The 72,089-nt window shown below is 43.6% G+C and overlaps 1 protein-coding gene across 1 annotated transcript; it reads left to right on the top strand.

Annotated features, from left to right (window-relative positions):
- Window positions 1–13,660: 13,660 nt before the first annotated feature.
- Window positions 13,661–62,395, top strand: RGR (retinal G protein coupled receptor). The gene is made up of 7 exons (XM_033943811.1): window positions 13,661–13,795; window positions 14,883–15,039; window positions 23,396–23,517; window positions 38,494–38,647; window positions 47,502–47,619; window positions 57,974–58,087; window positions 61,880–62,395. Exons 1-7 carry the CDS (start codon window positions 13,717–13,719, stop codon window positions 62,021–62,023), a joined length of 888 nt encoding a protein of 295 aa, XP_033799702.1. The 5' UTR covers window positions 13,661–13,716; the 3' UTR covers window positions 62,024–62,395.
- The last annotated feature ends 9,694 nt before the right edge of the window (window positions 62,396–72,089 follow it).

The raw sequence follows: 72,089 nt of genomic DNA, 5'->3' as shown, positions 1-72,089 counted from the left end.
TCAGCATTATCCTTTCCCCTTGCATGCCATCATCATTTGCCTGAGTAATGCTCCTTGAATGGCATCCATGATCTTTCTACTTAAGGTTACCAGATTTTATGTCAGTAAAATCCAGACTCCTAGATCTGCCTCCCCCCCCCCCAGGCCTGCCCAGTTCTACCCATCCCCACCCTGTTACATCCTATCTCCGCCCCCAGCCCCACCCTTCACTGACTGTTCATCGGGCAGAAAGGCATAGGCGCATGCACGGATGCCCCCTCCCGACGTGATTTCTTTTCAAAACTCAGATAAAGTGCTGGATTTTGAAAAGCCTTCCGGACTCCCGGACATGTCCGGGGAAAAACAGACATCTGGTAACCCTATTTCTACTTCTTTCCAATTATACAAATAGAATACTCCAGCAGGGCAAGATTACCCCTATATTGAGATGTAGCCAAACATATATTTGTGGGCCCTGTACTAGGGACTCCTCCCCCATCATTATTTCACCTCTCCAGAAGCAGCAGGTAAAAGTGCTGAGCGTATCTGTGGGTATGATAGCAGTAATAATTTGTGAGCAAGAGGAACATGCTTTGAATGGAGAAGCTTAATGGGTAGAGCTGGAGAGCAGCCAAGTTACCCATTTCAAAAGGCAAACTCAGTCCTGGATTTATGCAACCATCTCCTGGTGTATTATAAGACCTGAAGTGCTGGTTTCAACTGGTGGTATCAGGGAACTACACACAGAACACTTAGGGCTCCTTTTACTAAGGTGCGCTAGCGTTTTTTAGCGCATGCAGGAAATTACCGCACGCTACATTTCTAGAACTAATGCCAGCTCAATGCTGGTGATAAGGTGTAGTGCCCGCAGCAATGTAGCGCGCGCTAGTCCGCGCGTTAAAGCCCTAACGCAGCTTAGCAAAAGGAGCCCTTAATTGGGATCTAAGTTCAAAAATAGGCCAAAAAAATAGGCTCCTGGAGCTGGTGAGTAACTTGACAGCTCTGAACTAGGGAAGCTGGGTAAGTCATGTGTCACTCTACACTGCATCTGATGCAAACCAGAGATTCCAGGGGTGGACTGCTCAAAATAGTGAGTTTTAAAGGCAATGTGTACAAGATATAAGTTTACAAAGTTTTAGAAGTGAACAAGGTTCACAGATGGGGAAAGCAAAATAAAATATTTAGGGGTTTTTTTTTTTTTTTTAATTGCTTCTGAAAGGACAGGCAGAGTAGAGGAAGTATTAAGACGGTGGCCGGGTTTTGAAAAGCCATCCAGACCCCTGGACTTGTCCTTAAAAAAGAGGACATGTCCGAGGCAACCCTCCAGTTTACACCTGGTAGGTCTAAATTTCCTAGCAAAAGCACCTTCTCCTTTAGTCTCAACTTTTGGGAAAGTTTGCTTACCCTGTAAATGTGTCCATTGAGAAAGTATAATAATAATAATAACAGTTTATATACCACAGGACAGTGAAGTTCTATGCGGTTTACAATGATTAGAAATGTTACAGATTGAGTGAATAAACAAAGTTACAGATTTAGCGACAGGTGGTTCTTGCGCTCGGTTGTTAAGGACTAAGATTGAATTGGTTGGTTTCCTAAGTATTTCAGGAATAGATGTGTTTTCAGGCGTTTCCTGAATTCTCCATAGGTAATAGTTTTCTAGCCATGATTTTTAAGGTTGGTTTGTATGCTCATTTTATTATGTTTCTGTTTAAAAACCACTTATGTAAATTTTGTAAACTATTTAGTTGTAAACAGTATAGAAATTTTTAAAATAAATAAATATAGCAGCTCAGCCATGCGTAACTTCAAAATACATATTATGACTATTCCTATTCCATATATCAAATCTACCTCCAAAGAAAGTTGGGATTTTCCAATACCTATCCAAGATCACAGAAATATTTTTTTTTAATTGTGAGGGGGTGAATGATGCCCACAGCTCAAGGCCAAGCCTTCAGTCAGTGTATAATTCAATTGCTTAGACAGCAAAGGACAGCTGAATGGAGCTGAAACTATTCTTTTTTCCACACAGTCAAACTGAGCCTTCCAAAAGAACTCATATGTTCTCTTGCACATTATTGAAAACTTCAAAACGTACCCTCTCAGCTAACTCCTAAATTGATACTTAAAAACAAACAAACACCTATTTGTGCATAATGAATTTGTCAGTTGGGAAAAAATAATTCAAACCCCCTATTTATTCTGCTTTAGATTTTATTGGAAAGAAAAAATTACTCTTTACACAGCTCTTCCTCTGAAAGCATTAAAAGCATTACAGATCTCAAGCCAGTGTTCATCAACCACCGGTCCATGGACCAGTGCCGATCCACAGAAATTTCCTGCCGGTCCACAGGGCCAGCACGTGTATCAGGCCCAAAACAGTGTTCTTCAACCGCCGGTCCACGGTGCGATTGATGCAGCGTTATCTTCGAGCCAGCGCCCTCTTCCTAACTGATTCAGTGCACAAAGCCACGGGCAGTGGCTCCTACGGGCATCCTGCACTTGAACCGGAAGCCTTCTTTCTGACGTTGCAACATCACAGGGAAGGCTTCCAGATGAGGCACGGAACGTGCAAGGTGCAATTAGTACTATTATGGGGGCGGGGTCTGGGGTGGAGATTGGGTAGAGATGGGCAGGATCTGGCCCACGGCTTAGCCCCGTGTTCCTCAACTACCAGTCCACGGACCGATGCCGGTCCACAGAATAATTATTTTATTTCTGCCGGTCCATAGGTGTAAAAAGGTTGAAAAACACTGCCTCAAGCAACTCATAGAAGCAGTTCCCCCTTCACCACTCCCATCCCAGGTCATTTTGACATTATGTTCACTACTACTATTACTACTATTATTTCAAGAGCGCTACCAGAAGTACGCAGCACTGTACAGAGTCAGGAAGGAGACAGTCTCTGCTTGAAAGAGCTTACAATTTAAACAGACAGACAAATAGGATGCCAGGGTGGGGGATACAGTTAGGGAGATGGTTAATCTTCTGACTAGGATGGTGAGCAGTGGGAAGTAGGGTTCTGGATTGAAGGCTGTCTCGAAAAGGTGGGTTTTCAGCCTACTTTTAAACAAGGGAAGGGGCGTGACAGATAAACTCAGGTAGTTTATTCCAGGCATACGGGGCAGCTAGATGAAAAGAATAAAGTCTGGAATTGGCAGTGGAGAAGAAGGGTACAGATAAAAGCAGCTTATCCGTGGAATGGAGTTCACCAGGGCAGTGCTTCTCAACCCTCTTCTGGAGGTCACCTAGCTGTAGGAAGATTTATGGTACACTAATCAGTTACATAAACAAATTATGTGCCTGTTAGTTTTGTCTAGGGAAAACCATAAACTTTGATCCAGGTTCATCTTTATTGCCTTTTTACATGACACAAGACCCAGGCTAATGAGAAATACTTTTATTATGAAAATAGAAAAATATAATTCACAAGCCAGCTGCAATATCTAAATATTGTTCACAAAATATCTGATTACCTAAATGAAACTCAGTACATAATTATCACAATACATTTGTTAGATAATTAAGGAACTAATTGTTACACACACACTACACAATTCCTTATAATAATAATAATAATCCCTGATTAGCAAATGATTATATTATCACCAAGGTAACTTTACAAACCTTGTCCTATATCACAATCGGATACTTATCTAACCCAATTGATAAGATAGTACATTCCGTATGCTCACCCTCTGATTAGCCCTCTGGCCACAATTAGGTGGAATGGAAAACTTTTTTGTCGGCTTCAGGAGATGTCAGAAATCCTTTGTTACAGGTACATTATTAAAAGAAAAAGGTCGCGTGCAGATCACCTGTGGGAAGATGTGAGCTTCCTCGCATCCCAACACAGACTAATTATAATTAGCACCTTCTCGCTTGGATCTCATCAGATGACTTCCTCGGACCAATCCAGAAACAGAACTTAGATGAATAGCCTTTCTGTGTAAGGTATCATATAGGCTGGTAGACACAGGGCCATTAGACAGATAAGAACAGGATAGGAGTATAACTCCCCCAAGAATCACACAGTCCCATTATGAAGACACAGATGGATGTCCTTGAGTAGAATAACATTCTGGTACATACCCTCCTGGCTGGTTCTACTCTCTTGTTCTGCTTTTCAGAATAACCCCAATGAATATCCTTGCGATAAATTTGCATGCAAAGGATGATATATATATATATATCTATATATATGTAGGGTATCCATGGGTCAGACACAACTGAATGGATAATAATATATTTATACAATTGTCAGACCACACACACACACATATTTCTCTTGCATCTCTCGTATTCTTTGCAGATATTCTGCAAATGCTATTGGCTAAGTATGCCTCCAGGAGAGAAGTGAGAAACACTGTACTAGAGATGGTCATGGGGAAAGATTTTGCTTTATTAGGTTTTGTTGTTGTTTGCATGTTTTGCCTCTACATTTCAGTATGCATTAAAATGCAGAATAAAACTAACTCCCTCTTTTTTTAACTTTCTTTAGTTTTTAATTCCAACAAAAAGTGCAATACAATTTACATCCTATAAAATAAAATGCTAGCCGCGCATGCGCACTCCTATCTGCGTGTTCCGTATGTCTGTGGCCACAGGAGTGCGCATGCGCGCTTAACAGACCCCCACGCTCACGGAAGCAGAAAACACTCCTTTGCTAGCTCCGCACTCGGTAAGGTTTTTTTGCCGGTCTGACCCTCCCATCCCTTCCCGACATCTGACGGCTCACTTAGTCCTTTGCCGCCCCCCCCTTCCCTTCCCGCGGTCCCGACTACTAACCTGGTGATTCCAGCAGCGTGTACAGCAGTCTTCACACGCTGCTTTGGGCCCTTCATGTCATCAGGGACGTGCCAGAGTAAATCAGGGCAGTAGAAGGACCCGAAGCAGCGTGTGAAGACTGCTGCACACACTGCTGGAATCGCCAGGTTCGTAGTCGGGACCGCGGGAAGGGAAGGGAAGGGGAGGGGGCGGTAAGGGACTAAGGGAGCCAGACAGACCGCGGGAAGGGAAAGGGGGGGGTAGAGGAAAAGCTACTGCTGCTGCACAGGGAAGTTGTGGGAGAGAAATGCTGCTGCATAGGAGGCAGGGAGAGAGACAGATGGCTAGAAAGACAGACAGACAGCGGGAGGAAGGGAGACAGAAAGAAAAGAAGAAAGACACAGGGGCAGGGAGATACACTGAAAGACAGACAGACAAAGGGGGCCAGGGACAGAGACAGACAGAAAGAAAGACAGACAGACAGTCATATATTCTAGCACCCGTTAATGTAACGGGCTAAAATACTAGTACAAATAATAATAATCAAATAAGCACTTAGAAACAATCAGAATCTATACAAACTAATCCCCTTTTCTATTAAACTGTGTTAGCAGTTTTTAGCATGGTGAGCCGCGCTGAATGGCCCGCACTGCTCCTGACGCTCATAGAGTTCCTATGAACGTCGGGAGCAGTGCGGGCTATTCAGCGTGGCTCTCTGTGCTAAAAAAAAAAATGCTAGCACAGTTGAATAGAAGAGGGGGTAAATTTCATTGTCTTTTTTTCTGGGCCATTTTAAATGTGAAACAGCACAAAATAAAATTAAGGGCCTTGGTAGTTTCACTATCATTTTAAAACAGCAGCACATCTCTATGTCTGCTAGTTGTGACCTTGCCGGCTGGTCCTCCTAAAGATTTGCTTAAGAGCCTTCTCTGTAAGTAGACATTTGGTGGAGGCAGTGGCGTACCTAGGGGGGGGCGGGGGGGGGCGGGCCGCCCCGGGTGCCAGCCCTAAGGGGGGTGTTCCCGGCCTTGCCGTTCAGTCCCCCGCCACCCCCGAAGGACCGCTCGCCCCACTGACCTTCCTGCACCACCTGTGAAGCAGCCCGCAGCAGGATCGCGAAGTCAGCGTCAGCATCCCTGCGCTGCTTCCTGCGCCGTGATCCCGCCCCCTCCTCTGACGTCAGAGGAGGGGCGGGACCGTGGCGCAGGAAGCAGCGCAGGGATCGCTGACGCTGACTTCGCGATCCTGCTGCGGCTGCTTCATAGGTGGTGCGGGGAGGCCAGGGGGGCGAGCGGTCCTTCGGGGTGGGTCGGGGCATCAGGCCTTCAGGGTGGGGCGGGCGGGCAGGCAAGCGATGCCTCTGACGTCGGAGAGGAAGTTGGTGCAGTACTAGAGGAGCGTACGGGAGGAGGAAATCTGGTTTTCTGATCTTCCCGTCTGCTGCACATAGAGGAACAGAGAAAGTCAGCTATGCAAGGTCTGCCCTGGAGAAGCCATCTTAGTGCCTCTGTATTTCACAGATTTAAAAAAGCAAAAACCCAGAAACTAAAGAGTTTCCTTATTTATATTCTTAGAAAACCAAGGGGCCTAAAGTTCACACACAAAAATCTATGCTGTACATGTAAATTTTCAAGGGGGAGGGGGTGACAGGCAGGCAGGCAGGCAGGCAGGCAGGCAGGCCTTCAAGGGGGGACAGGCCTTCGGGGGGGGGTGCAGACCTTCAAGGGGTGCAGGCCTTCAAGGGGGGCAGGCAGGCCTTCAGGGGGGGGCAGGCCTTCGGGGGGGGTGTAGGCCTTTGGGGGGGGGCAGACCTTCAAGGGGGTGCAGGCCTTCAAGGGGGGGGACAGGCCTTCAAGGGGGGAAAGGCAGGCAGGCCTTCAAGGGGGGGACAGGCCTACAAGGGGGGGGGACAGGCCTACAAGGGGGGGGACAAGCCTTCAAGGGGGGTTGCAGGCCTTCAAGGGGGGTGCAGGCCTTCAAGGGGGGGAAAGGCAGGCAGGCAGGCCTTAAAGGGAGGACAGGCCTACAAGGGGGGGACAGGCCTACAAGGGGGTGGGACAGGCCTTCAAGGGAGTGCAGGCCTTCGGGGGGGGGGGTGCAGGCCTTCAAGGGGGTGCAGGCCTTCAAGGGGGGGAAAGGCAGGCAGGCAGGCCTTCAAGGGGGGGACAGGCCTACAAGGGGGGGAGAAGCTACAAGTGGGTGGTACAAGCCTTCAAGTGGGGGACAGGCCTTCGGGGGGGGGGGTGCAGACCTTCAAGGGAGTGCAGGCCTTCGAGGGGGGTGGTGCAGGCCTTCAAGGGGGTGCAGTCCTTCAAGGGGGTGCAGGCCTTCAAGGGGGGACAGGCCTTCAAGGGGGGAAAGGCAGGCAGGCAGGCCTTCAAGGGGGGGACAGGCCTACAAGGGGGGGGGGGGGAGAAGCTACAAGGGGGTGGGACAGGCCTTCAAGTGGGGGACAGGCCTTCGGGGGGGGGGCAGGCCTTCGGGGGGTGCAGACCTTCAAGGGGGGGACAGGCAGGCAGGCCTTCAAGGGGGGGACAGGCCTACAAGGGGAAGGGACAGGCCTTCAAGGGGGGTGCAGGCCTTCAAGGTGGGACAGGCAGACCTTTAAGGGGGGACAGGCCTTTGGGGGGGACCATGATTTAGAAGTACACGGAGGGAAGGGGGTGTTCAAAGAGACATGCATATGCCAAACTTTGGGGGGGGGGAAGAAATAATGGGTCTGAAAATAGAGGAGAGGGAGAGAGATGATGGACCATGGGATTTAGGGAGGGAAGGAACAGAAAGGGAGAGAAATTGGACACAAGGGATGGTGTGGAGGAGGGATAGAGATACTGGATAGGAGGGTAATTAGGAAAAGAAAGGGAGAGATGGTGGACTCTGGGATGGTGGGGAAGGAGGGAGAGATGCCGGATGAAAGGGTATTTAAGAAAAGGTGGATCTGTGGAGGGAGATGAAAAAAAGGAAAGATACCAGACTTCCTGGGAAGGGAAGGGAAATGGAAAGGGAGGACAGAGTTGGCAGATGGATGGTTAGCATGCAGAAAGAAGGAGACCCTGGCAAGCAAGTTATCAGAAGAAAACCAGAGCCTTGGACCAACAAGATTTGAAATATAACCAGACAACAAAAGGTAGAAAAATTAATTTTATTTTCTGTTTTGTGATTATAACATGTCAGATTTGAAATGTGTATCCTGCCAGAGCTGGTGTTGGACTGCAAACGTGAGCTAGGATTTAACAGAAAGAGGAAAAGTCCTTTTTGTTTCTTTATTTTATTTACACCACAGCGCCAGTGTGGTTAGGAGAAGCCAAAGGGGGTGAAAAAGCTATAAAACCCACCAGGAGTTTTGAAAAAAATCACCCAACTGGGCAGGAAAATCGAATTGAAAAACCAATTCAATTGGGCTGAATCGAATCAAAATTTTTTTTTCCTGTATCTGGCAGCATTAGTTTGCGCTACTGTCTTAGACTTTAGGACCTGGGATTGGGGAGAGATGGCATCCTCAGTACTTTATAATGCAAGTGAAACGAGGATTTGGTCAGACTTTTGAAGGGTCTGCAGAAAAAAAATATTGTATAGGCCGGGGACATGAGACAGCAGGAAATGGGAACTTTTCTTCCTTCTATTTTTGTGAATGGAAAGGCTGAGGATGTCAGAGAGGTCAGTTAAAATATGTGCTTTATAAGAAAATGTAATAATGTGTTTTATAAAGTTTATAGCATAGCTGGCCTACCCAGTGAGGTGTTCCTAGTGGTGATGGTGGCAGCGTGTCAATGTGTTGAGAGGAAGAGGTGGTCTGGGAAATTCTGCTGAGCAAACTCCGGGCCCATTTCCACCCCCCAGTTAGTCCACTCCACTCAACTGATTCACACACTGAGTGGGTCTTTGGGTGTTGTTTTGGGATCTCTTCCAGTGGTTTATCTCCTTCTGGTCCAAGGAAGGAAACTTTGTTATCCTTAGCATTGACCTACAGAATATGTTTGTAACAGCGCTGCTTGTGTGGCATTAGGCTATGTAGTGATTGAAAGAAAAAAACAGACCTTTGCACATTTTTGCACTATATGGTGGGTGTATGAGGAGATTCACATTTCCTGCACAGCTAAGTCCATGTGAAGTTACCTTGTGCTGTATTTGACATCTAGCAAGGTCTCTGTTTGAAAGGAAAGATCTAAACTTAAAAATGAAGTGGCCAGAAGTTATGGTAAAAGCAGATAGTGTAGCTGGTTTTAAGAAAGATTTGGACAAATTCCTGGAGGAAAAGTCCATAATCTGTTATTAAGACATGGGGGAAGTGTCTGCTTGCCCTGGATCGGTAGCATGGAATGTTGCTACTCTTTGGGTTTTGACCAGGTATTAGTGTCCTGGATTGGCTACCATGAGAATGGGCTACTGGGCATGATGGACCATTGGTCTGACCCAGTTAGGCTATTCTTATGTTATGTTCTCATCTGTAGGGGCCTTTGTTTTCACTTCTTATTTTAATGTATTTTTTTTCTGGGAACTTATCAGTGTTTTTTATAATGGGAACAAAAATGGAAGAGAATTAATGTGTGTGGAATGGGGGGGTTAACTAATTTCTTCAGCTAAATAATTCAATCCACTTCAAACAGACATAGGAGAACTTGTGCACCATTCACACACCCTCCAACCAAAAACGTCAAAAGAAAAAAACTGTTCGACAACCTCCTAGCCATTCGAGCTGCAACACTCGACCCCCAACTCTACAACCAATTGATATCAACCACAGACTGCAAAACCTTCAAAAAGAAATAAAAACCCTTCTATTCAAAAAACACATAAAACCGAACTAACACAATCAGAACTGTCCCAAGCATCACCTGCAACTACTCCATATGTACTTCTAATGTCATGACAATTTAGACATAATTTATGTTATGTTATGTTTGGAATAATGGTTACATATATGAGGTTCAATAAAAGAAAATTTTCACTGCCTGTTTCTATTCTGACCATTTATTCCATTTCATGGTTATTGCAAAAAAAAAAAAAAAAAAAAATTTTTTACATGGGGGGGGGGGGGGGTGTCAAAAAATGATGGGCCCCGGGTGCCACATACCCTAGGTACGCCACTGGGTGGAGGGGGTGCTGAAAAGTTCTCAGGCCAAGCAACCAATTCCCTAAATTGTGAGCGTTATTTTGCCATTGCAGCTGAAAAGAGTATCTTATTCCCCCCCTTTTTTTTTTTCAAAACCGTAGTGCAGATTTTAGCACCGGCTGTGGCAGTAACAGCCCCGACACTCATACGAATTCTATGAGCATCGGAGCTGTTACTGCCGCGGCCGGCGCTAAATCCCACACTGTGGTTTTGCAAAAGGGGGGGGGGGGGGGTTGTTAAGTGCCAATTTGCTGAAACAAAATTCTATGTTTTTGACATTGTTTCAGATCATTGATTAAACCATATCCACGTTATTCTCTTCTTGGTCGGGCAGAGAACATTTCAGCACCCATCGTATTCGATAGTGCCCGTTCGATTCATTTGACTTCAAAACTCTTGCACGCACAGATAACCATGAATAAACAGGTGCACAGTCGATTGCGTGCACGTTCACATTCTTGTATGTAATTAGAGTGTAAAAAAATGAATAGGTTGAATGAACCCAAAATAGGGATGCATTTGTTTTAAATGAATGCTAACCAAATTTTGGGGATCCATGCACTCTCCTGTCTGTAGGCTATTCTTACAACAGGATAAAGCTGAGTTAAATAGAGCATCTAGCTTTCAACTGCTTCCAGCAAATCACCTGATGGTAAATACTGTCCAGGGAGCATCATCACTCAGCTAGAAAATTCACAGACGCTCTGGTTTTTGTTCACATTTTTTTGTTTTGTACGTCAGAATGCAAGCCATTAGTTCAATGCATATTTTCAGGCTCCACCACAGGAAATGTTGTCTACTCTTATTTTAAAACACATCATAAAGGAAAGTAGTAGAAATGAATTATGGGTTGCACTAGCACTAATCCTGTCTGGCCAGGCATTTACTGCCACTTAATGTCCTGTGCAGACTGAAGACTCTCCGCTACTCTGAAGCTTTTATTTCCAGCAGACAGAGCATAAAAATATTGGTTAATGAACCGCCCATAGGGGATTATTGCATTAGCACAGTAAGAGCACCGAACCCCCATGAGTTATATACAGTAGATGACACTAGTGTAGAGCGTTTGCTAACACCTCAGCAATTACAGTAATCCTCACTAAATGACTGTATTATAAAGACAGATAATATTATCTCTTTCCATTTCCGCTTCCAGTTTATAGGAGTTAGAGTGCACGTCTTTAGAGGGTCAATATGAGCAAACAAAATTGAAGCACCATACCAAGAAATGCATATTCAGTTGCTGTAGCTTACACTTGCTGGTCCCCATGGCTAATGTTGTTCCTTTATTTGGATTACCATAGAAAGTTAATTAAACACAATTGAATCAATACTCAAGAGGCGATAGTGGCACTGAATATGCATACGGTAGAGCAAGGATATTCATCCAAGAGATCACCTAAATCAGTGGTTTTCAACCTTTTTACACCTATGGACCAGCAGAAATAAAAGAATTATTCTATGGACCGGTGGTTGAAGAACATGGGGCTAAGTCGTGGGCCAGACCCCGCCCATCCCTACCCAATCTCCACCCCAGACCCCGCCCCTATAATAGTACTAATTGCACCTTGCACATCCCACGCCTCAACTGGAAGCCTTCCTTCTGACGTTGCAACATCAGAAAGAAGGCTTCCGGTTCAAGCGCAGGATGCCCGTAGGAGCCACTGCCAGTGGCTTTGTGCACTGAATCAGTTAGGATAGGAAGAGGGAGCTGGCTCGAAGATAGCTCCGCATCGATCGCACCGTGGACCGGCGGTTGAAGAACACTGTTTTGGGCCTGATGCACGTGCTGGCCCTGTGGACCGGCAGGAAATTTCTGTGGACCGGCATTGGTCCATGGACCGGTGGTTCAAGAACACTGACCTAAATGACCAGAATACTGACATATGTATGTTTGTGTGTGCATATATGCATGAATGACAATATTCTACTACACACAATTCTATAATGGAGCTTAAATGCAATGGCACATAGTTTATAAGAACATAAGAATAGCCATATTGGGTCAGATCAGTGGTTCATCTAACCCAATATCCTGTTTTCACAGTGGCCAATTCAGGTCACAGGTACCTAGCAGAAACCCAAATAGTAGCTACATTCCATGCTACCAATCCCAGGGCAAACACTGGCTTCCCCCATGTCTGTCTCAATAGCAGACTATAGATGTTTCCTCCAGGAACTTGCCCAAACCTTTTTTAAACCCAGATATGCTAACCACTGTTACAACATCTTCTGGCAATGAGTTCTAGAGCTTAACTATTCATTCAGTGAAAAAATATTTCCTCCTATTTGTTTAAGAAGGACATACGCATGGGCGGCTTCTGGGCAGATCATGGGCAGGTTGCACAGTTACATGTCGCAGTGTTTATAAACCTAGAGTACCCCCTTGTCAGTCAGGTTTTCAGGATATCCACAATGAATATGCATAAACTTGATTTGCAAATTTCTCTCATGCCTCCTACCCAAATGCAAAAATATAAATTGGTGGGTTTTCCAAAGACCTGCCGGCTGAAGATCTCTTCCTCTAGGAAGGAAGGGTGGATTTATTCAGAGATGTATGGGGGTTGTATAGAAGAAAAACTGTATACTGGCACTGGCATGGCAATCTTTGTTGTTTGTTTTGAATAAATAAAAAAATCAAGTGGAAATAAAATAGCAAATAAGAAAACAGGTAAATAAATGGGGGCAGGGTAGGGTGGGGCAGGGGGCCCAGTGTTCTTGTGTGCCTAGGGGCCTTCGAAGAATTAATCCTGCCCTGCCCAAGTATTTACACCAGCTCTATGACTCTTGTAATTGATCTTACATAAAATCTAGGCACATATTTTCCTTGCTTTGCTAGCATTCTATAACAGAAAGTAGGCGTCTAGTTTCCTGTATAGAATTTTATTTAAATGAAGTCACACACTATGGCTAAAAATAGAATGAAAGCACACAGGGACTGTGGCTGTCAGCTGCAACTGAGGTTGTGCAGGGCAAGAACAAGCCTATGCAGGGATGCGGAAGTGGTGCCGAGCCACAAATGAGGCTGCGGGCATAGGGGCCAATTCTGTGAGTGCTTGAGTATTCCCAATATTTTCTAGGGTTACCAGATTTCCTCTTTCGAAAAAAAAGTTGACACCTGGTCCTACCCCATTCCTCTCCAAGTCCCGTTCCATTCCATCCCCAGCCCCACCCCCAAACAAACCTCATATCTCCTTCCCAGAGCTCAGGGCCACAGTGACATCATCACATCGACATCTGTGAATGCATAAATACCTTTATTCTAAGCATTAAGTGTGTGAATTGCTCCCTAAATAAGCTAGTTGAATATTAGGCCCAGTAAGGCCTAACATTCCACAATCTATTACACAAGCTCAGTTACAAAATATACTAGCAATTGAGCATCCTATTAAAACAAAAATGTTGTCTGTTTAGGGTGGTCCCTTTCCAAGTATTTAGTGGAATAGTGGCATTCCTTTCATTCAGAGTCCTTTTGAATTCTTTTTTTCAGCGTTACAGAATTAAGCAAAAGTTCGTGATTTTGTCTTACAAAGACCTTGTTGTGATTGCCCTGAATGTGTTTCATTTGCTTTCACATGCCAATACGATTAACCAGAAGAATGGGGAGGGGAGCCTTTCTGGGGGGGGGGAGAGAGGGGGGTCTGCTTTTATTCTCATTATAAGTGAATTCTTTGTTGGATTTCTGTGTTTTATATCAAATCCTATAAAGCTTTTTACATAACTCGCAAGCCTCTGCACGTGAACTGGCTCTTTAAGTGGACGCTCTCAGACTCCCTGAAGGGGAGACTTAGAGGAAAATGCTAAGCTAGAAACTGCTGTTACATGCAGACTGATCCTGATTTAAGGTGGCAAATATGGCAACATCGCACCCTCTGCCCGAGGGCTTCACTGAGATAGAAGTGTTTGGTCTTGGCACTGTTTTGCTCGCAGAAGGTAGGGATTCGGGTCTCATCCCCCACATCATCGTTATAGCTTCTCAGCAAACACGATAAAAAGGCACCGTCATTTTTTTTTTTTTCCAAAAATAAAAAAGCAAACATGCATTTATGCTGGCTATGTGCAATAAGGCAGATCAGCTTCTGTAGCAATTTCAGTGCTTAGAAAACGATATTGTGGACTCTGGTAATATTCCTGAGGGAGATACTATCTTTGGAAACACAGGGAATTGAGATGTGGCAAATTTGTTCATTTTGCCACATATTTCTTTGCTTCAGACTTCTAGACTAATGAGGTAACTAACCAAATTTTGGGTTTATTATAATTCCTATTAAGAGAAATGAATATATTTTCCTCTGCCATCATGCAGTTTAGGTCTGTCTCTCCCCGTGTGGACAAGTGATGGCGCAGGTGGGAAACGCTGTTGTTGATCTGGAGCAAGGAGAAACTTGCATAATCTGTAGAAATGAATTTATGCTGCTAGAGCTGTGGAAATGGCAAAAGTTCCACCTGTGCCACAGATTTGGAAAAGAGCGAGGCTTCATTCTTAAAGTACTCATTCCACAGTGGAGTTGTGGAGAATGACTTCCACTCACTTAATAAAACAGATGAGTTTCTCTGCTTGGTCTGAGAGGCTGGAGCAATGTTCTCTTGTTATCTACCTATAGATCTTCAATTTATATGTACTTAGGGGTTTGGAACACAAAAAATGTGCAGGTAGCAGCAAGTCCTAATTTAATTTGATGATGATGCCTCTGAAAATAAAGCCTTGAAAGTATGAAATTCCTACTCAGGAACTCATGTAAGGGGAGTCTATGGACATATACAGTATATTGTGTCTTCAGCGAGAAAGAACATAGAGGACTAAGGATGAAAGGAGTGAAAATGTCTGTTTTATCTTGCTACTGAAAGCATCCTTTCATGTAAAAGCTGGAATTTAGTGTCAGTCAAGCTGTCTTAAATCTAAAAACTGTGTACATTTTGTTCCGTGCTGGGGAGATGTCCTATGGCACTTCACATTTGCATATTTGTATTGTAACTGCTCTATAAAGCATATGTCATGATGAATTTTGCTGTTTTGCAGCTCTACTTGGGTTCCTTTTGAATGGCTTAACGATCCTTTCTTTCTACAAAATCAAAGAGCTCAGAACTCCTAATAACCTCCTCATTTTCAGTCTTGCAGTAGCTGACACTGGGATCTGCATCAACGCCTTCATTGCGGCTTTTTCTAGCTTCCTGAGGTACAGTACTGGCTTTTTTTTAAAAAAAAAAAAGTTGCTTGATCAGTTCATGTAGTTTATCAAATTAACAAAAAAAGAAGAAAGACAAGGATGACACAGAAAAAGAAATTTACCATGACTCCCATCTAGCATTATGATTTAGCCACAAGTCCCTGATTTATTTTAATAAATAATGGAAGATCATCACAATTTGTATTTATTTATTTATTTTTAACATCTATATTCCCCTTAACCCACCCCCCTTTTTACAAACCCACAGAAGGAAGTTTTTAGCACAGGCTGGCGTGCTGAATGCTCTACGCTGCTCCCGACACAACAGACATTGGTGTTCTAGGACTAGACTGTGATACTTTACTTTTTCAAATGGCACATTTATCTTGCATTTTGAATTGATGGAGACCACTGTAGAGCTTCTCAAATCTGTCCCGATAATCCCACCGTTAGTTAGACTTTCAGGACATCCACAATGAACATAAATGACATCAATTTGAATATATTAGTTGGCATGTTTATAGCTTGATGGCTGTGAGGTCATTAGGACAGCTTTGAGAAGTTTTGAACTGGAGACACAAAGATCTCTTGTGCTGCACCATTTTAAAGCATTTTCTCTGAGGACAAACTTGATGGTTAGTGGTAGATTGCCCTGTTGAAACCAAAGAAACACTGCAGAGAGACGATGTTCCTGAAATAGACTTTATTAAAAATTAAAAAATCAACATAGCAATCCACATAAAATTCTTAAGGACCTAGTCTGCTGGGAGCGTTGGACCCAACCGATCCGTATTTTGACAAGAGAGTCTTCCTCAGGGGTCCTTCTTAGTGCTAGGGTGGAAGATACGTGGTAAAGCTAATCAATCCCAAAGTACAATTGCATGGAGCTCCACATGAGATGCACTGCGAAAACCAGAGATTGCCCTGTTGAGCATTCAGACATGCCTAGGTTGTCCATAGCAGCAGTGCTGTCAAGAACTGGGCCCAGGGAGCAAACAATGAAACATATTGGGAGGTCACGCTGCAACCAAAGAAGCACGGCCAAAGAAAAGAAAAAAAGAGGGGGTAGGAATTAGACCGGGTCTTATGTTTTTTTCTGCATTGCTGCAATTTGGGTTCTCCTGGCCAAGAGTGGATGAGGAGAAAAGGAGATGAGGGAGAGAAGGCAAATGATAGAAGAGGGAGAAGGAAGACAAAGTGAGTAGCCTAATAGTGTATTTTAATCGAAATATTAATACTTGTATGTTTAAGTTGTATTTTACTGAATGTAGGGAACAGTATAATATTTAATCACTAGTTGTTTAGCCCGTTACATTAACGGGTGCTAGCAGCCCTTCTCCCTTAATTTTACCTCCTCCCTGTCCAGCAGTACCCCCACCCATTCCCTGCTCCCCCTATATAGCAGTAGCCCTTCTCCTTTTATCTCCCCCTGTTCAGCATCACCCCATTTCCAGCTCCCCATATCCAGCAGTAGCTCTTCTCCTTTGCAGGAGCCCTTCTCCCTTCCTTTTACCTCCCCCCCCCCCCGTCTAGCAGCACCTCTTCCCTGCTTCCCCTATCCAGCAGTAGGCCTCCCTTTCTGTTACCTCCCTCCCTGTCCAGAATCACCTCTTCCCTGCTCCTCCTGTACTGCAGCACCTCCTTACCTGCTCCCCCTGTCCAGTCCGGTGATCTCCAGCCATCAGGCTGGCTCCTGCAGGGAGTCTAGTTCCTGTCCGATCCCCGCCAGGCGTGCGAGCCTGCTCCGCCCCCTCCCGACCTGCTGGAAGTATTTGAATTAGACCCGACGGTTCCTGTTGAGGGAAGCACTCCTCACCGGACTCAGCGGTGAACTCCAGCCATCGGGCTGACATCCGCCTTGGGTTTTTTGGGGTTTTTTTAGTTGAAAGACGCGGCGGTGGCTCCTCTCATGATCCCCACCTGCGTCAGAAGTCCAACGCAGGCGGGGATCGTGAGAGTAGCCACCGCCGCGTCTTTCAAAGAATCGTAAGCCGCGCATGCGCACTTCCTATGTGTTGCTACAGCTCACGGAAAACCGGCGCACACTTAGGAAGTGCGCATGCGCGGCTTACCATTTTATTATATTAGATGATAATATACTAAATTGCTATGTGCATATCACAATCTTGTACTTTGAAACTCTTATTTACTACAAACAATTACATAAGAACATAAGCATCGCCTCTGCTGAGTCAGACCATAGGTCCATCATGCCCAGCAGTCCACTCCTGCGGTGGCCCCCCAGGTCAACAACCTCTAATTGTACCCTTCAATCCTCTTTTCCTTCAGGAACTCATCCAATCCCATTTTGAAACCCAAAATTGTACTCTGCTCTACCACCTCTTCTGGAAGCGCATTCCAGGTGTCCATCACCCTCTGAGTGAAGAAGAACTACCTAGCATTTATTCTGAATCTGTCTCCCTTCAATTTTTTTCAGTGCCCTCTAGTTTTTGTTGCCCCCACCAGTCTGAAGAATCTGTTCCTTTCTATCTTCTCTATACCCTTCATGATCTTGTAAGTTTTTTTTATCATATCCCCTCTAAGTCTCCGCTTTTCCAGGGAAAAGAGCTCCAGCTTTTCCAGCCTCTCAACATATGAAAGGTTTTCCATGCCCTTTATCATTTTTGTTGCTCTTCTCTGGACCTTCTCGAGTATCGCCATATCCTTCTTAAGGTACGGCAACCAGTATTGAACGCAGTACTCCAGATGCGGTCGCACCATCGCCCTATACAGCGGGAGGATAACCTCCTTGGTTCTGGTAGTGATACCTTTTTAGGATGTCCAACATTCTGTTCGCTTTTTTTGAGGCCGCTGCACATTGTGCCGCCGGTTTCATTGTTTTATCCACCAAACCCCCCAAGTCCTTTTCTAGGTTGCCTTCCCCCAATATCATCCCCCCATCGTGTAGTTTTACATCGGGTTTCCTTTCCCTATGTGCATGACTTTACATTTCTCTACATTGAAGCTCATCTGCCATTTATTTGCCCACTCACTCAGTTTGTTCAGGTCCCTTTGAAGTTCTCTTTACATTCCTCAACAGATCTAACCTTACCGGAGAGTTTTGTGTCGTCCACAAATTTTATAACTTCGTCCCTGTTTCCAGGTCATTAATAAATATATTGAACAGCAGTGGTCCCAGCACTGACCCTTGCGGGATGCCACTCGTGACCCCTTTCCAGTCAGAATAGTGTCCCTTTACTCCTACCCTCTGTTTCCTGTCCGCCAGCCAGTTTCTGATCCATCTGTGTATGTTCCCTTCAACCCCGTGGTTCCACAGTTTCCTTAGTAGACACACGTGAGGAACCTTGTCGAAGGCTTTCTGGAAGTCCAGGTATACTATGTATATGGGGTCACCTTTGTCCAATTGTTCGCTTATCCCCTCAAAGAAGTGCAGTAAGTTCGTTTGGCATGATCTTCCATTACAGAAACTATGCTGGCTTGTTCTCATCAGCTTATTTTTTTCTATATGCTTATTGATACTGTCCTTGATTAATGATTCGGTCATCTTCCCCGGAACTGCTGACCGGTCTATAATTCCCTGGGTCACCTCTGGATCCTTTCTTGAAGATAGATGTAACATTCGCTATCCTCCAGTCTTCCGGGATTACCCCTGTTTTCAAGGATAGGTTGCAAATCTGCTGTAGTAACTCCGCTATTTCATCACTAAGCTCTTTTAGTATTCTCAGGTGGATTCCGTCTGGGCCCAGAGATTTGTCAGTTTTTAGTCTATCTATCTGTTTGAATACGTCTTCGAGACTTACCTCCATGCACAATGATTTTTCCTCTTGATCCCCCTTGAAGAATTTTTCCAGTTCCAGCAAGTTCGATGTGTCCTCTTTTGTGAAGACCGATGAGAAGAACATGTTTAATCTGTCCGCCACCTCCTTTTCCTCCTTTACCACTCCCTTCCTGTCTCCCTCATCCAGGGGTCCCACCTCCTCCCTCGCCGGTTGTTTTCCTTTCACATATCGAAAAAAATGGTTTAAAATTCCGTGCCTCCTTGGCAAGTTTCTCTTCATACTCTTTCTTTGCTGTTCTGACCACACGGTGACATTCTTTTTGATGCTTCCTGTGGTCTTTCCAATTTTCCTCGGTTTTATCCTTTTTCCACGTCCTGAAAGATTTTTTCTTGTCTCCTATCACATACTTAACTTCATTGGTTAACCATGCTGGGTCTTTTGCTTGATTCTTTCTGAACCCTTTTCTAAATCTGGGTATATACCGGTTTTGCGCTTTGTTTACCGTGTCCTTGAATAAGGTCCAGGCTTGCTCCACCGTCTGTGCCTTTCTGGAGCTGTCCCTGAGTTTTCTCTTAACCATTTGTCTCATGGCATCATAGTTCCCTTTCCTGAAATTGAACATTGTTGCAATGGTTCTTCCCTTTGGCATACCTATTTCCACTTTGAATTGGATCATGGTGTGATCACTGTTTCCTAATGGTCCCACTATTTCCACTTTTTGGGCAGGTCCTCTCAGCCTGTTGAGGATTAAATCCAGTCATCCCATTGAGGATTAAGTCCCTCTCGTTGGTTCATTGACAAGCTGTTCCAAGTAGCAGTCCCATACAGCCTATAGGAACTCCGATTCCTTTGAACATTTTGAAACTCCATGGCTCCAGTCTATCCCGGGATAGTTGAAATCTCCCTTAACTATGGTGTTTGCATTTTTACATTCTTGCCTCAATTCGGCTCTCAGTTTTTCAACCTTTGCTTCTGTTTGCCCAGGTGGGCAGTAGTACTGTCCCATCTTTATCTCGGTTCCCTTTATACCTGGTATTTTTAACCCATATTGATTCCAGGTGGTCATTTGTCGTTGCTGCGTCCACTCCGGTCGATTGAATGGTATCCCTTACGTAAAGTGCTAATCCTCCTCCTTTCTGATGTGTCCTGTCTCTTAGGTAGAGCTTATACCCTGGCAGTACTGTGTCCCATTTGTTTTCCTTGTTCCACCATGTTTTCAGGATTGCTATGATGTCTGGGTTCTCATCTTTGGCCATGATTTCTAGTTCTCCCATTTTGTTCTTCAGGCTTCTTGAATTAGTGTACATACAATTTAAGTCTCAATATTTTTGTTTTCTTGTTATTTTCCCTTGTGATTCATTATTCTTTCTGTCCCCTTCTCGTTCTGCAGACTTTTGTTTATTGTCTCTCTTGTCTTCCCCTTGTGGTACATGGTACATTTCCTCTAGCTACTAGCTTGCTCTGTTAAGAGTGGTTTGGATGTGTGCATTCATGGAGGCCGATTCAAGATATTTCCTTCCTGAGGAAGCACGCACTACGCGAATCTCGAGTCGGAGGCAGGACTTGTGTTTCACGGCTTCCAGAAGTCTTTTATGAGTCACAGAAGCACTTTATTACCTCAGGCTGCCTGTCTCGTGACCATCTGTTGAGAACTGACCACCATAAAAAGATAAGTTATTGCACTTTATTTGCAAGAGGTTATTAGAACAATATTTGGTGGTACAGACAAAAATAGTGCTTTGATGGTCTGATGGCAGCCTGTGTTGTGGTTTGTTACACTTAAACACTATAGGTTGTGGTCTGAGCACTATTTAACATATTAATTGTTTATAGTAAATAAGAGTTTCAAAGTACAAGATTGTGATATGCACATATCAATTAAGTTGTATTTTAACCATGATGTATAATTCTGCCCATAGAAATGTGTATCCGATGTTAGGATGGGAGGACATAAGAGAAGTGGAAAGACAGTGGTCTAAGCTGAAAGGAGCGATAAAAATGGCTACAGACCTTTATGTGAAGAAAATCAATAAAAACAAGAGAAAAAGGAAGCCGATATGGTTCTCCAACCTAGTGGCTGAGAAAATAAAGGCGAAAGAGTTGGCGTTCGTGAAATATAAAAAAACCCAAGAAGAGGAGAGCAGAAAGGACTACAGGGTGAAACTGAAAGAAGCCAAGAGAGAGATACATCTGGCGAAAGCACAAGCGGAAGAACAAATGGCTAAAAATGTAAAAAAGGGAGACAAAAATTTTTTCAGATATATTAGTGAAAGGAGGAAGATGAAAAATGGAATTGCTAGGCTAAAAGATGCTGGGAACCAATATGTAGAAAGTGATGAGGAGAAAGCGAATGTGCTAAACAAATACTTCTGTTCTGTGTTCACAGAAGAAAATTCTGGAGAAGGACCGAGATTGTCTAGCAAAGTTACACGAGAAAATGGAGTAGATTCTGCGCCGTTCACGGAGGAGGGTGTTTATGAGCAACTTGAAAAACTGAAAGTGGACAAAGCGATAGGACCAGACGGGATCCATCCCAGGATACTAAGGGAGCTCAGAGAGGTTCTGGCGAGTCCTATTAAAGACTTGTTCAACAAATCTCTGGAGATGGGAGTGATTTCTGGGGATTGGAGGAGAGCGGATGTGGTCCCTATTCATAAAAGTGGTCACAGGGATGAAGCAGGAAACTACAGGCCGGTTAGCCTCACTTCAGTTGTTGGAAAAATAATGGAATATGTATACCCTAGAGCAGGGGTGTCCAATGTCGGTCCTCGAGGGCCGCAATCCAGTCGGGTTTTCAGGATTTCCCCAATGAATATGCATTGAAAACAGTGCATGCAAATAGATCTCATGCATATTCATTGGGGAAATCCTGAAAACCCGACTGGATTGCGGCCCTCGAGGACCGACATTGGACACCCCTGCCCTAGAGGAAAGGAGAGACAGGGGAGATATGATTCAGACGTTCAAATACTTGAAGGGTATTAACGTAGAACAAAATCTTTTTCAGAGAAAGGAAAATGGTAAAACCAGAGGACATAATTTGAGGTTGAGGGGTGGTAGATTCAGGGGCAATGTTAGGAAATTCTACTTTACGGAGAGGGTGTTGGATGCCTGGAATGCGCTCCCGAGAGAGGTGGTGGAGAGTAAAACTGTGACTGAGTTCAAAGAAGCGTGGGATGAACACAAAGGGTCTAGAATCAAAAAATAAGATTAAATATTGAACTAAGGCCAGTACTGGGCAGACTTGCACGGTTTGTGTCTGTATATGGCCGTTTGGTGGAGGATGGGCTGGGGAGGGCTTCAATGGCTGGGAGGGTGTAGATGGGCTGGAGTAAATCTTAACAGAGATTTCGGCAGTTGGAACCCAAGCACAGTACAGGGTAAAGCTTTGGATTCTTGCCCAGAAATAGCTAAGAAGAAAAAATTAAAAAATTTAAATTGAATCAGGTTGGGCAGACTGGATGGACCATTCGGGTCTTTATCTGCCGTCATCTACTATGTTACTATGTTACTATGATTGTATTTATCAACTGTTGTGAACCGCCTAGAACTAATGGCAGGGCGGTATACAAGAAATAAAATTATTATTATTACGTAGTAAGGGGGTGCGAGGGGAATGGTCAGCCCTGGGCACAGTCTTCCTTGGGGCACCGGCACCACTCCTCCTCTCCGCCTCCCCTTCCCACTCCTCCCCCTGCAGTGCACGCCCACGCCCCTTCCCCATATCTTTTAACTTCGACACGAGCAGCGATGAACTTGCTGCCCACGTTGGCTTCAGTGCTCTTTCTAATGTCATTTCTTCCCAGCAATGTTTTGGGGGGTTTGTGGGGGGGTGTCCTGCAGGAGCGATTGGGCATCCCTACTGCAGTAGACTTCGCAGGGGGGTGGGACAGGTTACTTGGGCCGCTAAACTGATTGTGGCAGGGAGATCCCTTGCTGCGATCAGCTCAGCGGCAATCCGATGCAGTACTTGTACCTGTTTTGACTTCATCTAAGATACAAGGTATAAGTTCCGTCCAGGCAACATCGTAAAACTTTTGATTATCGCTGCAGGATGACTTAGTCTAGGTCGGCCTACATCCTGCCCACCTCCTGCCCTAACCACTCCTCCGAAACCGCCCTTTGAACTCTGGGTGCACAGTGGGATTCAGAGGCCTAAAAAATCTCTGAATACGTCCAAAAAAACGCTTTCGATTATCGGCATTTGGATGACCTGTATTTTAGGTCGACCAAGTACCAACTTAGGCCAGTTTTTGGATGTATTTTTGTTTTGATTATGAGCCCCACTGTACCTAAAAGTTAGGATGCCTAGCGATGCCTAAAGCCTCTTAGACAGCGCTAAGTGTCATTCTATACAGTGTGTCTAATTTTTATAAAATCACAGTGCCGCACTAGACGGCACTGATTTTTTTATGTGACATATGTAGAATCAGAGCTTTAAATTTCAGTGATAGCCAGCTAAGTTGCATGGCATAATCGACTAGCTGCTAAGTGCTACCATTCAGTGGCCTTCTCACGTGGAATTTTAGTGAATAGCCAGTTTAGCCGGCCAGGAGTAATAGTGCTGAATATCAAGTGGTACAATTTTATATTACTGCTTACAGATTTTTAATTGTTGTTTATAGGTACTGGCCCTATGGTGCCGAAGGATGCCAGATTCATGGATTTCAGGGATTTCTGACTGCATTATCCAGCATTAGCTCATGTGCAGCAATTGCTTGGGATCGGTATAATCAGTATTGTACCAGTAAGTCCTTAATCCCGCAAGCATCATTTTATTATGAATATGTTTTGTGTCTTACTTAGGCATCACTCAGTCCAAAGTAGTAATGATTTTTTTTCAGTATGGTGAACATGTGATTAAGCCCTGAAGTTTCTTTAAAGTAAAGTAAAACCAAGCATACAATATTATATATTTAGGGCTTGTGATTTTAAGTTTTAACTGCCTGACATCAATAAAACACCCTCAATGCAAAAAAATGCTTCTGGTGCCATTTATAGAATTGCCCAAGCTAAGTACAAAGCTAGTATTTTGTAAAAGGTATACCTAACTTTGCAATCAGGCACTTAGCATAGGTCAATATGTACTGTCTTATGTTGATTACAAATTTTAAATAACTAGGAGGAGCCAGAGTACAGAAAAGAGCACAGGCTGAAGCAGGTAAAGTGCATAGGAATAGGGTCACTAGGGTAAAGTAAAGTGGCAGTATAATTAAAAAGGGTCAGTTGACTCCAAGGGGTGGGTCTAGAGAGTGGGCAGACTTGATGGGCTATAGCCCTTATCTGCCGTCATCTTTCTATGTTTCTATGTTTCTATCTATTGATTAAATATATATATTAAAAACCATTAAAAAGTCAGAAAGGACTGTAGACTAATAACTAATTATGAATCCCAGACCATGATGCATTATAGAGAGAAGAGTTTTATATATTAGATTATTTAATAAGAATGAATTTAATAAGAATGAAATAAAATTGGAAAGTATTTAAAAGCAAGATTTATGAATTAAAATTAGTAGTGTAAGTAAAAGTAAGTAATTAATTAATTAATTTGGTAGTGAGGCTGGGTTCAAGCTGGTGATATTATAAGAAGTAAGAGAAAAGATGGTTTCTTTCTCTTGAAGAAATCCCAGAATGGGAAGATTTACACCATAATCTGAGGCTTGTCCCTTTATATAAAATCTTTAATTAAACTATTTATATAAAATCATACCTATTCCAGAACAAATGTAAATATGCATATCTGTTTTCCCCTCTGCAGCCAATATTCAGTGTGGGGGTGGGGGGGGGTAGTTTAAAAAAACTTTAAATACTGACTGTCACAGGCTACATTAGCCCTTGATATTGAGTGTTGGGCCACATATGGGCACAGACACTGAATATCCAGAGCTAATTGTTGGACAGCTAGCTGTCAGAGCTTATGCGGGTCCCAGCTGAATATCAGCCAGAACCCATATAACTTTCAAATCCCCTTTGGCTCATTGAAAGAGTCCACCTCCTCCCAGCCTGTGCCCTGAAGAATCCCTCTCCTTACCACCCCTCGAATGACTGCCCAACTCTGCAGTCTCAATAGACTTCCTTAGGCCTATCCCTGATCCCTGGTGGTCCAGTGTTGTTGCCCCCATTGATCCCCCCACAGACCACCAAGGATCAGATGTAGGCTTGGGGGGTGGGGCCTATCAAGACCACAATGGTTGTGGGGACCATTCCAGGGGAGGAGTAAGAGGAAGGCAGAATCTTAAGGTCATGAGCTGGATGTGGAGTGGTAGGAGGGGGCTCTTTGGGAGGGGGGGTTCAGATGGATTAAAATAGTGTTTTGAGAGTTATGCAGGGCCGAAATTCAATATCAGAACCCACATAACTAACCCAGCCTATTAAGAAAAGCCCTAACTGGGTTAGCAGAACCCATATAACCGCCAGCTACTCCCCTATACCTGTCCAGATTTGCCCAGTTTTTGTGGCTCATCAGAAACAATATTCAGTGCCACTGTTCAGTTAAGTGCCACTAAATATTGGTGGTTAGGTGGCCAGGAGCGAGTTAAATGAGCCACAGCCTCTCCTGCCTGCTCAAATCACTTCTAATATTGGGCAGTATGGGCTGTATATATAAGAAACAATTTTAGTACACAATGTGTGGAGGAATCAATAAATGTGACACTTATGTGGCTTAACTATCAGATTCTTCAGAAAAATTCATAGTGTCTGGCATCTGTATTATTCACACAATATAATGTATCAATACTGTTTACTCACCAAAAAGAGACATGTATTTCTCAGTGGCAGCTATCATCCACTTCTGAAGGATATTTTCATAAATAGAAGTGCCACAGCTGTTTGAGTTCAAAAATGTCCTTTTTCTTATTTATGCTTCAGCCTATAATTTAATTTAGGTTTAATTTCCTTTGGGTTTTTTGGGATCATAGAAAATCCTAAATTGATACTGCATCCTTGACAGTGTAATGTGATGTCTATAGACTTGCATTAGTTTTCCTTCATTTTAGCCTTCCAACATCTCAGTAGACTTGCACTGACATCCGCACTTTGACACCGGAACATTACTGCATTTCTGTAGAGATTTTCACTCCAGTTACCCTATTATATCATATTTCAGTTCAGAGATTCCAGTTTCCAATGGAATTGGCCACTGATTAAGTGGGGATTTTACTGGTCTACATAAAAATGAAATAATCAGTTGATGCTAAGGAGAAAATAGGCTAAAGAAAATCCAATTTCTACCCATCAAAACCAATAAATGTATTCATTGGTTGTATAAATTCCCTCTACTAGAGCATGGTCTATAGGCAGAAAATTTCAGAGTTAGTTCCAAGTTTTATATTAGAAATCTGCAAAATAAATTCTTATAAATTCTGAAGGTCCATCAAACCAGCCCAACAAACCTCATAAAACGTTCCCTTCTTTATCCCAAATCAATACTTTTTATTCACCCTATCCTAGATCTCTCTGTTCCAGGAGAAGAAGAACACCATTTTGCTTGGAGCGGGGGTGGGGGGGTCAGGGGGAGGAGTCAAGCAAATCAACCTCTATACCTATTTCCCAAGCTACCTAGTTGCTGATGCTGGGTGGGACAGAGTTGATCAGTCCATTGATTACCTCATTCTACTCCATATACTATCTCATCCTCCTCTTGGCACCAATTTGAGTCTGTCTCCCGACTCTTTCCACTCACCAAAGCAGCAGATATCCCTTTCCATCTCTCCAGTGGACTTACTAGTTTTAAGCATCTCTCCATTCCTCCCCTTCCTTCCTGCTCATTAGCCCCTCTTACTCTGTGATACTGCTAAATCCTGCCCAATTCCTCTCTTCCTTTCTATGGATAATATCAAACCCTGCTTATGTTCTTATGTTCTTAATTGATCCACCAACATTCAATTGATGCTTCTTTTAGAAAATTCTTTATTTATAATTCTGTTTCAACAAAGTATAAGCAGAGCAATTTTCATATCATAATGATCACATTACAATAAGTAAATCATACATTATTTCAAGTCCACATCAATGGGACAAAACAAAAAACAACAGAAAAAAAAGACCCAATAATAAAACAGTAAATATATAAAGTATTTGATTTGATTTGATTTCTTATATACCGCTATACCGTGAGGTTCAAAGCGGTTTACAATGAAGACAGATTAAAAATACATTAAAATAAAATAAATAAAAATGGTACTTTGGATTTCCCTAGCTGTCCCGAAGGCTCATAATCTAGCTAAAGTACCTGAGAAAACAATAAATAAAAATAAAATAAATGAAATAAAGTAAATTCCAGTCAGACAATAGGATCTGATGTTAGAAGTTCATAAAGAAGATATGCCAAGGAGCGAAAGCTGGTATGCTCCTTGAGCCCTGACGTATGCAGCCAAGCCAACACACAATATTTCAGCCATTAGGTTTCCCAGGAAGTAGTAATGAGTGCCAAAATACAGGCTAGTCATTTAGATCAGAGTCAATGCAATGCTAAAATGCAGGTATGTCATTTGGATCAGATGATCTCTGCAACAGCCAGACAACCGCCACTATCATCTCGGTGCATCAGCTGCATTAAATGGTCAACTGCCACCATTCTCAGATCCAATATCTAGTATGGTATAGAACCCTGCTGGATCGGGGGAGGGGCGGAGCTGTGCTCTTAAGTCTCTGCCACTGCTTCTGCTGCCTGCTGCTGGTTTCGGTGTGGCCCCGGCATCTCCTTGTGCTCACCGTTATCCCCTGCTGGATCGGGGGAGGAGCGGAGCTGTGCTCATTAAGTCCCTGCTACTGATTCTGCTGTCTGCCGCTGGTTTCGGTGCGGCCCCAGCGTCACCTCGTGCTTAATCGTTAGCCCCTGCTGGATCGGGGGAGGGGCGGAGCTGTGCTTTAAGTCCCCGCCGCTGCTTCTGCTGCCTGCCGCTCTTTTCGGTGCGGCCCCAGCATCTCCTTATGCTCATCGTTATCCCTGCCTCGTCATTTTAGTCTCCCTCACTTAGACGGGGCAGTGCAAAGACTCAGTATCAGAGAAATGTATTACGTTTAGCTAGTATGATTGAAGAGAGCAAGACATAGCAGCTTTGACATAGTTAATGAGGAATCAGTGTGACAAAAGAAGGGATGAAGGCATCAGATAAGGTTGGAAATAAATGGGATTTGGGATATCCATATCCATGAGATTTTCTCTAGATCTGTTGTAATCTATAAAAAAAACCCACACTAATTTACACAGATCAGGGTAAACCCAAAAATGACATCTAACTCTAACCAGGTTGACTTCAAATTATTAAAGTCTTTCTACTTTACAACTCTTAATACTATTATCTCCACAGATTCTCACCGACATTGTTCTGACAGCTTTGCGACTTCAGATAGAAGTCACAGCAATAAACAATGACTCATATAAAAGCTGTAAAACATTAAAAAAAACCACATTTGGAAAAGATGCTGCTGTCTAAACTTTTGATCAATATACATAAACAACTTTGTCCCCCTTGAAAAAGAATCAGTTCAACATAAACTAAAAATAGTCATAAGTTTAGGCAGCATTGCTCAAGGATCAGGACTGCATTGTTTTCAATCTGATCTTTGTATAGTTGTCTTTTCATAAGATACTTGACTGCGGAAAAGACAATGCAAGGTAAGAAAAAGCAATTCAGCCTTCACTGAAGCCACCATCTGTAATCCTTTTCCCTTTCCCTTTTATTACAATATTGAAAGCATACGCACAAATATAAGCAACAACAAAAAAAAATCAATACAAAAAGTAGTCAGTGACATGAGAATGATATTTATAGTACAAAGTACATAATGCAATCACTGGAAAAACATTACACTACATAAGAACAAACCAGTGAAGAAATTGATTAGGCAGGATCCCAGAGTGCTTCACTCATTCAGAATCCAATTCTCTGTAAATGTATCAATGTGAACAGCACTTCACACAATTTTAAAGGCTACAATGCTTATGAGGTCCTTCTTACGACAAAGAGTAGGGCTCAGAAATAAGTGCCTCCTGTTCCAATTATCTTTAGTTTTCTAAACTGCTTTGTTTAGTTACATAATGTAATTCATTATATTGTGTATATTATTTTGTTATGCACTATTGATATCCTAAAGAACCAAGTCTAAATACCTAATAGGTCCAAATACTAACACCAGGGCCACAGCAAGCCCTAACTGTGCCCTGTGCAATCGCACACATGGCACTCCCCCCCCCCCCCCCGTGCAGAGTGCCTCCCTACTTCTCTTCTGCCTTACCCAAACATGCAATGCAGCGTCTCCAACCCATCCCTCCCCCCCTCCAGAATCCACCCCTCTCCAAACTAGAGAGCGGCACGGCAACGGGGACGACGGGAATCCCGCGGGACCCGCGGGCATCCCGCGGGTTCCCCCTTCGGGTCACGGGGATCCCGTGGGGACGCCCCTAGGGTCATGGGGATCCCGTGGGGATGCCCCCTAGGGTCGCGGGGATCCCATGGGGACGCCTCCGAGGGTCGCGGGGCTCCTGCGGGGCTGGATGTACTCAGTCGCGCGGCTCTTCTTCTCCCTACCTTCTCTGCTTGCAGCACAGAGCCGAACGGAAGTCTTCCCGACGTCAGCGCTGACGTCGGAGGGGAGGGAGGGCTTAAACAAAGCTTAAACAAAGCCCTCCCTCCCTCCGACGTCAGCGCTGACGTCGGGAAGACTTCCGTTCGGCTCTGTGCTGCAGGCAGGGCAGGTAAGGAGAAGGAGAGTAGCCTCACGGTTCGAGTGGCTACCAAGGGAGGGGGGCGGTCCGCCCCGCCCCGGTTGCAGCACAGCCGGCCAGGTCCCCTTACTTTTGTGGCACTTCCCCGACCGACCGATAACAGCCCGGGTCCGACAATCCTCCCTGCCCTGTAGCCGCGAATCTAAATTACCTTCTTACAGCAGCTGTAAGAAGGTAATTTAGATTCGCGGTTAAGGGCAGGGAGGTTTGTCAGACCGGGGCTGTTGTCGGTTGGTCGGGGAAGTGCCACAAAAGTAAGGGGACCTGGCCGGCTGTGCTGCACCCGGGACGGTAGAGAAGGGGGGGGGAGAAGGACGCTGAAAGGCCATGGTGAAGACAGGAAGAGGGGGAAGGACTCTGAAAGCACTTGAAGACAGAGGAGGGAGAAGGATGCTGAAAGCACATCGGGGAATACAAAGGGGTGGAGAAGGACGCTGAAAGGCCATGGGGAAGACAGAGAGGGAGAAGGACGCTGAAAGGACATGGGGAAGATGGGGGGGGAGAAGGACACTGAAAGGAAATGAGGAAGAGAGAGTAGGGAGAAGACGCTGGCAGGGAAGAAGACAGATGCCAGACTATGGGGGGAGCGGAGAGAAGAAGATGGGTGCCAGACCAATTTGGAAGGGGGAAGAAAGGGAGAGGCACAGTAACAGAGCAAATGGAAGATGCAGAAGGAAGAGAGACAGTGGATGGAAGGAACTGAATGAGAACATGAGGAAAGCAGAAACCAGGCAACAAAGGTAGGAAAAGAATTCTATTTCTTTTTTTTTTTTTTTTGCTTCAGGATAAAGTAGTATATTAGTTGTGTTGATAAAAATTTATAAACTTTAGAGGCTCTGGTAGAAACCCGTTTACAAAGTATGTATTCTTCCCAATTAATATTTTCAAATTAATAAAGTCTTTTTGCTTATTTGTAAATGGGTTTCTACCAGAGCCTTTAATTCAGTAGCATAATTAAATGAAATAACTATTTCTGAAGTTTATAGGGATGGGCGGGGACGGAGGGGATTCCTCGCGGGGACGGGTGGGGACGGAGGGGATTCCTCGCGGGGACGGGTGGGGACGGAGGGATTCCTCACTGGGACGGGTGGGATTCCTCGCGGGGACAGGTGGGGACGGGTGGGACTTTGACGGGGACAGGTGGAGACGGGTGGGATTTCTGTCCCCGCGCAACTCTCTACTCCAAACCCCTCATCTTCAGGCAAAAGACTATGCCTTGCAAGCACAGCAATGCTCCGCAGAGCCTCCCGCTCAAGCATGGCCAGGCTGCCGGGTCCTGGCTACACAGCAACAGGAAACGGAAGTGTAACCCATTAATGCCTGGAAAACGCCTGAGCAGGAGGCTTCACGGAGCACTGAAGAGCATGGTCCCTTGCCCCCAAATGGATGTCTCAAAGAGAGGGAGACCCTGGGAGGGAAGGGGCAAGAAAGGGGTAGACAGAGACTGCACTGTGTGCTAGGGGGAAGGGACAGAAGGGAGACATTCTGTGCTGCAGTCTATGCCCAGTTTTAGCGCCCCCCCACCTCTCTTGCGCCCTTTGCAACCTCACCGCCTGCACATACCTTGTTACAGCACTGACTAGCACATTGTCAAAGCTAACTGTCTTAAGAGGTCATCAATAGGAGGCAATATTTTTTTTTTTTGCTCAGAGAATTCTTAAGAAGGAAATGGCGTTACTCGAGAGGGTTCAGAGGAGAGCGACACGTCTGATAAAATGGATGGAAATCCTTTCATTCGCTGAGAGATTGGAGAAACTCGGTCTCTTTTCCCTGGAGAAGAGGAGACTTAGAGGGGATATGATAGAGACTTACAAGATCATGAAGGGCATAGAGAGAGTAGAGAGGGACAGATTCTTCAAACTTTCGAATAATAAAAGAACAAGAGGGCATTCGGAAAAGTTGAAAGGGGACAGATTCAATACAAATGCCAGGAAGTTCTTCTTTACCCAACATATGGTGGACACCTGGAATGTGCTTCCAGAGGACATAATAGGGCAGATTACATTACTGGGGTTTAAGAAAGGATTGGACAATTTCCTGCTGTTAAAGGGGATAGAGGGGTATAGATAGAGGATTACTACACAGGTCATGGACCTGTTGGGCCGCCGCGTGAGCAGACCGCTGGGCACGATGGACCTCAGGTCTGACCCAGCGGAGGCATTGCTTATGTTCTTATGTTAACACATTGCCAGAGGATGTGTTAAGAGTGGTTAATGTAGCTGATTTTTAAAAAGGGTTCAATAAGTTCCTGGAGGAAAAGTCCATAGTCTGCTATTGAAACAGACATGGGGGATGCCACTGTTTACCTTAGATCGGTAGCATAAAATGTTGCTACTATTTGGGTTTTTTCCAGGTACTAGTGACCTGGATTGGCCACCGAGATGATGGGATACTGGGGTAGATGGACCATTGGTCTGACCCAGTAAGGTTATTCTTATGCTCTTATGAAATGTGAGTCCAAAATATATGGGAAGCTTCTAGGGAGTGGGCAGAGGTGTTTGACAAAATTAATTGATTTCAGAGGATTGTTACCTATCTTTTAAATGTTTACTTTGAAATGTAAAAATGGATGGAGCCTCATTTTACACATGCACGTGATGTCACCATGCCCTCCAAATGTGGTTCTGAGCTGGAAGCTTTTCAAAACCCGGACAAAGTACTGGGTTTTGAAAAGCCTTCCGGAAGCCCAGACATATCCTCTAAAAAAGATACTACAAAAGGAACCAAAGTGTAAATGCGAGTAATACTGAGAAAATAACCAAAAGAATTGGCAATAACTTTTAACTCCCGCTGAGAACAATATCAGCATGTGGACATGAAAGCAAATATTAAATAATAACACCTCAGTACGGGCAATCTACCATGTGTTTTGACTTTGCCCCGGGCAAGAGCTATTTGGTGACAAGCACCAGACTGAAAGTCTATATAAGCTCATTAGGGCCCTCTTCTATCAAACTGAGATAGCAGTTTTTTAGCACGGGGAGCCGCGCTTAATGGCCCACGCTGCTCCTGACGCTCATAGGAACTCAGTGAGCATCAGGATCAGTGTGGGACATTCAGCGCGGCTCCCCGCGCAAAAAAACCTGATATTGCAGTTTGATAGAAGAGGGCCTAAGTGTTTTCGGTAATTTCTAATATAAGTGCAAAAACTGTAAGGAACAAACCACACGCTTAAAAATTCAAAGCGGGAGGAAAAAGTGGAGCACTTTAAACACCCCAAACTAACATTGCATCAAAAAACTTTGAAAAATCATAAAGTAATCTTGAGAATGTAAAAACTGTAAATATGGATAACTTAGCTGAGTTCAGTTCTGTTAGATGTATGACGCCAGCTTGGCGAAATCCCATCGGGTTTCTGTCACCCCTCGACAGAGCTCTGTTTAGGTGCCTTCATCAGGAGCGGGGACAAATAACAACAAGTGCTTGCAGACAAAAAGGCAGTAAATGCTGAAAAAATGACCTGCCCAAGCGTAGCGCAATCAACTACTACTGGAATGCAAAAGAGAAATGACGTCCAGGATATTTTAAATGCCCTGGAGCCCCGCAAAACCAACGCACTCAAAAAGCGTCAGGAGGTGACAGATGATGTCGAGATACAGCATTAAAAAGCGGCAAAAGAAAGAATTTTAAATGCCAAAAACAAAAAAGTAGTAATGCCGAAGCAAAACACAAATCAAAAAGCAAAATGCTGAATAAACCCAAAAGGGGGACTGTAGAGAGATCCATATGAGCAAATACAAAAAGATATTAAGCTGAAAAATATCCACATTCTCATCCAAACCCAAGGGGAATATGCTTTGAGATGAAAGATCCAATAATTTTCCCTCCTTAGAAGGAAAGTGCTTTTATCACCCTGAAAGGTGGTAGGTATTTGTTCTAAAACACACCATTTAAGATGAGAAAAATCATGATTGTATCGAATATTGTGGGAGACCATAGGAGAAGATTGTTTCTCAATCTTGAGGCAACTACGATGTTCAATTAGTCTAGTTTTTACAGCCCTGGATATACATCCAATGTAAATCAGACCACATGGGCATGAAATTACATATACCACCTAACTTGACTCACATGAGGTGAGAGATTTTAAAAAGTAGATGTGCCCCGTAGTGGGATGGACCCATTGTCCACCCACATTAGAAGTGTCATACAGCGGCCACATGGAGAATGAAAGCCTTTGTCCAGCCGATATGGGGGCCTGGGTTGAAAGTCAGAGGTGACCAAATGCTCAGAGAGGTTTTTTCCTCATGAAAAGACAATGCAGAGGTTTTCTTGAAACACCGAGTGAAGTTGGAGGACATGCCAATGGGTATGTATGCTTTAAGCAACCACAAAAGATTGAGTTAGTAGATAAGGACAGGTTGTTCACCCTCTCCAAGGTAGGAAGAATGAGAGGGCACTCTCTAAAGTTGAAAGGGGATAGATTCCATTCAAACGTAAGGAAGTTCTTCTTCACCCAGAGAGTGGTAGAAAGCTGGAACGCTCTTCCGGAGGCTGTTATAGGGGAAAACACCTTCAAGGGATTCAAGACAAAGTTAGACAAGTTCCTGCTGAACAAAAACATGTGCTGTTAGGGCTAGTCTCGGTTAGGGTGCTGACCAGAGGGCTTCCGCGTGAGCGGACTGCTGGGCATGATGGACCACTGGTCTAACCCAGCAGTGGTGATTCTTATGTTCTTATGAGTTGAACGGGAGAGAACACACACTTGATTCGATGAAACTTCCTTATTTCTCTTTCCCAATAAAAGACCCCAATTGACATGCCTAGCCCTCAAATAAAAATTTTTGTTGTAATATCTTAGCTTCCCTTTTAAAATCTGCATCAGTAGTGCATATTCTCCTGGCCTGTAAACATCTGGGGTGACAACTTGAGTAAGTTATAAGTGATATTAGAAACAGAGAAACATAGAATTCCTATTTATGCCTCTGTAAGATCCATGGTGTTGCCATACTTTGAGATTACAGTATGTGCAGTTATGTTTTCTCAAGCTCAAAGTAGGAAAGGTAGAAAAAGTTTGAAGAACAGCCACAAAAATGATAAAGGGTACAAAGAAGTTGCCCCCCCCCCCCCCATTTACAAAAATAGGCTAAATAAATTAAGGGAGTAAGTTATCAATGTGAGCTACTGTTGAGTCAGGTTATTTGATCACAATTGGGTTATTTAGCACAGGGTCTCATTATATAAAATGGGTCATTACTTAAAATGGAACCCTGTCTTTAAAATAACCCAACTTATCAGAAGCCCCTATTAATAACTTCCCCCCTCTAAGGCTCTTCAGTATAGAGAAAAGACTGGAATGGGCTATGATAGAGGTTTATAAAATTATGAGTGGGATGGAATGGCTGAGTAACCTTTCAAATAACACTAAAGAAATTGACCTTACTGCATAGGAAAGTCAGAAGCACAAATGAGCAGCAGCCTGGCACTTAGCTGGGGATAGGGTTTGGGGGAGGGGAAGGAAGGCAGATAGGAAAGAAGGGTCTGGATCATAGGTAGGTCTAAGAAGGTTAAAACAGGAATAAGAAAATGGGAGGTAGCTGAGTGTATTTGTAGTCAATGGGGATGGGTAGCTACAGTTAGGAATGAGGGAAAATCTAAGGGGGTGTCAAGGAAGGAGACTAGGAGCATGAAGAGGGGAGCTAGCAAGTGCATGATCTCAATTTTGCCTGCATCTCCAACTGCTCTCTAAAACAAAAGGATGCTCTGTGAGATTAACAACCAGTAAATTGGAAACAAATCAGTAAAAGTCCATTTTTATGTAATGCACAATTAAGTTGTGGAATATGATGCCTAAGAATGTGGTCAAAGGAGCTAAGGGCTCCTTTTACAAAACTGGGCTAGTGATTCCTGTGCATGTTGGTGTAAAACAAAATTTTTGATATGCTCAGAATCATGGGGGTGGTAACAAGGTAGACCCCAACATTGCCACCTCACTGCCCAATCATCGCATATGAAACAATGAACAATGACTTTATATTATAATTTTATAAAAAATGCCAGAACGGCTCAAGGTCTTAAATGGTGTACGTCAAATCATTTAGGGAACTTAGCAAACGTATCTTTTTAGCTTGCAGGTTCCACGTGCCACGTTTTGTTCCTGCCTCAGGGAATCAACGAAAAAGTATAAAGTGTTTTCGAAAGAGTTTTCATATGGTGGGCGTCATAGGTAGGTTCAGCTGAAAAACTACTTGCAGTCTTGCACGTGGAACCTGCAAGCTAAAAAGATAAGTTTGCTAAGTTCCCTAAATGATTTGACGTACACCACTTAAGACCTTGAGCCGTTCTGGCATTTTTTATAAAATTATAATATAAAGTCATTGTTCACTGTTTCATATGCGATGATTGGGCGGTGAGGTGGCAATGTTGGGGGTCTACCCAGTTACCACCCCCATGATTCTGAGCATATCAAAAATTTTGTTTTACACCATTTATACAGCTCGTTTACAAATATTACTTAGAGTGATTTATTTTGTTGCAACAGATTCTCTTTATCACTCTGCTGTTGATTTATTGCACGTTCACCCATTTCTATATAAGTGATTCCTGTGCGGCAAATGCAATGAAGGGACTTAAATGGGCTTCATCACTTTTGCCATGTGGGAATCACTGGCATGGCTTTGTAAAAGCAGCCGTAATATAACAGGATTCACAAGAGATTTAGATAAGTTACTGAAGCAGAAATGCATAAATTATTAACTAGGTAGACCTGCCACAATCACTTATAATCTGTTGAAATGAGCTATGAGAAATTAGAACTACTGTTTAGGATATTCTAGGTATTTTCATTCCAGACTAGCTTCGATGGACTTTGGTCTGACTCAACATGGCTTTTCTTAAGATTTTATGTTTGTGGGTTTGTTTATTTGATTTGGTTTATTTTTTGTTTTGTTTTGTATTGTTGTAATTTATAGCATTTTTATATTGTACACTGCTTTGGGCAATTCATTCAGCCAGAAAGGTGGCGTATTGTGATGGGCATGCCAGGGGCTGCCATCCATGCAAGAGAAAATACTATGGATTTCTTAAGAGAATGACAGAAGACCCATAGAAAAGTATTACCCCTGCTATGGGGGAAAATTCACTCCCCTAGGTAAAATGAGATACAGAAGAGAGAGAACGACAGACCAAAGAATACTCTAGTATTCTGTTCTACTGGTGGAGAACAAGAGCTGACTGGATCAACAAAGAGAAGGTGTTGCCTAGCAGCACAGAAGTAGCAGAGGCTAGGGAATCCCTGATTCTCATCACTAGGGGGCAGAAAACTCTTTGGAAGGGTGGAGTCCCAACACTGGTTAAACTCCTGGGTCAGACACTGAAGGGCAAATGCTAAAACTACAGCACCAGAAAAACACTGGCCTAATTTTAACAACAGATGCTCAACACTAACAGAATGGAAATTATATGTATGATGTTGGTTTTGAGCATCTGTCACTGAAGAGTCAGAATTTCCTGGGACAGGCCCACAAGAACTTTGAGGTTGGCACAACTTTTGAGTGTGTGTTCAGGGAATTTCAATCCCCACTGCCACTGAGCCCTCTACCATTACCATGACTGAGTCCTCCTGTGACCCCTCCAAGAATGGTCCTGGTGGTCCGGTGGCAGACCTGATCCTCCCTGTCACCCTTGAACCCTCCAATATGCCTCCAAAATTCCCCCAATTCCCCCCTGCTGCTGAGTCCTGAAAAAAAAAAACCTGGTGGTCTAGTAGGCTGAACTGCCCCCCCCTCCCCAGCTCAAGGACCTGACTTCCCACCCCCAACTTGGTCATATAGCCCCAACATCCCCGTCTTAGATTCAAAAACTGGCAAGAAAAGTGCCTACTCTCTCCTGCCTCAGGGCCTGCCCCTTCAAAATGGCAGCCCTGCTCCTGCCTGGTACATCCTGGGATGCACTGGGAGAGAGGTATAGTGTAGTTATTACAGAAAGGGTGTCAGATGCATGGAACAGTCTCCCAGAAGAGGTGGTGGAGACAAAGACTGTGTCTAAATTCAAAAAAGCGTGGGATAGGCACATGGAATCTCTTAGAGAGAGGAAGAGATAATGGTTACTGTGGATGGGCCATTTGGCCTTTATCTGCTATCATGTTTCTATATGTTTATAAAACCCATGCATAAATGCATGTTAAAATAAAAGGGAGTGTGGTGCAGTGGTTAAAGCTACAGCCTCAGCATCCTGAGGTTGTGGGTTCAAACCCTGTGCTGCTCCTTATGATCCTAGGCAAGTCACTTAATTCTTCACTGCCCCAGGCACATTAGATAGGCTGAGAGCTCTCTGAGACTGATAGGGAAAATGCTTGAGTACTTGCTTGTAAACCACTTAATACACCTTGTCCAAGCAGTATATCAAATCCCAGTCCCATATAAGGCGCATGTACCTATAACAGTCTCATGCACACATGCTAGAAAGCTAATATTTTAGCATGCAAATGGTACTTGTGCATATAGGCGCTAAGGTTATAGCATCAGGGCACACTGTTTCAGAGAGAGTTTGTACGCTCATTGGAAACAGACAAAATGATCAAATTCCCAGAAAATTCCAAATGAAATGAAAATTCCCACAAACAACACAGAAAACAGCTTCCCGTCTGTAATAATATTGTAAGATAGTTTCATGAGATGTGGTACAATAGTGTGATTTACTGATTGACACAGATTAAGGGCTTCTGCTTTACAAAACCTAGGTACTCCTAGTCTCTTTTGTCCTGTTTTCTTTTGAGAATTGCAAGATACAAAATATGATAATTTATCTACAATTGCAGACTTGCATGAGGAGAGGAGTAAATCACAAAGAAAGTGCCATCATTAGAGCACAAAAGAACTCTGAAATCAATGGTTTCCTCGCTGGAGATATATAAAGGCATCAGAATAAATCAATTCACACACATACATACTTGTTTTGCTTCTGCCAAATTTTTCTATAAAAATATCAGCCAGCCTTTATTTCTCTCATTAATTGAGTTTTGCAGTTCCTTCTTTTTTTAATTTATAGGAAGTAAGCTGCAGTGGAGTACATCCTTATCAGTGGTGTTATTTCTCTGGACGTTCTCTGCCATTTGGTCTGCAATGCCACTCCTAGGCTGGGGTGAATACAACTATGAACCACTAAAAACTTGTTGCACCCTGGATTACAGCAAAGGGGACAGGTAAATAAGGCACATACATGGCCTATTGTACTCATGTTGCAGGTATAACACATATTTCTAAAGGATTGAAATCCATGAATGTTTTTATATGTTATAACAGAAGTAAAATACAGAGAGCATAAGCTATTATCTCTATCTTAAAAAGCTGTCAGGAGTTCTTGGTGAGAGGAGAAAGAGAGGGAGAGATACCAGACCCTTGGTATGGAGAAAGGATGCTAGATGTAGGGTGGGAGGGAAAGCTGCCACACTTGTGGTGGGGAGAGGGAGAGCTGCCATACCTGCAGGATGAGCATGAGGGAAGGAGAGCAGTCAGACCAGCAGTGGGAGGATAAGGGAGGGAGAGGTGTCAGACTAACCCATTCTGAGCTTGTTGGAGAGAACAGGATAGAAAACAAATTATTTTATTTATTTAGATTTTTATCCCGTCCTCTCAGTAGCTCAGAATGGTCTACAAGCTCACATACACAGTGGAGTACATTTGGACAATACAAAGACTATACAGTAGTTTAAATACAAGGACTATACAGTAATTTAAGTACAGGTTAAGAATGGACTGTACAGCATTTTAAGTAGAAGTTTTGAATGAAGAAGAGAGGGTAGAGGGGAGGGAGGGGGGTTAAGGGGCTGAGGCGTAGACTGTGGTTGAATTTTAGTTGAAGAGGAAGGTCTTTACTGATTTCCGGAGTGGGAGGGAAGTAGTGGGAGTGGAGGGGAAGTAGTGGGAGGGAAGGAAGTAGTGGGAGTGGAGGGAGCGGAGGGAGTGGAGGGAAGTAGTGGGAGGGAAAGATGCCAGACCTAGGGAGAGAGAGACACGCTGTGTTGAAGGGGGAAATGCTGGTTCCATGGGGGGCTAAGGGCAGTGAACAGAGAGGGAGAAATGGTGGTCCAGAAGGTTCTAGAGGAAGGAAAAAAAAGGGGATAAGCAGTATGTGGACAGGTACGCAAAGCAGAGATGCTCAGCTAGGAAGAAGCTAAAGGACAGAAAAGACTGATGAGGGATGGGAAGGGGATACTGAGGGCAGATGCTGGACACAGGGGGGGGATAGAGACAGTGAGGGCAGATGCTGGGTACAGGTGGAGGAATAGGGACACATAGGGGAGATGCTGAATATGGAGGGAAGTTAGGGACATTGAGAGAGCAGATACTGATCATTGGAGGTGGATAAGGACAGGGAGGAGAGATGCTGGATAGGATGGGAAGTGATGCAGAGGAAAGCTGGATGGTAGAGGAGCAGCCTAGTAGAGCTTCTGCCAGAGTACCCTGAGGTTGCAGTTTCAAGCCCCCTGCTGCTCCCCGTGACCTTGGGCAAGTCACTTAACCTTTCATTGCCCAGTAGCATAGCTAGATTGTGAGCCTACCAGGACAGATAGGGAAAAATACATGACGCAACTGATCAGATTGTGAACTGCTCAGATGACGTTGTCAATGGGCACTGGGCAGTATATCCAATCAAATACAAATAAACTTGATGGTGAGAGAAGAAATGGCAAGTGGTGAGAGAAAAAATGCCAAGTGGACAGGAAGGGTCGTGGACTTGATATGCCACTTTTTGGTAGTATAACCAAAGTGGTTTACATTTTATTGTAAAATCTAAACGAAAGAGCAGAGCGTGTCTGGTCTTCAAAGCCCTCTTTATTAATAGTAAATAAATTATATATGCAAAAAAACTAAAACAGTCACATAAATATGGCAAGGACTCGACACGGTCCGTGTTTCGGCTATGGTGCCTGCATCAGGAGTCCTGAAATATATAATGATATAGATTGCAACATGACATAAATAATACAACATTTCATTGTATGCAGATACTTTCTGTAGTTTTGTTGCATGTGCAGAATCTGACTTCTTGAGGTTTCTAATTCATTTTTGCCTTCATATTTTTACTACTTATGTGTGGTCCCCACCTCCAATCCCAAGGTAAAGATGATGTTATAGGGCAGTGATTCCCAACCCTGTCCTGGAGGAACACCAGGCCAATCGGGTTTTCAGGCTAGCCCTAATGAATATGCATGAGAGAGATTTGCATATGATGGAAGTGATAGGCATGCAAATTTGCTTCATGCATATTCATTAGGGCTAGCCTGAAAACCCAATTGGCCTGGTGTTCCTCCAGGACAGGGTTGGGAACCACTGTTATAGGGGACCATCTTAATTTTTCTACCTGAGGCCCATTCATTTCTAGCTATGCCACTTCCGATTCATTGATTTATAACATTTACAGTATATCCCACATTATCCAAATATTCTATGAACATCCAAATTACAAATAGGACTTGTAAAATGATTGCCATAATTTATACATTAAACTATAATTCAGTAATATAGGGGGAAATTTTTATAAAGTAATTTTGCATATGTGTGGCAAGATTCACACACACAAAAAAAAAATGACTTGCAACATTGCACCAGTTGTAAAGTGTGTATGATGGCATGCACAAGAGAACAGAAGGCAGGCGATCTGCAGGATGTAATATCTTGCTAACAAGAGCCAACCTAATGAAGAAAATTCATTGTTCATCACAATATTAGTGTTTTAATTTAATACTGTGTTGAATAAATCATTTGAAGGACTTCCTTCACTAGGCCCGCTCTTGTTAACACAATGATAGCGTACGCATGGATACCATTGTACCACTGGCATTGTTATGGGCATGGTGTGAACAAAGCACAAGAAAATTCACTTAGATTATAAAGGGGTCCTTTTATTAAGATGTGCTAACTGATTTAGCACGCGCTAATGATTAGCACGCACTAAATGCTAAGATCCCCTTAGGAACATAATGGATGTCTTAGCATTTAGCGTGCGCTAAATCGGTTAGCACACCTTAATAAAAGGACCCCAAAATTATTTATGCATGGATTTCAAAAATCTATGTGCAGAAATTTGTACCTGCTTTTGAGCAGGCATAATGTATATCAGTAATGCAGAGTCAAATTCTGCAGGATTAATTCCACTACTGCAGGGGTGTCAAAGTCCCTCCTCGAGGGCCAGAATCCAGTCGGGTTTTCTGGATTTCCCCAATGAATATGCATTGAAAGCAGTGCATGCAAATAGATCTCATGCAGATTCATTGGGGAAATCCTGAAAACCCGACTGGATTCTGGCCCTCGAGGACCGACTTTGACACCTGTGCACTACTGCATTATATAAAAGGCAAAGAAGAGCCTCTTTATGAATTAGATGTAAAATAGGTGCCTTCCAGCCCATCTAACCTGGGTGCCATGTGATAAAATTACCTTCTAAGGGGTAAATTCATCAAAGGCTGCTAAGCGCATTAGCATGCACAAAGGGATAGATTCACAAAGCAAACCGATCGTGTACCGATTGGTTTGCGACCCGATTTTACTCCAGCCCAATTTACTTACCTCTCTGCCGATCCGATCTGTGCATGAAAATGAGAGGAATGGAATGCAAAGTAGGTGGAGACGTGATTCACAAAACAAATTTTGCGAACTGACTGGGCTGGCCGATCAACTCAAGAAGCAATTGCTGGGGACCAGTCGCAAACGTCCTTTCCGACTCTCCAGCTCCATTGCCACCCTGCTCTCTGCTGCCCCGATCTCACAGCCTTTACTCCTCTTGCTGCCCTGCTCTCTGCCCTTCTCCTGCCTTTCAGCCCTGCCTTGCTGCCCCGACTCTCCTCTTGACGCCCTGCTCTCTGCCCCGAATCCAAACTCCCCCTGTACTCTGCCGCCCAGACTGATCTCTGCTGTCCTGACTCTCCTGCTCTCTGCCTCCTTCCCTGCTGTGTGAACCCACGTGTTTAAAGCGGGGCCGCACTACGCAGTGCAGCCCCGCTTTAAACCTGCGGGCTCGCACTGCAGAAAAGGCAGCAGAGAGCAGGAGAGTAAGGGCCAGTGAGTTTAAGAGGCTTCTTCTGCTGGGGATTGCCCTTCAAGAGAGTCGAGCCCCCCCCCCCAAAAAAAAACAAAAAAACAGCAAAAATGAATAAGAACGCATGTGCAGACCATCTACAGGGAAAGCAGATGGTCTGCGCATGCATCTGGATCGTATACTTTCGACCTGTGTCGGCGAATGGGGGCGTTCCTCTGATCGCCCCATTAGAATATTGCTGGTTTCTGAATCCATTGGACCTGCCCGGATCGGACACGGATCGGTCACGATCGGGCAGGTTAGTGAATCTAGCCCAAACTTGCTAAGCTCTAATGACACCTGTAGGAATATAATGGGCTTAGAGTCCTTTGATGACTCCCTCCTAAAATGTATGCATGCAAATTTGGGCGCATGTCCAATTTGCAAATGCAATTTAATTGAATAATGAGCCAATTAGTGCCAATAATTGGGATTCTGACAATTATAGGTGGTAATTGGGATTAATTAAAGTTTACACGTGTATTTTTAGATGCAGGAAGCGCGCATACATTTTGAGTGGTTCCAAAAAGGGGGTGTTCCTGAAATTTATGCACGCAGTTATAGAATAAGAGAGACCTGCACCTAATTTAGGTCTAAGGCTTTACACCACATTTCAGTTGGTATAAATGGCCACACTTAAAGTTTATATGAGCTCCCTGTGCTCATATAAACAGCAGCTAACTATGAGCGCCTTTTATAGAATAGGATTAAGTGCTATTTTTTAGCACTGATTTCTTAGGTGCCATATGTAGCATCTATGAGTGGCCACTGAAAAGTTCTCAGCCCAACCAAGAAGAGAATGATGTGGAGCCATGAACCGTACAAGTTATTCCATACTTTTCTTGACACTTTTCATTTCATTTCTTGTCATTGAAACAAAAAGTGTCAAGAAAAGTGTGAAATAACATTTCATAGCTCCACATCATGTTTTATTATACATATTGATTACAGTGTTGTAACTCACTGTGTTTTGTGGCTTTTCTTATTTTGTTATCCGCAGAGATCTGGAAGGTTGTGCGGAATAAAAATAAAATGTTATGTTATGTTAATTTCTTGGTTAGACCGAGAACTTTTCAGCAGCTCCCTCATAATTCGAAATGTCAAGGTGAGTCCACGCAAACAACAGGTATAACTTGAAATATCTAATTGTAGCTATTTAGTTGGAAATGATTACTAAACGTGTATCTATGATTTGAAACTCTCTAATTTAGACATTTCAAAATTGTAGAGCCTAGCTGCAGGCATGATAGAATAACAGTTTGTGAGTGGGCATGGGGTCTAGGCATGCTTCAAATGGAGTGGCTTAATTGTGAAATTTGGAGTACTGCTAAATTACCCAGTTCCAGAAAGGAGATTTTAGGCCAGTCCTGGATTTCAAACAATTGTATCATGGCATAGTGTAACCTGCAGCACTGATTTCAGTGGAAAGTATCAGGGATTTCAAATAGTATGCTGAATCGAGATGTCAGTTCAAAAACAAGAAGAGCCTAAAAAATCTTCCTTCTGGAAGTGGATAGCTTAGCAACACTTAAACAATGGACTGAGAAGCACATTCTTATTCTTCAGACATACACATATGAACATGCATGCACTCTCACTCTTCAGACATGCATGCATGCTCTCGTACTTCTTAGATACATACATGCACATGCATACACACTTTCATTCTTCGGACATAAACTTTCTCTCTCTCTCTCTCTTCCGATACACACACCTATGTCCACTTGTTTTGCTTTTCTAACATATGTATATGCACATACACACTTGCACTCTCTCAATCTTCAGTCACATACTCATGTACATGCATATACTGTCATTCTTCAAACATGCACAGAGACATACTCTTGCTCTTCAGATACGTGCATGCACCTTCACTCTTCAGGCATATAGCCATGCACACAGGTTGTCCTTTTTCAAACAGAAAAATACACACTCTCTTCTGGTACTACGCTGCTGTTTGTGTGCTCATTCAGAAACCAATGTGTAAAGTGTGCCAGGTTTTCTGCAGAGTCAGCATGGCTTTATTGCATAATTCTGTGGATGCACAGTTGTAACAAAAGAAAAGGGTTTTGAATATACCAGTAAGCTAACCCTGTGCAAAGCCTTCTGTAGACACCAGCACACAGATATTTAAGCCCACAGTAAGGAGGCTATTATCCATGTGACACAGATGCAAACAAGTATGCAAACGGCTGAAAGGCTGAGAGTTTTGTCTGAGCTTTAATGCCAAGTCTGAAGAGGCTTAAAAGGTTAGCTTGTTCTTCTGAGTTCATATTAGTGGGAATTTCGTGCTGCTGTTTTTCTTTACCACCAGCATATAAAAACTCACAAATTTGTTTCTTGGTTCCAAAAAGCATAGCTTTTAAAAAGGCAGAACATCCATTCTGAAAGGACAGGACTAATAAGAGCCACATACGTGTAAGTCTGAGCACAATTCAGGGTTTACCTTCAGAGCCTGCTTAGTCCATTTTAATTGCATCGGAGAAACATAAATATTGTTCATTTCCCACCAGAAGTATACATTCAGAAAGCTAAAGCATGATTATTATAAGCATAATTTAAAATCTTGCATGTGCTGTATATGAAAAGCAATGTTGAATTTTAGAGAAACCTAGGCATATGCCAGTCTTATCTAGTGCTGTACTGAATATTCGTATGTGATTTGGTCACAAATAGTGCCCCAAATACGTTGTTCGTATTCAGTTGAAATGTGATTTAAATTTGAATATGAATAATCCAGGGCTCTAATGTTTGAAATCCGACTGAAATAAACACTTGATCACTTTGCTTCTTTTGGCCCCCTTTTATTAAGCCGTGGTAGAGTGTTTTAGCTGACCGGCGAGGTAGATGTTCCAACGCTCATAGAAATTGAATGGGCATCGGAACATTTAACTCGCCAGCCAGCATTAAAATGCTCTACCATGGCTTGATAAAAGGGAACTGTTATTATTTATTATGTTAAAGCTCAATGCCCATTATTCATATTCGGTATTCATATTCCTAGAATTGTATAGGTTTGTGCGACTCACAAATAGAAGATTAGATGTTGTCCAGACATGTCTACGTTAAATGTGGAAATCGATGGGAAACAAGATTTTATGTATGTGATATGGCAACCAAAAAGAAAAATAAAGAGGAACCGGAGCAAAAATCCACAAACACATCACTTATATCCTCCAGTTCAAATGCTGAAGCTAAAGCTCAAGGCTTAACTATTTTGTACCTAAAGCATACAGTTGAAGCACATATGCTTTAGGTACAAAATAGTTAAGCCTTGAGCTTTAGCTTCAGCGTTTGAACTGGAGGATATGTGTTGTGTTTGTGATATGGAAACCGCATAGTTGTATGTAGTATATAAATTTTTATATTAATTCAGCTGAATAATATTTTTCATTATTTGTATTCAGCTGAATAGTAAAATGTGCTGTTTAGTACAGCTGCAGAATCACATAAATCTTGAAATTGAATCATATAGGGGTCCTTTTACTCAGTGGTGTAGTAAGGGGGGGCGCCATGTTGGTGGGGGTGCCAACACATCTCCTCCTCTCCTCCCCCTTCGCCTCTTCCCACTCCACCCCTCGCCACGCGCACACACCCCTTCCCATCCCCCGTACCTCTAATTGTTCATCGCTGTGAGCAACAACTTCAATTTGTTCCTCGTGACTGCATCAGCTCTCCTGCTGATGTCACTTCCTCGTGCCGCGTGTAGGAAGTGACATCGACGGGAGAGCCGCTGGGTTGCGAGGAACGTGTTGAAGTCGTTACTCACGGCGGTGAACAACTAGAGGTATGGGAGAAGGGGCGTGCACGAGGCAGGTGGATTGGGGAAGGAGCGGGGGTGGAGGCAAAGGTGGGGGAGGAGGGCCTCCTCCCTGGGCGCCTTATCTAATGCGGTAACTTTAAAAACCATAGGTAAGAGTAATACTCACAACAAATGTGTCTCTTAAATTAATATGTACTCTTGTGTTGGAAAAATAATATCAGATTTTTGCTGGCAGCATTTTTCCCAGAATAGCATAGCTTTCACCGTAAGCTGCATCACCTGATTTAGATAGCAATGAGCTGTTTTCCTTCCATTTGCCAGCTTTACATCTCATTATTATGTAACCTCTGGTTCCCTATTTTAACATGCTTTTTGGTAATGTAACTTTTTACCCCCTCTTTTACTAAGGTGTGCTATGCTTTTTAGTGCACGGTAAATATTAGCATGCACTAATCACGCGCTAAATGCTAATTCGTGCATGTTATCCTATGGACGCGTTAGCGGATAGCGCATGCGTTGATTTAGTGTGCGCTAAACACACGCTAAAACGAGTGGAGGGACATGATCAAAAAAAAAGTCTAAGTCCCCTTTTGGCCTAAGGCCTTAAACGTAGAAAGTAGAAGCAGGGAAAATGTCCATTATAAAAAAAAAAAGTCCAAAAGGAGTTTCAGTAGGCGGTAGGCAGGTTGCTGGCGCCGCTGAGGTGCAGCGATCAGCTCAGCGGCCCCATTTTCGGCACTTATACATGTTTTGACCTGCCTAAACTTTTGGTTATACCTGCTGTATGGCTAGGTGTAGGTTGGCCCACTGCCAGCCCTTTCCCCTCCTCTAAAAACGCCTCTTTTCGCTCTATGCGTTTAGATGTAGGGGAAAGGCCTAAGCTGGTTTTAGATACATCTAAAACCAGCTTTGGTTATGGGTACTTGGACGATCAGGCTTTTTAATCTTCCAAGAACCCATTTAGGCCACTTTTTAGACCCTTTTATTTTTATTATGAGCCCCTTAGCGCACCTTTGTAAAAGAGGGCCTTAGTGTCATTAATACTTGTTAAGGGGCAAATAGGACACATAAGGCCATAATATACCTTAATAACTACCCCACCCTAAATGCAGGATTAGGATGGACATGTGGCAATCATAAAGCTTCTTATCTGATGAATCGGTGGACTATTAGAAATGATTAGAAAAAATTAACAATATACGTTTCCCTTCTGCAGGAATTTCATCTCCTACCTTTTTCTTTTGACCCTATTTGAATTCCTAATCCCTCTCTTTATCATGGTGACTGCCTACCAGTCCATGGCGTTCAAGTTCAAGAAAAATGGGCAGTTCAAGGTAAGAGCAAGCCTCCTAAAGAACAGTTGCTATTAGAGAGATTTGACAAGTGTTTGTTTTCTAAGTCCATCTTACAGACCTAGCTTGCTGATGCTCCACACATTAACCCTGACTTTTTGTTGAATGAAGACAAAGAGTATATTTTCTTCAGAGATGATGCTCTCAAGCATTGATGTTCTTTCACTATAATGCTATGATTGTGTAGCTTGGTCTCTAAGGCATATACAATGCCATGTGAAGTTCTTTGACTGTCAAGGTCAGAACTGATTGAAATGTCAAATCTACTTTGATGGCCTATGAATTAATTTTTGAAAGCTTTCCAAGGCAAGTTTCGCCGGTTGCTCAGTATTGTAAACAAAAATAAGGCAACAGAGCCTGGGTTGGACAGTAAGCACAGATAAGGCTACTAGTGCTGTTAGAGTAAATACTGATCAGGCTAAGAGAGAGAAGAGAAACACAGAGACTTAATGCAGAAATCCAGAAGACAGAAACATTATTGCAACACTTATGCCCTCTTTTACTAAGGTGCGCTAAGCATTTTAGCATGCGGGTTAAAACCACAGGCTCGCTGGGCTAAAAGGTAAAAAAATTTGCAGCTCGAACGGGTCTAGACGCATGCACAGACCATCTACAGATGGTCTGCGCATGCTTCGGGATCACACACCAGCGATCCATGCCGGCAGATGGGGCATTCATCTGATCGCCCCCACCTGCATATTAGAGGTTCAAGAATCCATCAGATCTGCCCAGATTGGGCATGGATAGGTCCTGATCGGGCAAGTGTCCTAAAGTTCTTTATTAAAATAGCTAAATGCTAAGACACCCGTAGTAATATAATGGACATCTTAGCAGTGGCGTACCTAGGGTATGTGGCACCCGGGGCCCATCATTTTTTGACAGCCCCCCCTATGTAAAAAAATATTTTTTGTAATGACCATGAAACAGAATAAATGGTCAGAATAGAAACAGGCAGTGAAAATTTTCTTATATTCCAAACATAACATAACATAAATTATATCTGAATTGTCATGACATCAGAAGTACATATGGAGTAGTTGCAGGTGATGCTTGAGACAGTTCTGATTGTGTTAGTTCGGTTTTATGTGTTTTTTGAATAGAAGGGTTTTTATTTCTTTTTGAAGGTTTTGCAGTATATGGTCGATGTCAATTGGTTGTAGAGTTGGGGGTCGAGTGTTGCAGCTCAACTGGCTAGGAGGTTGTCGAACAGTTTTTTTCTTTTGACGTTTTTGGTTGGAGGGTGTGTGAATGGTGCGTGAGTTCTCCTATGTCTGTTTGAGGTGGATTGAATTATTTAGCTGAAGAAATTAGTTACCCCCTCATCCCACACACCTTAATTCTCTTCCATTTTTGTTCCCATTATAAAAAACACTGATAAGTTCCCAGAAAAAAAATACATTAAAATAAGAAGTGAAAACAAAGGCCCCTACAGATGAGAACAAAACATAAGAATAGCCTAACTGGGTTAGACCAATGGTCCATCATGCCCAGTAGCCCATTCTCAAGGTAACCAATCCAGGTCACTACCCAAAGAGTAGCAACATTCCATGCTACCGATCCAGGGCAAGCAGACACTTCCCCCATGTCTTAATAACAGATTATGGACTTTTCCTCCAGGAATTTGTCCAAATCTTTCTTAAAACCAGCTACACTATCTGCTTTTACCATAACTTCTGGCCACTTCATTTTTAAGTTTAGATCTTTCCTTTCAAACAGAGACCTTGCTAGATGTCAAATACAGAAAGAACAAGGTAACTTCACAAGGACTTAGCTGTTCAGGAAATGTGAATCTCCTCATACACCCACCATATAGTGCAAAAATGTGCAAAGGTCTGTTTTTTTCTTTCGATCACTACATAGCCTAATGCCACACAAGCAGCGCTGTTACAAACATATTCTGTAGGTCAATGCTAAGGATAACAAAGTTTCCTTCCTTGGACCAGAAGGAGATAAACCACTGGAAGAGATCCCAAAACAACACCCAAAGACCCACTCAGTGTGTGAACCAGTTGAGTGGAGTGGACTAACTGGGGGGTGGAAATGGGTCTGGAGTTTGCTCAGCAGAATTTCCCAGACCACCTCTTCCTCTCAACACATTGACACGCTGCCACCACCACCACTAGAAACACCTCACTGGGTAGGCCAGCTATGCTATAAACTTTATAAAACACATTATTATATTTTCTTATAAAGCACATATTTTAACTGAACTCTCTGACATCCTCAGCCTTTCCATTCACAAAAATAGAAGGAAGAAAAGTTCCCATTTCCTGCTGTCTCATGTCCCCGGCCTATACAATATTTTTTTTCTGCAGACCCTTCAAAAGTCTGACCAAATCCTTGTTTCACTTGCATTATAAAGTACTGAGGATGCCATCTCTCCCCAATCCCAGGTCCTAAAGTCTAAGACAGTAGCGCAAACTAATGCTGCCAGATACAGGAAAAAAAATTTTGATTCGATTCAGCCCTATTGAATTGGTTTTTCAATTCGATTTTCCTGCCCAGTTGGGTGATTTTTTTCAAAACTCCTGGTGGGTTTTATAGCTTTTTCACCCCCTTTGGCTTCTCCTAACCACACTGGCGCTGTGGTGTAAATAAAATAAAGAAACAAAAAGGACTTTTCCTCTCTCTGTTAAATCCTAGCTCACGTTTGCAGTCCAACACCAGCTCTGGCAGGATACACATTTCAAATCTGACATATTATAATCACAAAACAGAAAATAAAATTAATTTTTCTACCTTTTGTTGTCTGGTTATATTTCAAATCTTGTTGGTCCAAGGCTCTGGTTTTCTTCTGATAACTTGCTTGCCAGGGTCTCCTTCTTTCTGCATGCTAACCATCCATCTGCCAACTCTGTCCTCCCTTTCCATTTCCCTTCCCTTCCCAGGACGTCTGGTATCTTTCCTTTTTTTCATCTCCCTCCACAGATCCACCTTTTCTTAAATACCCTTTCATCCGGCATCTCTCCCTCCTTCCCCACCATCCCAGAGTCCACCATCTCTCCCTTTCTTTTCCTAATTACCCTCCTATCCAGTATCTCTATCCCTCCTCCACACCATCCCTTGTGTCCAATTTCTCTCCCTTTCTGTTCCTTCCCTCCCTAAATCCCATGGTCCATCATCTCTCTCCCTCTCCTCTATTTTCAGACCCATTATTTCTTCCCCCCCCCCAAAGTTTGGCATATGCACGTCTCTTTGAACACCCCCTTCCCTCCGTGTACTTCTAAATCATGGTCCCCCCAAAGGCCTGGCCCCCCTTAAAGGTCTGCCTGTCCCCCCTTGAAGGCCTGTCCTATCCCCTTGTAGGCCTGTCCCCCCCTTGAAGGTCTGCACCCCCTGAAGGCCTGTCCCCCCCCTTTGTAGGCCTGTCCCCCCTTGAAGGCCTGCCTGCCTGCCTTTCCCCCCCTTGAAGGCCTGTCCCCCCTTGAAGGCCTGCACCCCCTTGAAGGCCTGCACCCCCCCTCGAAGGCCTGCACTCCCTTGAAGGTCTGCACCCCCCCCCCGAAGGCCTGTCCCCCACTTGAAGGCCTGTCCCACCCCCTTGTAGCTTCTCCCCCCCTTGTAGGCCTGTCCCCCCCTTGAAGGCCTGCCTGCCTGCCTTTCCCCCTCTTGAAGGCCTGCACCCCCTTGAAGGCCTGCACCCCCCCCGAAGGCCTGCACTCCCTTGAAGGTCTGCACCCCCCGAAGGCCTGTCCCCCCCCTTGTAGGCCTGTCCCCCCTTGAAGGCCTGCCTGCCTGCCTTTCCCCCCCTTGAAGGCCTTTCCCCCCTTGAAGGCCTGCACCCCCTTGAAGGCCTGCACCCCCCCCTCGAAGGCCTGCACTCCCTTGAAGATCTGCACCCCCCCCGAAGGCCTGTCCCCCACTTGAAGGCCTGTCCCACCCCCTTGTAGGCCTGTCCCCCCCCTTGTAGGCCTGTCCCCCCTTTAAGGCCTGCCTGCCTGCCTTTCCCCCCCTTGAAGGCCTGTCTCCCCCTTGAAGGCCTGCACCCCCCCTTGAAGGCCTGTCCCACCCCCTTGTAGGCCTGTCCCCCCTTGTAGGCCTGCCCCCCCCTTGAAGGCCTGCCTGCCTTTCCCCCCTTGAAGGCCTGTCCCCCCCCTTGAAGGCCTGCACCCCCTTGAAGGTCTGCACCCCCCCAAAGGCCTACACCCCCCCCCCCCGAAGGCCTGCCTGCCCCCCTTGAAGGTCTGCACCCCCCCGAAGGCCTGTCCCCCCTTGAAGGCCTGCCTGCCTGCCTGTCACCCCCCTCCCCCTTGAAAGCCTGCTTGCCTGCCCGCCCGCCCCACCCTGAAGGCCTGATGCCCCGACCCACCCCGAAGGACCGCTCGCCCCCCTGGCCTCCCCGCACCACCTATGAAGCAGCCGCAGCAGGATCGCGAAGTCAGCGTCAGCGATCCCTGCGCTGCTTCCTGCGCCACGGTCCCGCCCCTCCTCTGATGTCAGAGGAGGGGTGGGATCGCGGCGCAGGAAGCAGCGCCTAAGCAGCGCAGGGATCGCTGACGCTGACTTCGCGATCCTGCTGCGGGCTGCTTCACAGGTGGTGCAGGAAGGTCAGTGGGGCGAGCGGTCCTTCGGGGGTGGCGGGGGACTGAACGGCAAGGCCGGGAACACCCCCTTAGGGCTGGCACCCGGGGCGCACCGCCCCCCCCCCCCCCGCCCCCCCTTGGTACGCCACTGCATCTTAGCATTTAGTGCATGCTAATCATTAGTACATGCTAAATAAATTAGCACCCTTTGATGAATTCCCCCCTTAACATAAGAACATAAGAATAGCCTTACTGCGTTAGACCAAAGGTCCATCAAGCCCAGTAGCCCATTCTCACGGTGGCCAATCTAGGTCACTAGTATCTGACCAAAACCCAAAGAGTAGCAACATTCCATGCTACTGATCCAGGGCAAGCAACGGCTTGACCCATGTTTTTCTCAATAACAGACTAAAGACGTTTCCTCCGGGAAATTGTCCAAACCTTTCTTAAAATCAGCTATGCTATCTGCTCTTACCACAACCTCTGGCAACACGTTCCAGAGCTTAATTATTCTCTTAGTGAAAAAATATTTCCTCCTATTGGTTTTAGACGTATTTCCCTATAACTTCATCGAGTGTCCCCCTAGCCTAAGTAATTTTTGACGGAGCAAAAAACTGATCCACTTGTACCCATTCTACTCCACACATGATTTTGTAGACTTCAGTCATATCTCTCCTTAGTCATCTCTTTTCCAAGCTGAAGAGCCCTAACCTTTTCAGACTTTCCTCATACTAAGGAGTTCCATCCCCTTTATCATCTTGGTCACTCTTCGAACCTTTTCTAGTGCTGCTATATCTTTCTTTTCTACTGTCAAACCTAGAAATGATAAAAGTCTAGAGATGCAATCCATTGAAACTCCAAAGTTCAAGCTGCCTCATTGCAAATACATAGGACAACAAAGTGTTTGCTTATTTAACACTTTTGGGTGTATCTTACAGATTTTTTGCTGCTGTTCACGAAAATCATGTTTAAAATTATGTATCATGTACCATTTTTAACAAAAAAAAATACAGTTTTACAATTTCTTGTTATACTTTCAGGCTAATGGAAATTAATAATTAATCATAAAATATAAGTGACCTTGTTTCTTAAAAGGTGAGAGGAGAAAATCCACCGAAGAAGGCACGAGGGAGCAGAGAGAAGGCAGAGGGTGAGGGGCTGAGGTGAGAGGTAGCTCCGCCCATTCCCTGACATCACCCGAAGCAGACTCGAAGCTCCCCCTTAAAAGGGGAGGAGCCAACGGCGCGTGGCCATTCGGCACGCGGTGAAGGCGAGTGGCAAAGGCGCTCGCCTTAGCGAGAGCGCCTTTGCAAAGGGCCTCAAGAAGGGCCAAGTCACTACACCCAAGGACACCAGGGAAGGACAGCAAGCAAGCAGAGAGGGATAGAGAGAGGACACCAGCAGCAGGCAGAGAGAGAGAGAGAGAGAGAGGACACCATCAGCAGGCAGAGAGAGAGAGAGGACACCAGTAGCAGGCAGAGAAAGAGAGAGAGAGAGAGAAGACACCAGCAGCAGGCAGAGAGAGAGAGAAAGAGGACACCAGCAGCAGGCAGAGAGAGAGAGGACACCAGCAGCAGGCAGAGAGAGAGGCACCAGCAGCAGGCAGAGAGATAGAGAGAGAGGACACCAGCAGCAGACAGAGAGAGAGAGAACAACAATGGAAGCAGAGGGAAACCAGAAGATGAGCTTTCCAGTGTTCTGTACAGACTGTCATATGTATGACTACCTCCCCTCGGGGAGACAGTCATATGTATGCGGTCGGTGCCAGGATCTGGAAAGCTTGAAGAAGGAAGTAAAGCGACTAGAGGACAAGATGCAGAAGCTAGAAGGACTTCACACTACAGAGGACCCAATCAGGACAGCTATAGACTTCATGAATGAGAGACACATTGAGGAGGAGGTCAGGGAACTCGAGAAATTCAATGAGGAAGCCTACAGGAGGAGAGTGGAAGAAAACGAACTTCAGATGAACGATGAAGTTACACCAACACCAACATGGAAGGGAGAACAAGAAGCAGATAACCTCATAGAAGACACCCACAGAGGAACATCGCACGAGGAGGAGAAAATGGCTAGTCGATGCCCAGGAGAGGAAGCAGCGAAGCACACCGAGGACATTGACCTGAGACCAAAGCGAAACCTAAAGAAGGGAAAGTCAGCGATCCTAGTGGGAGACTCAATCCTGAGGTATGTGGACAGCCACATAGCAGGAGGGAGAGAGGATCGACTGCCTCCCAGGAGCGAGAACCAAAGACATCGTGGACAAAATTGGAACGATCCTGGAAGGAGCGGAGATGGAAGAGACCACAGTAATGATCCACATCAGGACGAACGATGTCAGCAGGAGAGATTACAGAAGAAGCACACTGATAGAACAGTTCAAGATTCTGGGAAGGAAGCTGAAGATGAGGACCCAGAAGATAGCATTCTCAGAGATCCTACCAGTACCGAGGGCAGATGTGAAAAGGCAGGAGGAACTACAATCAATAAATGCGTGGATGAGGAGATAGTGTGAGGAAGAAGGATTCCACTTTGTGAGGAACTGGACAAAGTTCTGGGGCAAGAGCAAGCTCTACAGGAGAGATGGACTGCATCTGAGCGCGGCGGGAACAAGACTTCTAGCAAATAACGTCAGGAGAGGAATAGAACAGGCTTTAAACTAAGAAGAAAGGGAAAGCCGACAGTCGACCAAGCATCGACGATTCGGAAGAAGGCATCCCGTGAAGATACCGAGGGGAAAAAAGGCTGGGAAGAAACAATGGACAAATTATAGGAGTCGACTAACCCAGAAGAGGAGGTTAGAAGGAATGTAACAAAAGAGAAGAAACTAAAGACCGAAGCACTGGGAAAGGAAATGAAGACAAGAAAATACCAGGATCTAAATTGCATATATACTAATGCAAGGAGCCTAAGAAACAAAATGGGGGAATTAGAAGCCATTGCCAATGCAGAGGACATAGACATAATTGGAGTCTCTGAAACGTGGTACAAGCTCTATCGCCAGGACAGCTCAGGACAGAAAGGAGATGGAATAGCCCTATACTTAAAAGAAAGCATACAGTCGACAAAAATGAACACAGCATAGATGACCAACAAGCTGGAATTGCTATGGGTTAAAATACCGGGAAGGAAAGGACCTGAAATAAAGATGGGTCTATACTATCGTCCACCCGGGCAAACCGGATATATCGATGAAGAAATGGAAGCAAGAATGCAAAAGCAGTAACACGGTTATTATGGGAGATTTTAACTACCCCGGGATAGACTGGAGTCTTGGAAGCTCAAAATGCACTAGGGAGACAGAATTCCTGGAGGCTATACAAGATTGTTTCATGGAGCAGCTTGTTAGAGAACTAACGAGAGGAAATGCCACTCTGGATCTAATCCTAAATGGGTTAAGGGAACCTGCAAAGGAAGTAGAGGATAGTGGGACCGTTGAGAAACAGCGATCATAACATGATCAAATTCAAGGTTGAGGTAGGAATACCGAAAGGAAAGAGAACCATAGTGACAACTATCAACTTCAGGAAAGGAAACTACAAAGCAATGAGGGAAATGGTAAGGAAGAAACTTAGGAACACTTCAAAAAAATGGCAAACTGGTCTTTTCTCAAGAACACAGTGAGCGAGGCGCAAAATCTGTAAATCTCCAGATTCAGAAAGGAGTGCAAAAAGAGTCGAACAAAAGACCCAGCGTGGATAACTAAAATAGTGAAGGAAGCGATAGGCAATAAGAAAAACTCATTCAGGAAATTGAAAAAGGACAAAACTGAGGGGAACTGGAAAGAGCACAGGAAGTATCAAAAAGAATGTCACCGAGTGGTTCGAAAAGCCAAAAGAGAGTATGAAGAGAGGCTAGCCAGGGAAGCACGAAATTTCAAACCGTTCTTTAGATATGTTAAAGGGAAGCAACCGGCTAGGGAGGAGGTGGGACCGCTGGACGAAGGAGACAGGAAGGGAGTGGTGAAGGAGGAGAAAGAAGTGGCAGAAAGACTTAACATGTTCTTTTTGTCTGTATTTACAAATGAAGACACATCCAACATACCGGAACCTGAGCAATTCTTCAATGGAAATCAAGCATAAAAATTAACATCCATGGAAATGAGCCTTGAAGATGTACGCAAGCAGATAGAAAAACTAAAAGCTAACAAATCCCCGGGTCCGGACAGAATCCATCCAAGGGTTCTGAAGGAATTAAAGGAGGAGATAGCGGAACTACTGCAGCAAATTTGCAATCTATCCCTGAAAACAGGCATGATCCCGGAGGACTGGAAGATAGCCAACGTTACGCCCATCTTTAAAAATGGATCAAGAGATGACCCGTGAAACTACAAACCGGTGAGTCTGATCTTGGTTCCGGGGAAAATGGCGGAAGCGCTGATAAAAGAAAACATCGATGAACATTTTGAAAGAAATGAACTTCTGATAATCAGCCAACATGGTTTCTGCAAGGGGAGATCGTGCCTAACGAACGTATTGCACTTCTTCGAAGGAATTAACAAACGGATGGACAAAGGAGATCCCATAGACATCATATATCTAGATTTCCAAAAAGCCTTTGACAAGGTGCCCCATGAACGCCTATTCCGGAAACTGAAGAACCATGGGGTGGAAGGAGACGTACATAGATGGATCAGAAACTGGTTGGCGGGTAGGAAACAGAGGGTAGGAGTGAAGGGCCACTACTCAGACTGGAGGATGGTCACGAGTGGGGTCCCACAGGGCTCGGTGCTTGGGCCGCTATTTAATATATTCATAAATGATCTAGAAATGGGGACAAAGTGTGAGATAATAAAATTTGCAGACGACACGAAACTATTTAGTGGAGCTCGGACTAAAGAGGACTGCGAAGAATTGCAAAGGGACTTGAACAAACTAGGGGAATGTAATGTAATGTAATGTAATTTATTTCTTATATACCGCTAAACTCCGTTAGGATTCTAAGCGGTTTACCGAAAAATAGACAATAGGGTGCATTAAAATTATAAGTAAAATATGTACTTAGAAATTCCCTTACTGTCCCGAAGGCTCACAATCTAACTAAAGTACCTGGAAAAATGACAATTAGTAGAGTAATGAAGAAATAAAATAGAGAATAGATGAGAAAAATAAGAAAATAAACATTCTAATAAGACTACAATGATCTAAAGGACTTTGAAAGGTTGAAAAAAGAGGGGAGATAAGAATAGATGCATGAACCCCCCAGCTGAATGACAGATAAAATGATACAATCAACTACTCCTCTTGAGGTGGCACTTAAGTGTGCCCCTCTTTTCTGCAACATTAACAGTTAAAGCATTGCAATTTCCTCCTATATTAACTATAAGGCGATAGTGTCCATTCCTTATCCCCTTTCATACTAGGCAGAGAATGTAGAAATTGCCATCTGCTAAGGTTTTGTGATAGCTGTTAGCATACATTAAATGCAGCATTAACAAGTAATAACAGTGTAGTAAATCAAAGCCCAAACCTCCTCATTATGAAATATAAGGCACATAGAATTCCCTCAGTAAGCTCATAGGAGTCTCCATATTGAGAATAGATATAGAATCATAACACAGGCCTAGTACAAACTGCAAGATACAGGTTAGACGTGAGGAAGGAGGTGTAACGTGGTAGAGATTTTCCTTCTACCTCGTGCATTTAAAAAAGGCTTCTGCTGCTGCTGCTATTTCCATCTGAAGTGCCATCTTCTCTCTCCCTCTGCTTGTCCGTGTAAGCAAATAAAAGACATTTCAGAACATAGAGGTGACCGTTTCCGATCCATCCTATATACAGCACATGGATGAATAAACTTGCTTTTTTTTCTTTCAGTTTAATCCAGGTTTGCCAGTGAAGACTCTGATTATTTGTTGGGGACCTTATTCGCTTTTATATGGCTTCGCTACAATTCAAGATGCAACCATACTCTCGCCAAAACTACGTATGGTATGTGGCACATTGAAATGGATTCAAAGCAAAATGTGTATTCTTTCTTATTTCCAACAGACTGCTCTCAATATTCCAGCAATAGCTCTTTTGAAGCAACAGAATCCACAAACAGGCCACAGAGTAAAAGGTATCTAATATTGACTTAATTCTGAGGTCCTTTTATTAAGATGCTTTACAAAATGGGCTTGGGATTTGCTCACACACTGCAACCCTAAAATAGATTTTTTAATTATTTTTTTTTTCAGGTCACTCAAAATTATTAATGTGAGTGCACATACTGCCTTTTATTTAGGATAGAGAATGACACAGGGACAAATTTTTCCCTGTCCCCATGGGAAATCATTTTCCCATTCCCGCAAGTTCTTTTCCTGTCCCTGCCCTGTTCCTGCAAGCTCCGTCCTCATCTGCACAAGCCTCAAACACTTTAAAATCATAAGTGTTCGAGGCTTGTGTGGTTAAGGTACAGCTTGCAGGAATGGAGCAGGGAGAACGACAAAACTTGCGTGGACAGGGAAATTGAGTTCCTGCGGAGACGGGGAAAAATTTGTCCCCATATCTAATCTAATTTAGGAGGCACTAAGGCCTGATTCAGCAAACAGCACCCAAATCAGCTGGCACCCAAATCAGCTAGCCACATGTCAATCATGCTTAGATACCATTTACAGAATTGCGCCTAGCGATGTTTATGTAAAAACGTAGGCACCAGAAATGTAGACCAGGGTTTTAAATGCCTACATTTCAGGTGCCTACGTTTTGGGGAATCGTGTTTAGTAGCGCCTATGTCATGCTCTGCCCATAAAAAATGCCCACTTAGGCATTAAGGTGCTGCTAAGTGCCATGCGATAGGCGCCTACCTTTTATAGAATTGGGTAGGCGCTTCACACCCAGTAAATTTCTTTTTTAATTATTGAAGCTATTAAGGTGATTTTGCCAATTACCTTCCCCCCCCCCCATTACAAAACCACGCAAGAAGTTTTTAGCATCAACAGGCATGCTGAATGCTCTGTGCTGCTCTGACGTTTATAGGGACTCTGACCATCAGAGCAACACAGAGCATTCAGTGCGCCAGCCAGCACTAAAAAGCTCTTGCGTTGTTTTGTAAAAGAGGAGGTAAGTTAGGCACCTAACTATAGGCACCCTTTAGAGAATCTAGCCCTAAGGTTTTCAGATTTCAGGTTTTATTAAAAATTTGATACATTCGCTTATCAAAAACTACTAAGCGAGATACAATTTAAACTGGGGGAGTTGACCAACGTACAAATAAAGCAATTTTTCCATTTAAAAAAAAAAAATTAAGAAAAATATAGACAATACAAATGGACAAACGAAGGAAAATAGGCAGAAATACAATTTTGAAATAGGAAAGAGAGATACATAAGGGAATACATTAAATTTGTGTTATCCAGCTAGCATACACTAAAGCAAACACCGACTGGTGTAGTAAGGGAGGTGCGAGAGGGGATGGTCCACTCCGGACCCGGTCTTTGTAAAGGTTACAGGTACCCATCCTGCTCTCTGCCCACCTCCTTTCCGACCCCCCTGCCAAGCACATTCATTCCTTTCCTTCCCTCATACCTCTTTAATTTTTCCTGCATGGGCAGCATTGCAAACTTGCTGCCCGCGTCAGTGTCACTTCTCTCTGACATCACTTCCAGGCCCCACACCTATAAAGTGACATCAACAGGATAGCCAACATGATATGGGCAGCAAGTTTGTGCTGTTGCTCTTGCCTGGAAAATTTAAATGGTACAGGGGAAGGGAAAGGTGTGTGTGTGCAGTGGGGGGGGAGGAGTCGGGAGAACCGTGGGGGGGGGCACCACTTACCCTCACTATGCTACTGCAAACACCATACCTGGATGATACAGTGGTGCCTCACACAACGAACTTAATCCGTTCCAGGAGCAAGTTTGTTATGTGAAACGTTCGTTGTGTGAAACGCATTTTCCCATAAGAATACATGTAAAACAAAATAATTCGTTCTGCAGCCCTACATTTCCCTCCCTCCACCTCACCTTATATGCAGAGTTTGCCAGCTTTCTTTTTCACCCAGCCGCACGCTTTCAAAAAGCTGTGCACGCGCAGCTGCTGAAGTTGATCAATGTTCTCCTCTCCTGCAACTTCCGGTTTCCGGTTGCGTCAGAGGAGAAGATTGAACAACAGAGCATGCGCGCATGTGCTGCTCTTTGAAAGTGTGTGGCTGGCCGAAAAAGAAAGCCGGAAAACTCGGCATCTAAGGTAAGGTGGAGGGAGATGATGGAACACTGCATTCAGACAGGAGGGTGCTGCTGTTCCCGGCTCACATTAGGAAGCGGCGAGAGTAGTTCCGCCCCCCCCCGGGCCCCTCGGGCGACTTCGTTGTGTGAAACGAAGTTCGTTATAGGGAGCAAGACAAAAAGTTCGTTATGCGCAGCGTTCGCTGTGCGAGGCGTCCGTTATGCGAGGCACCACTGTATTTCCATGCTCAGTTCCTGCCCATCCCCCCCCCTCGAAGATCAACAGCAGGAGGGATGCCCACTCCCTTTTGCCGGAAACCTCCCAGAAAAAATGCCCCACCCTGACACCCCCCAAGCCCACCTGAATCCCCCCTCCCCGTACCTTTTTCTTCCAGGCCGGTCAAAGGGATGCTTACTCCCTCTGGCCAGCAGGTCCGCCTCTACAAAATGGCCAATCTGAGGGAGGCCTAAGATTCCAGTTGACTCCCCTCCTATGGGAGGAGCCATAGGCACCTGGGCCAATCAGTGCCTTAGGCCCCTACATGGTGCATCTCACGATTCACCGTAAGGGGAAGGACCACCATTCAGTTGGCTTGGGGAATGTCGGAGAGGAGTCATTTTTTCAGGGGGGGAGGAATTCCAGCAGGAGAGAGTGATCTTTTTGATGATCAAGTGATTTAACCAGTCAGCAGCTGGCTAAATCATTTTGAATACTGGCCCCAAAGTTTTTTTAAATAACTTTTTCTTCTACACTACTGTGCACCACCTTATCCAGTCAGTGGCATAGCGAGGGTGAGAGGCACCCGGGGCGGTGGTTCCACTCCCCCATCTTGTTCTCTGCCCTACCCCCATCTGCTCCTTCCCTACCCCACCCCCTCCTGCAACACACATCCCTTCCTTTCTCCTGTACTGTACTGTATATGAACCATGCAATACAGTAACTTGATTTTTTTTTAAAACAATGGCAAATACAATAAGTTTTATTCGCGATTTCATGGTATTAGCGAAGGCTATACCACAAACCCCATGAATCTAAAGCTAAAAGGGGATAGATTCCGTACAAACGTAAGGAAGTTCTTCTTCACCCAGAGAGTGGTGGAAAACTGGAACGCTCTTCCGGAGGCTGTTATAGGGGAAAACACCCTCCAGGGATTCAAGACAAAGTTAGACAAGTTCCTGCTGAACCGGAAGGTACACAGGTAAGGCTAATATCAGTTAAGGCACTGCCGTGTGAGCGGGCTGCCGTGTGAGCGGACTGCTGGGCACGATGGACCACTGGTCTGACCCAGCAGCGGCAATTCTTATGTTCTTATGAATATAAAAGCCAAAAGTTATTCATGGTTTTTGTATTAGTGGGCTGTCTTTGACCCTAGCCCCCACGAATATGGAGGGAGAAGTGTATTCTCTGCTGACCAATATTTCCCTATGTTGACTTTAAATGAGTTGACCTCCATTCACCAATCCGTTTTCAGTCTTGCCTGTCCCCATTGTGGCTCACACTACATAAAATAAAAAGATATCATTTGCCATTATTGGCACTAACGCCTTATTCCAAAATTTTGTTTCCCTATCATAGCTTCCAGCTATTTTGGCCAAGACTTCTCCAGCAATTAATGCCTTCATCTATGGTCTGGGAAATGAGAGCAACCAAGTAGGAATATGGCAGCTCCTCACTGGACAGAAGACTGAAAAAGTGGAGGTTGATAATAAAACAAAGTAAAGCTCACTGTGGGGTCCTTTTACCAAGGAGTGCTAACTGATTTAGCTAATCAATTTAGATCACGCCGCATCGATTAGCGTGCCTTAGTAAAAAGGACCTCTACTTGTAAACAGGACTAACATCAAAGTATTTTCTGAGACATGCGGTAGAAACTCCTGTGTGCATTTCTGTGCATTTCTGTGTCAATGTTGGTTCCATATTCTCCTTTAGAAATGCAACGTTGAAAGAAGACTTTGCCTCGTGTTTGATGCCCTATTTACTTCCTGTTCTGTCCACTGTGTGCTGTTGTCCAGACAAACTGCTTTTTAAATGTACTTTGCTTGCCATCAGTTTCAGGGAGGAAATATAGACTCTTCCGTTCTTATACTGCGACTCTGCTCAGTACAAGTTCATAATGACAACATTTGTTTGCCATTTGATTGTGTTTCCTTATAACTTAGGGGACTTGAGAACACCTCATTATCCCCCTCTCCCCCTTTTATAAAACCACAATAGTGGTTTATAGCACAGGCTGGTGTGCTGAATGCTTTGCGCTACTCCCGATGCTCACTATCTGGAACAGCACAGAGCATTCAGCACACCAGCCTGCGCTATAAACCACTATTGTGGTTTTATAAAAGGGGGAGGAGGGGGATAATGAGGTGTTCTCAAATCCCCTAAGTTATAAGGAAACACAATCAAATGGCCTGCACTAAAACCTGCTATCCCAGTTTTGTGAAAAAAGGGGGGAGGGGCTTACCTCAACATTCCATTTGGTATATTTTCTGACAGCATGAAACCCAAATCACTCTATCATTTACTAGATAATCCACCTTCCGAGAAAGCATTGGGTTTGTTATTAAGACAATATGATGAAGTTAATAAAGCCACTGCTCTTGATGCACTTGTTCCATAGAAAAATGGAAGATTTCACTTTAGACTCCTGTCACTTTGTATCTCTTATGAGCACAAAATTCACTAGTTTTAGTATAAAAAAATGTCAGACTTGAAACAGTAAGGAAAATAGATTCTCTGTTGTTTCTTCTTCTGAAAAATACCGTGCATCATATCTAATTGCTAAGTTCATCTTGTAAAGATTTACATCTAGAACTGCTAATATTGCATAATTAAACATTTTAATTTTAATTTTGTTGATCAGTATATGGGGGGACCTTATCTCTTTCCTTATTTCGTATAAATGTCTAATTTTTAAAATCTATTCCTTAACTGGGATAGATTGTGGTCAAGGAATATCTTATCCAGCTGAAATCTTGTAGTTAATACTATATATTATATGCATTTCTTTTAAGACTGGCCTAACAGCTAGGCAACACTAGGCAATTGCCTAGAACAGCTGCTTTGGAGGGAGGGAGCAAAGAGCTGTTGCAGTTAATAATAAACAATAGATTCTGAGATCCATACAAACTCAAGGAGCCATCAATGCATACTTTTACCTACGTGAAAGTTGGGCAATTTCAAATTGTCCTTCTACAGTAGGTAAATGACTTTTGGAGATTGACCTCCCACACACACATCAAAGTTTGATGTTTAAAAGCATGACTTTTTTCAGGAGGGATGCAGACTAAGGGTCTGAAATTTTATTGAGGATGAAGGTGTATGTCTGACGGTTTGCCCAGGTCACCAGTACCCTTGCACTAGCCCTCTGTACTATCAGAGTGTTTCTTATCTTCTGAAGTATTTCTTCCATTTTTACCTTTAGGATAAACTTTTAAATCTTAAATTAGAAACCAGCACCTAAAAAAAATAAAAGCAAGAGAGCTCTTTCTCCTTTGGTGCTGGATATAAAGTACTGCCTGTGTAACTGTTTTGCATATCAAAAACACACAAATTTGACCCATAAGAATGGTAGAAAATATCACTTTTCTTATGTCCTGTGAGTTGGAAGTTTTTGAAATCCAGTACAAAAGTATAAAATAAACCTACACTTTAAAAAAAATAGTGGTACTTCAGAAAAGCTACATGAGGCTGGCATTTATAAAAATTCACAAATTATGCATTGTTGCTAATATAAGATTACCATCTTCAGTGCCTCATTACCAGGAGTATGTACCATTGATATTCCCAAACCACATGTGGAAAAAAAGACTTGCCAGTTTGAATGCCGTGTTGAATTACTTGTATTTTTCATGGTCTTTGACTGCCATCAAGCTTTGCTTTATATTAGCTGTTCTTCCTACAATATTTGAGTTTAAAAAAATCTCTTAAGAAGCTTTGAAATGTTTAGTGTTTGCAGGTTAGAAGGCTGAGAATCAACTCAGACAGCTCAAACTTAAATTCTCAAGATGATAACCAAGGATGGCTATGACCTTGGGAGATCCAAGACAAGTCAAATCCCATCTCTAGTCTTGGCTGAGAAAGTTTTCATGTAATTGGAATTCCAAGAAATTAGGCTCTTCTTTGAGATACTCTGGGTTCTAGAAAATTCTTGTTGATTTGTTTTCATGGGATGGCCAATAATATTTGAAAGCTGACAGGTGAGAATTCCAAAGAATTTATATGTTCAGACAGTAATTTTATAATCTAAAAGAATAAACAGATACCTATTTTAAGCTCATTTTATATAGACACTAGTCTTTAAGCCCGTTACATTAACGGTTGCTAGAATAGATGTGTGTGTCTGTCTTTCTTTCTCTCTCTCCTTGGCCGCTGTCTGTCTGTTTGTTTGTTTTTTAGCATACCCCTCCTCCTAAGCAGCCCTTTTTCCCTCTCTCCCTGGCCCCCTGTTTTGCCCTGCCTACTTGCTCCATGGCCCCCTTCTGTTCCCCCACATTCCAGAGCAAAGCATGTTTGCTGTCTGGTCCCCAGCACACCCCTCCCCCCAAAGCAGACCCCTTTCCTTCTCCCCCTGGGCCGAGTGAGTGGTTAGAGCTATAGCCTCAGCACCCTAAGGTTGTGGGTTCAAATCCCATGCTGGCCCTTGTGACCCTGGATAAGTTACTTAACCCCCCCCCCATTGCCCCAGATACATTCGTTTTTTTAAATTTATTTATTAAATTTTCTATGCCATTCTCCCAAGGGAGCTCAGAACGGTTTACATGAATATATTCATAGATTGTAAGGCCACCAGGACAGATAGGGAAAATACCCTCCCCTGCCCCTCATCATCATTAAATGGTATATAAGACTATTTCTTTGTTGAGATGCCACATACAATTTCAAAAATGACCTCCTTATGCTTATGGAAACTGAATCAGAAAAGGAGCAGAATGCACACTGCAGCAATGGCAAGGTAGAATGTGTTCACCATAGGGAAGAGGAAAACATTATTTTACTGAACAGATTTACAGGAATATGAGCAAACTTGTTCTAGGATCAATTAACATAACTTTGTATGGCCAGTAGTTGGAAGACAACTACAGAATACAAATATTCTTACTCCGTATTATACAGTATATGCCGCCTCCACCTTCCCGCGGTCCCGACAAACCTCTCGCCTCTAGCAGCAGCCGCAGCACTCTACACATGCTGCTTCGCGGCCTTCAACTGCCCTGATTTGGTCTGCTGCGTCTCTGATTATGTCATCAGGGACACGGTGGAGCAAATCAGGGCAGCAGAAAGCCACGAAGCAGCATGTGTAGAGTGCTGCGGCTTCTGCTAGAGGCGAGAGGTTTGTCGGGACCGCGGGAATGGGCGGCGGCAAGGGAGTAAAGGTAGCGGCCAGACCGCGTGAAGGGGTTCGTGTGCGCCGGGGGGAATGGGTGCGAGAATGACAATCTGCCTTACACGGAAACCGACTCCTCCTGGCAGCTGCACCGCCGCGAGGGCCTTAAACCGACAGCCGAGGGCGTCCTTTGTAGCGGATGGCGAGTGTGATGGGGCATGGGGCGAGCGAGCGCCTCTCCCCCCAACAACCAACTGTGCCGAGCCCTTTTCGGCGTCTGGCCTCTGCCGAATCCCGGGCCTGCTCTCCTTCCCATAAGTGCCGGTGCCTCACTCCCCCGCATGCAAACTCGTTGAAAGCAGCGGCGCGAGGTGGAGAGCAGGGAGGCTGTGGTGGCATAAAACGCACGCATGCGCACTTGTGTTTCCGCGACAGATCAGGGAACACGATTTTTGAGTGTGTATGCGCGGCCTAGCATTTTATTATATTAGATAGAGGCACCTATTTATCATTATAAAATTCTAATGTAAGATATAGAGGGTTACTTCGTCCTGTATGTGCCTTGATTACAAATCCTAGTCACTCTGCTTGGCTGAAATTTGCATCATTTGAGCTAAAATTTGACCCATGCTCCAGAAACAATGGTGACTTTGCTAATAGAAACAGTGTCCTCTGAGGAAAGTATATATACATGCCGAAACCTGGATTCATGTTGGGACAAAGCAACTAGAAAATAAAGATACTGTTGGTTGAAAGGACATCTTGCCTTTTTTGTTGTTCTGGTTTCATAGCAAGGCAAGATTTTCTCTGTTTATCTGTTAAAAGCAGGCACAGACTAGAGAGTTGCTCAGGGACAGAAATCCCACCCGTCCCCGTCAGATCCCCCCTCCGTCCTCGCCTGTCCCAGCTAGGATCCTCTCTGTCCCCACCCATCCCCGCAGGAATCCCCTCCATTCCCACCCGTCCATGCGAGGAATCCCCTCCGTCCCCACCCGTCCCCATAAAAAGCAACAGTTACTTCTGGCAGGATCATCAATTCCACAGTTTCTTTAGTGTATGCGCTGCTATTTTCCTTGTGGAATCTCTGGTGGAACCCTTTTTTTGTTTTCTGTTCAGGTAATTAACGTATAAACCCCTTCTTTTACAAAGGTGCGCTAGCCGATTTAGCGTGTGCTAAATTCTAACGTGTCCCCTCAGGGATACTGGACAACATTCATGGATGAGCAGACTGGACAGCCTGCAGAGGTCCTTATTTGCCAGCATCTGCTATCCACCAGCACGCACATAAATCTGAGATTCCCTGGGGGTGGGAGGAAGAAGACCAGCCCCCCCCCAAAAAAAGGAGGATTGCTAACATTCAAACAAAAAGAAACTGTGGAATTGATGATCCTGATGAAATCTTCATTTGAAAAAGGTGCAGATGAATTCAAAAATAAAACACAATATGAAAATATAAAACACAATAAAAAGATTTCATCAGGATCATTAGTATTTGATTGAATCAAAGTGCAATTGGATATATTACTTGATTATTTAATTGTTTGCACTATGTATTTGATTTTAAAATGAATAAAGAATTAAAAATAAATAAATAAAGGCTTATTTTGTACAAATGTTTGTATCCATGAAAATTAGCCATGTATAGCAGTACATTTTCATGCAAAAGCATTATTAGATAGAAAAGATAACTACATTAGTGTGGTTATTTTCATTTGTGAAATTCCCTATAGGAAACGTATGCATATTAAGAGAGCAACTCTATAACTTGGCACCAAGATGTAGGTGCCATAATGGGAAAGGGGATGGAACTTTAAACCACCTTTTTGTGGTTATACATTCATATGGTTTACATATATACTGCTACTTATTTTTGTACCTGGGGCAATGGAGAATTAAATGACTTGGCTGTGGTCACAAGGAGCAGAACTGGAATTGATCCCACAACCTCAGGCCACTCCTCATCTCAATTGGTGCTTTTTGCATTAATTCTATAATGGCACGTGGGTGCATGTTGCACAAAATTTAGAAGTGCACATTTACAAGTGATCATTGATTGGTATAAGAGCATATCTTCTGTGTCTGCCATCTAGCCAAGTTGCCAGTTCAGTTTATACTGAAGTGATCATTCGGTATACAACCAAATGACCATTATTAATGTAATCCCTGTGGGGTTAAAAACTTTTTTTTTTTCCTGAGGCTGAGAGGGTTTTGGTCTCATGAAGAGATTTGCAGAATTCTGAGACACATTGGCACAGGCATGCATGTGCCTACTGGTTGCCCTGGTAACCAAGGAAAACATTCTAGGTATGGCAGTTGGTTGTGCAGTGGAGTTGAGGGTTTTTTTCTGGTTGAAATAAGACATGTGTGTGTTGGTTGTGACTAGTTAGAATATTTAATTTAAAAGATGTGGTTTGGATTTGGTTACCTGGTGACAGATTTTAAGGTGTTTATTATTTTACTGTTGGTGGATTGTGTTGGTTTTATTGGACAGTCAGTGAATTTTCAAAGCTGAGTTTATAGTGCTGTGAGCATTTGAACCATAACTTGGGAAAGTTATTTTTTTTAGTTACTTCTAATTTACGGGTCCTTTTACTAAGGTGCGGTAGCCGATGTAGCGCACTAACTGATTTAGCACACGCTAAACGCTAACGCATCCATAAACTATAATGGGTGTGTTAGCATTTAGCGCATACTAAAACAGTGCTCACTAAAATGCTTAGCGCGCCTTTGTAAAAAAGAGGGGGTTAGTAAATTCACTGGTGACATTTGAATAATAATTATTTGAGTGGGAGGGAATTAGAAGGGAATCTTAATTACTTTTTAAAGTTAGATAGGGATCTGCATCAAAGTAAGATAGTTTTTTTTCTTTTTAGTTTTTGTTTTTTTTAAAATAATTCTTTATTCATTTTTAAAAATCAAATACACAGTGCAAACACATGAACAGTCAAATAATATAACATACAGCACTCTATACCAATACATAATACACAGCTATTTAAATCCCCTCCCCCACCCTAGCCCTCCCCGCACTCCTCTTTTTAAAATAACAATCTTTCATGAATCAAAGGGAAATAATGCTAATAATTCACATTCATATCTTACAATATTTTGTAAACGGGCCCCAAATTTCCTTAAATTTGCTATGGTGTCCCCTCTGTAAAGAATTAATGTTTTCAAACTTATAAATCTGACATAAGGATTCCCACTAGAAACTGTAATTTAAGTTGTCCCAATTTTTCCAATTTTTCATTATCAGCTGCATGACTACTCCTGTCATGATGAGGAGCAATTTATTCTGATTTGCATTAATTTGCTTGTTACTATTTTAAAACATAAAACATAAATACTTACCTGATATCGTTTCTTGTTTTTAGTTTTGTAAGCTCGATCCAGACAAGGACTATAAGAAAGAAAATCTAAAAGAAATTTTAAACTCTATTGTGTTTGATCAAATATATTTTTTTAAATTAATTATTATTATTATTATTATTATTTTAATTGTGTGTAAACTCCAAGATATATTCACCCGAAGTGGTTCAAAACATAATATACAAAAATGATACCAAATTCCACTTCCAGAGAGTATGTATCCAGAATTAATTCTACAATAGTTATAACTACTCAGGAAAAGGCCTCAGAATAGGAGCTTACGCAAAGTCCTATCATGGACTGAAACTTCAGCATAACTGCTCCTTGCTTCAATCACTGGCCAAAAAAAAACCTGAGGGTGTATTCAATACACCCTCAGGTACGTTGTCTAGTCAGCATGCTGAGGCACAAGTATTAATAGCACTGCCGGTGCCATATTTCCCCTGTTTGTAAGCTTTTGGCAGCTTTCAACGGAACTGTAAGTCAGTCTTGTAGTGTATGATAGGAATACTCTGAATGACATGACTCTTATGCGATTACTTGATTATTTTGTAGATGCCTGCATGCTTTTGCCTATGGCCCTGAAGCAGTGGACCGAGTGATATGTCCACGAAATGCTGGCCACGTCGGCAACTTTTGGCAACTTACAGGCAACATTTGAACTAACTATGACAACGTTTAAGATAAGTACCTTGTTGTCAAATTCTTTTGCAAACTAATAAGAGAGATGTACTGATAGTTTACCAAAAAGTTATAGTTTACATAAAGGTCTTAAAAAAAGTTTAAAAACTATATTTATTCAAACTTGAAGTAAACTGTATTGAATACACCCTCAGGGTTTTTTTGGCCAGTGATTGAAGCAGGGAGCAGTTACGCTGAAGTTTCAGTCCATGATAGGACTTTGCGTAAGCTCCTATTCTGAGGCCTTTTCCTGAGTAGTTATAACCATTGTAGAATTAATTCTGGATACATACTCTCTGGAAGTGGTATTTGGTATCATTTTTGTATATTATTATTTTAAATCATTATTTTTTTAATGATTTTAATTGATTCCTTAAATATTAAGGAGTCAACAAGGGAAACAAACGAAGTACATGGGTACAGAGGGCATTACGAGTAATCTAGCTCATATCACATTGCTCCCGAAACCTGGGAAGGATCCCACACAGGTCGGTTCTTATTGACCAATCTCATTAAACCAGGATGTTAAGTTGTTGGCCTCTATCATGGCGGATCGGCTCAATGTGTTCCTCCCTCAGCTCATTGGGGATGACCAGGTAGGATTTGTTCCCCAGCGATATGCATCCATGAATCTTCTTAAGGCGTTAACTGTGATTCATGAGCACAGGGGTGGACGGGATACCTCAGCGATTGTTAAATTAATTATTGAGTCCTCTTTTCCCATTCCCTAAGAATTTGTACCTTGGTTTTAAAAGAGGGACTGCCCAAAGTCTCAGTTGGTTAATCGACTACATATCTAGGGTGGAAGGAGGGCAGTGCTCACCCTGGGGCAGTGGCGTACCTAGGGTATGTGGCACCCAGGGCCCATCATTTTTTGATACCCCCTCCCCATGTAAAAAAATATTTTTTATAATAACCATGAAACGGAATAAATGGTCAGAATAGAAAAAGGCAGTGAAAATTTTCTTTTATTGAATCTCATATATGTAACCATTATTCCAAACATACCATAACATAACATAAATTATGTCTGAATTGTCATGACATCAGATGTACATATGGAGTAAGTTGCAGGTGATGCATGGGACAGTTCTGATTGTGTTAGTTCGGTTTTATGTGTTTTTTGAATAGAAGGGTTTTTATTTCTTTTTTGAAGGTTTTGTAGTCTGTGGTCGAGGTCAATAGGTTGTAGACTTAGGGGACGAGTGTTGTAGCTCAAATGGCTAGGAGGTTGTTGAACTGTTTTTTTCTTTTGACGTTTTTGGTTGGAGAGGGTGTGAATGGTGCGTGAGTTCTCCTTTGTCTGGATGGGGTGGATTGAATTATTTAGCTGAAGAAATTAGTTACCCCCCCCCCCACACACACACACACACACACATTCCACACACATTAATTCTCTTCTATTTTTGTTCCCATTATAAAAAAAACACTGATAATTTCCCAGAAAAAAAATACATTAAAATAAGAAGTGAAAACAAAGGCCCCTACAGATGAGAACATAAGATAAGAATAGCCTAACTGGGTCAGACCAATGGTCCATCATGCCCAGTAACCCATTCTCATGGAAACTAATCCAGGTCACTAGTACCTGGTCAAAACCCAAAGAGTATCAGCATTCCATGCTACCGATCCAGGGCAAACAGATGCTTCGCCCATGTCTTAATAACAGACTATGGACTTTTCCTCCAGGAATTTGTCCAAACCTTTCAAAACCAGCTACGCTATCTGCTTTTACCATAACTTCTGGCCACTTCATTTTTAAGCTGAGATCTTTCCTTCCAAACAGAGACCTTGCTAGATGTCAAATACAGCACAAGGTAACTTCACATGGACTTAGCTGTGCAGGAAATGTGAATCTCCTCATACACCCACCACATAGTGCAAAAATGTGCAGAGATCTGTTTTTTTCTTTCGATCACTACATAGCCTATTGCCACACAAGCAGCGCTGTTACAAACATATTCTGATGGTCAATGCTAAGGTTAACAAAGTTTTCTTCCTTCAACAAGGAGATACTGACAAACCACTGGAAGAGATCCCAAAACAACTACCCAGGCACAACACCCAAAGACCCACTCAGTGTGTGAACCAGTTGAGTGGAGTGGACTAACTGGGGGAGTGGAAATGGGCCCGGAGTTTGCTCAGCAGAATTTCCCAGACCACCTCTTCCTTTCAACACATTGACACGCTGCCACCACCACCACCTCTAGGAACACCTCACCGGGTAGGCCAGCAATGCTTATAAACTTTATAAAACACATTATTATATTTTCTTATAAAGCACATATTTTAACTGAACTCTCTGACATCCTCAGCTTTGCCATTTTCAAAATAGAAGGAAGAAAAGTTCCCATTTCCCCCGGCCTATACAATATTTATCTTCTGCAGACCCTTCAAAGTCTGACCAAATCCTCG

The sequence above is a fragment of the Geotrypetes seraphini genome, chromosome 4 (assembly GCF_902459505.1).
Source record: "Geotrypetes seraphini chromosome 4, aGeoSer1.1, whole genome shotgun sequence".
NCBI classification, from domain to species: domain Eukaryota; kingdom Metazoa; phylum Chordata; class Amphibia; order Gymnophiona; family Dermophiidae; genus Geotrypetes; species Geotrypetes seraphini.
This window is presented reverse-complemented; position numbering and strand designations above follow the sequence as displayed.

Coding starts and splice junctions, on each gene's coding strand:
- RGR (XM_033943811.1), top strand. CDS start 13,717: ATGGCAACATCGCACCCTCTGCCCGAGGGCTTCACTGAGATAGAAGTG. Junction 13,796..14,882: donor CACTGTTTTGCTCGCAGAAG/GTAGGGATTCGG, acceptor GCTGTTTTGCAG/CTCTACTTGGGTTCCTTTTG. Junction 47,620..57,973: donor AGAAAAATGGGCAGTTCAAG/GTAAGAGCAAGC, acceptor TTTTTCTTTCAG/TTTAATCCAGGTTTGCCAGT.